Raw genomic sequence first — 67,420 nt, 5'->3', positions numbered from 1 at the left:
AGTACATAATATAAAACTTAACACGGTGGCTCTTGAAAAAAGGACATAATATAAAGCTTGACATAGTTGTCCTTGAAAAAATACACAATATAAAGTTTTACATGACAGCTCTTGAAAAAGTATTTGATATAAACCTGATCACGACAGCCCTTGAAAACGTACATACGATCAAAACTAGCTGTTCTGGAAGGATGGAATAGGAAATCTAATTACTATGCTATAACGTATTCAAGACATGATAAGCTTTTTATATATATTTCATATAAGTACAAGTAGTATGAAGTGAGGAAAAGCTATTGTTGTTTTCATTTGTATAATAACCGCGAACACAACACAGATACGCCGTAGGCATTAAAGAGACGGAAAATGTCTGTGATAAATATTCCTTCTAATTGTCATGTGTAAGTGGACACTCCATCTATTGTAATTAAAGGCAGCACGCTTATCTACACACTAGACGAATGACTAACATGTTTGTGTGTGTTCGTGTACTACACTCACTGTAAATAGTCATCCTGTTTGAGTTATGCTTTTAGTAACGGGTTTATGAGGTAGCTTCATATGGGTCGTAAACTTGCTTCCGGAAACCTTCGTTAAATATGGTTGATCAGGACATCAAACACACGACGAGCAATCAATCAGCCACTCTGGATTTCGGATCGTGGCGATATTGGTTCCATATTTGTTATGATTTTAGCGATAGGCTGCACAAAAGAACACAAGACATTAGTATAGTTAAATACATATTGAGAGTTTGGTACAGAACCCCCAAAAAGTGAATTAAACTTCAACGTACGGCTGTTGTTTTCCTTTCAGGACTCGCCAGTGATGCCGAGCACCAAAAGTATTGATACATTGTAACTAGAAACTAAAAAAGGTCGCAAAATTGTCAAAACTTGGTTATGGAGTTGCTATATTTCCATTATGCAATGAATTTTATAATTTTAAATATTGGATACGGTTAGTGTTGTCGTTATCTATCTAAACCTTATCTCACATAACGTATAACTTTGATGTTAAATATATACTTGTCGTTTTCAGTAACCGTTAATCCAACGTCATCATTTCAGGTTATAATCCGGGATGTCTAAGTAGCAAAATAATCATTATATAATATAATAGTTTGAGGCAAGGAACACTTCCGAAGGAAAGGCAATGTAAAGCAATACTTTGAAATACTAGTATCCGAATGTTCAGGTACATATATACATACATTATGACGATTTTACAATATAAAGCATAGGGTTGTCGGGTTGCACATTGGTAACGCAATTGCCTTTCATTTAGACGGCTTGGGTTCTGATCGGACATGAAATATGAGGTCCCCTCCCCGACCACGTGGGATAACCCGGGTAATCCGGATTTTCCTCCCACTAAAATACTCGTCGGCGCTTCCAGGCTAACAGACGTGCTTAATGTAAGTTATTTAAACTTGTTTCGCAATTGTTGTAAAATAAAGTTTACATTTTAAAGTATGAATTGAAACTTTTTCCACACACGGTTACACGAATTATTTTTTTAATCGAATCTTATTTCTTTCAAAATAATTTTTGGCATTGCTGTCAATACAGCTTTGAAGATATGACCGAGTGAGCGGTGTTACGTTGATAGACGAGGATACATCTAACGTAAATGACTCCGGGGTCTGAAATGATATCTTACTGTTTATTTGTAAAAGGTAGAGTTCCATTATATAGATAAACAAAAACAAACCAACAAAAAGGGACCTCCCTACACGCATTCAACAAATAATAAACCATAAACTTAAGCGTAAAAACTTTTATTAACTTATATCAATGACTCTTGTTGGCCGGATAGAGGAGCGGGAGAAATCCCACCATTGGATGAGACGAAAGTACCTTGACAAACCCACATTATAATGCAGGTGACCCTCAAACACTCTGTCAATTCCGGAATCGAATCCTGAATAGATATACAAGATGTACAGAAAAACAAACGTGTTGTCGACGCGACTCGACCACCAAGACATTATTAAAGTTAAAACATGTCACATATACATCCTTCATACAAAATGTTTCCCGGCATGCAAAGTATCAACTGCTTTCCGGTATTATGGAAACATTAAATAGAACGCACTAGTAGCCAGTCATGCAAGAAGTCACGTGGTACATCATTATGTGGTAACGTTATCTGCCATTAGTATAAATCTGGTTTAGAGTTACCAGAGTGTTGTCCGTTGATGTCCTCAATAATAAATTAGCTTAATATTTACCAGGTTCTTTTCAGTGCCTCCCTTTTTGTAAATTTTCTTCAAAGTTACTGAGGTGTTTTTAACAAAAGGTACCTGTGATATACAAGTTACATGTCTGTTCAACACAAGCGATCTCCGGTGTTTCCTTTTCTTCATTCAAACATTCATAAAAAAAAAAAAAAAAAAATGTTATGATAGAAATATGCATCAATCATAACTAAGATATTAAACGTGTGACACATTTTAAGAGTAGTAATTGTAATCTAAAACGTCAGTTTAGTTTTTTGGTTCCCGCGCGTAATTTAACGTAGCAATGGTATGCTTAACAGACGTCGTCGTTTGAGTTTCTTTTTTTAAGTTTTGATATTGCGATTTAAAGCTTAGCACGTTTATAAGTCCAAGACCGATTTTAGACTAATATATAAAGAAAGGTCTTGAACTCCTCCGTCTTGCAAAAATTGGTCAATTTTATTCAAAATTTTACCATAAAAGATTTTTCAAAGGCGATAGTCTAAATCAGAAGTTAATTTAGTAACCTTTAGCATGACATCAAGAAATCATACCTACACAAATTGTAAATGGTCTATTTATTTTACGCGCAGCTTCGAAACTCTGAAAAGTGATGGATTTTCTTTAGTCGGACACGATCGAGATCATTTTTACAAACGAAAATGTTTATTCGCTACACAGAAAACGTGACGGTCTACAATTACAGGGTTTGGTGTTAACAAATATAAGGTCAAAACAAACTTATTTACTTGTCTAACGCTTCACTCCATTTCTCCTCTCGTGCTCCCCATGGTTGTTTTCTACATCGACAGGTATCAGTGTCAAGTCGACGGCCATCTTGCCACTGCCAATAGCCGACTGGTTTTCAAAACTTGAATGGCAAGACTATTTAGGCATGATTTTTTGGTGTCATGTTAAAGGTTACTATCTTAACGTCTGATTTAGACTATCGCCATTGAAAAATCTTTTCTTGTAAATTTTTGACGACACTTTGAATGAAATTGACCAATTTTTGCAGGAGGGAGGTCTTGGATTGTGTTTCACTCAATTTTCAAATGTTTTACTCATCTAATCAATATAATTAATGAACCCGTCTAAACGGAAGATGAATAATAAATATACCTTAATTCCATCAAGAAAAGTAAAGAAGCATACAGGTGAGCTGCTTTTCTACGATTTCATTGATGGTATGGGGATGTGAGGAAGATGGTAGAGAGTGTAAGATGGTAGGGGATGGTAGGGGGATGGTAGGGGATGTAAGGGGGATGGTAGGGGATGTAAGGGGGATGGTAGGGGATGTTAGGGGGATGGTAGGGGTGTAAGATGTTAGAGCGTGGTAGGGGGTTGGGATGGTAGGGGATATGGGGTGTAAGGTGGTAGGGGTGGTAGGGGATAGGGGGTGGGGATGTTAGGGAATGGTAGGGGTGTAATATAGTAGGGGAATGGAAGGAGGTTGGGATGGTAGGGAATGGCGTGGAATTATAGGGGGTGGTAGGAAGACGATGGGATGGTAGGGGGATAGGGGGTGGGGGTTGTAGGGGGTGGTAGGGAGATGGGGTTGGCAGGAAAAGGGAGGTGGGTAAGTGTATCTACACCGTGAGGACGGCTAATGACATCAAAATTAATCGACTTTAAGAAATGTGAAAATAAAAAAGGGAGGGTGTGAAACTGTTTAATGTGCTACTGCCGACAAGCAGTTTAAAGTAATATTATATAAACATTGTTTTGCTGTATTTCCTGCTGATAAGGATTTTGAAGTAATCCAGTCACAGACATTGTCACATATTACGCTTGAAATCTGGTTGTGTTAATAGCTAAAATGTCTCAACCATAAGTTTATGCATGTGTGAGATAAAAAAAAACAACTTAAGATTAGTATTCATTTGTGGTCATGGATAAACAAAAATACATTTTAATCCAATTTTCATTGTATTGGTCTTGACTTAAAAGTGGTGAAATAAAATCAACATGGGATGAAATCAAATCCATCACTTAAATATTTGGGTGTTAAAAAGTATTTAAAGTCGTGTATAAACATTAAAACAGTTCGAGGTTTAACACTCGACAATATAATATTTAACTATATTTGATTAGTTCAGCGTTTTTGACGCTTTCATATACAGTAGATATGATTATATACCGACAATATCAGTACAACATTGACCCCGGTGTATTCTAACAAGACTTTATGATTCGAAGACAGAATGTCTTGGAAACGAACATTTCACTAAGCATCCCAGTTCATCATCTCGGCTGTCAGAGAAAACGTCATGTCCTGACTGGTCATTTGTATTGTTGTCATTGGTAGACAACTTTGTATTTATGTACATCTTTAACAACAATTTAAAATGGTTGTAAGTTGCTCTGTACGGTTATCTCGGACAACTGTATTTGTTTTCTTTTAGTCTTGAAAAATACAGGAAACTAAACTCCGGTGAGTCAGTTAAAAGAGGATGGATGGAATCTTTTTTCTAAATATGTCTAGACAGCTAGGAGTCCACACGACAATCTGGGACAATTATTTCCCAATCCTGAGAGTGTCAAGATGTCCACGGACCCCCGCTGTGATAAACTAATACTGTATTTTCATTTATGAACATGTGTAATCATAGCGTTTCCTGCTCTTTAAGCAGCCTACTGCATTGCAATTGTTCCAATTCTATATTCTGCTTTTTGTCAAATGTTGTTTTTAGCATGACAACATCTGAATTTTCAAATTTAGGCACGCTTTCATTATATACATGTAAGACTGTCTTTCCCCTTAGTATTAGAGAAAAATAACCGTTAAGTCTAACACAAATGAGAACGAATTCGTTTTTCATGTGACTAATCTACCTTACTTCAGAAACTCGAACTAGATTCTCAGATTACTTATCAGTATATATATCCCATACCATCATATCAATTACTTTAGACCCTAAAGAATCAGGAAAGGTTTATTTTCAATAACGACATACCCTTTATCTGAAGTGTTAGCGACTGTCACTTCGTGACGTCACATGACACCATGACGTAAAATAAAAGTGTCAGATATGTCACCTGTGCAGATATTCTGGCACCAGTTTTGATCGCCAGGTATTTACCTCTATGTCCCCACCAGCCATGGTGTCCGAACTCACAGAGTGGAGATTTAGTTTTATTCCGCATTTCGAGTTTTGCTGAGAAACTCGCACATCAGTTTTGGGTATATTGTTCTTTGTCTCATTCATGTAGGAATATTGTCATGCTGTGCGCTGTTATAATGATTCTCTTTGTTTGGTCTATAGGGATGACCTGCTAAATTTGTTCACTTCATAGCGATTTTTGAATTAGTTTGGTATTAGAAAGTGGTAGTTTTAAAACAGTCGAGACGGAATCAACCAATCAACGCGATTTTAGGCCGCATTACACGTGTGTATTAAAAATCATCTAAAAAAAACTCGACATATGACACGTGTGTATTAAAATCATCTAAACAACCTCAACATGTTACACGTGTGTAACAAAATTGTGTGTCGTTACACTGACAACATGGTAGTCATAAAAAAACTCTACATATTACACAAAATGTTTCAGAGGATCTCTTTTGCTAAAATGTGGGGTTTTTGTTTTGTTTTTTGTTTTGTTTTTGTTTTTTTTCGTCTTTAACAGCTGTGCGATTAAGACATTCGCCCCTTTTGATTATATATTTCTTATTTTATAATTATAAAGGTTTTTCCTATTATTTAACTTTTAAAGTCTGATATCGAAAATTAAAATGTGTCTGTCTTATAGTACAGGTGAAACATATTCTCATACACAAATATGCAGAATGATAAATTCAAGAGATCGCGTGCGATGTCAAATTGATGATGACAAACTTTTTGACGTCATTCCGTCTTGAGAGGTAAGTAAACGGCAGTAGCGATACTATTATATTCTGAAATTGTGACGTTTGATAAAAGCGACCAACTTACAAAAGAACCGTTCCATGCTTTTTTTAGTGTTTGCAGTGGTCGTATAATATACAAAATGTACTCAGCTTAACATTGCCATGGTTGTCTTCTCTTTTTCATATTCGTTTTAAAAATCTCCACCATAAAGTACTAAATAATTCGGTATGGGGGATTAATATATCGATTCCATACTACATACTATCTAACATTTGTTTAGACAACTTTAGATTTTCTAACTTCACTTTCAGATTTCCATAGTTGAGGCCCAGTCATCACTAAGCCTGATATAATTGGCATATACTTTATCAGCTATTACTGAAAAGGGCGAACAACCCCTGAAAAATAACTTTAAAAAAATGCCGAGAGAGATTTCCTAAATGTATTTATCTTAGCTATACCCGTTACATAACAATAGTTTATTGTTATGCAGAAAGCGGCAAATGATCACTTGTCTGGTGACTTATACCATTATCTATATGATTTACATGTAGATTAAACCATGTTTTTCGGATAATCCAGTAATCATGATAATTGTTTTGTATATTTTAGTTACTCAATCAACAATTGATATTCCATCTGTAATAAATGTAATAATTTCTGTGGAGATAAAGGAATGAGGATATTCGTTATGACCTTATAGCATAACGCCTAAAACAAAAAAAAGTTCGCGACGTTCCATACCTCACTCCATCTTATACTGTGTGTTTATATGGCCGGAGTAGGCATTATAACGATGACCTTTGTACGTACAGAGGTCATTCAGGACATATCTGTTATGTGACAGATATTTTTATGAAGTATTGGGTGACAAATACACGTTTTTGTTTCTGTAGTTTTTACAATAGTATATACCATATATACACGTCGTATGAAATTCTACGTTGTAATTAATGGTATTTATAAAAATATCTTTTAACGCGGCCATAACTATAAAATTCACCGTTCGAAAATATTATCAGGTGAAATATTTAAAAAAAATTATATCATTAGACTATTTTTCCCTTGATTACGAAAATAAAAAGTGCCGGTAAATGTGGTTTATTAATACCTAAATCTGTAGAAAACAGCATTACAACTTGGAATATCCTCCGGATAAGTTACCTCTCGTTAACACAACGCTATCCAGACACGTATAGCTGTCTTTACAAACACCAGCCAAGGTAAACACTGATTTTAACATATATTTTTTGAATATCTTTTTTAAGGTATTGGATTGTGCAACGCTGTATTTTAAACCCATTATCTAAAGAAAGACATGGCTGTTTAATGAGCATAGATTCTACAGCTGAAATCGCTTTAAAGAAAATTCAAATAAGACTGAAATGAAACGTTGGTCGTTATTAATTTGTTAATAATTTCCAACATTTCGGAAACATATCTAGATCTGCAGATAACATCTTGCAAGCATAACATTTCACTGCAGGGCATGACGATGAATACAAGTAGATGGCAATCATGACAGCCTGTCAACTAATGACAACGACAAAGGCATTGTAAGGAGGAATGATTGGGATTCTAAAACGCCTGGATTTAAAGGATGTTATAGACCCAATCACTCTTTAAATGATACAGGTATCCAATTTCTGATGACCTCTGAGATGTGTGTATTACACTTTCAGGTCGAATTGTCAATTTGTCGATGTCATCTAAGCAAAACATATAGCTATATGTTTTGTGGGACGAAATGACTTGAAACAAATTGACAGATTATGCAAGCTATGCACTGTAGTCATAATAGTTCGGACATATAAAATTCACTTCCAAGATTCTGGAAGTAGTCATTTGATTGGCTAATCCAAAATGTCACCCTGACGTGACCCCTTATGGATTGTTGTTAGATGTTCATGTAACGTAGTGAGAATGATCATCTTGATTTTAATTAGATTGTCCTCCAGTCGTCACTGGACGTGTCCTTTCCTACCGGACACCCTACAGTCTACGGTGTTATTACAGAAGTCCTCCAGTCGTCACTGGACGTGTCCTTTCCTTCCTGTCCATTGTGTTTTTGATCGTCGATGAGTGACAGGTTTTCCTGAAATAGCAGGAGACATGATGTTTTTTGTGTCACATGTCAGATAGGAATCACGCACTTGACCCTCCGGGTTTGTGACGTCATATATCATCTTTAGAAATGCTTTAAACTGACCCTGTCGTGCTGTACTGGTATGAGAGTGAATTCTAATCCAAGCAATGCTATCATTTGTTAAAGTTTAACCTTCTTAACCTTTCTCAACAATTCTATTGTTTTCACATTAATTTCTTCTTGAAAAACCTATACAATAACAAAATAAAGAAACATGTATATATAGTATCTTAATTATTATTTAGTGGTTGTCTATTGTTTAGTGGTTGTCTATTGTTTAATGATTGTCTATTGTTTAATGGTTGTCTATTGTTTAATGATTGTCTATTGTTTAATGGTTGTCTATTGTTTAATGATTGTCTATTGTTAAGTGGTTGTGTATTGTTAAATGGTTGTCTATTGTTTAGTTGTTGTCTATTGTTTAATGGTTGTCTATTGTTTAGTTGTTGTCTGTTGTTTAATGGTTTTCCATTGTTTAATGATTGTCTATTGTTTAATGATGGTCTATTGTTTAATGATTGTCTATTGTTTAATGGTGGTCTATTGTTAAATGGTCGTCTATTGTTTAATGGTCGTCTATTGTTTAGTGGTTGTCTGTTGTTTAATGGTTTTCTATTGTTCAGATGTTTTCTACAATTCATTGCTGTATTTTATTTAATAATTGTGTATTGTTTAGTGGTTGTCTATTGTTTAATGATTGTCTATTGTTTAATGATTGTCTATTGTTTAATGGTGGTCTATTGTTAATGATTGTCTATTGTTTAATGGTGGTCTATTGTTTAGTGGTTGTCTATTGTTTAATGGTTGTTTATTGTTTAGTGGTTGTCTATTGTTTAATGGTTGTTTATTGTTTAAGTTGTTGTCTATTGTTTAATGGTCGTCTATTGTTTAGTGGTTGTCTATTGTTTAATGGTTGTCTATTGTTTAGTGGTTGTCTATTGTTTAATGGTTGTCTATTGTTTAATGGTTGTCTATTGTTTATTGGTTGTCTATTGTTTAATGGTTGTTTATTGTTTAATGATTGTCTATTGTTTATTGGTTGTCTATTGTTTGATGGTTGTTTATTGTTTAATGGTTGTCTATTGTTTAATGGTTGTCTATTGTTTAATGATGGTCTATTGTTTAATGATTGTTTATTGTTTAGTGGTTGTCTATTGTTTAATGGTTGTCTATTGTTTAATTGTTGCCTTTTGTTTAATGGTTGTCTATTGTTTAATGGTTGTCTATTGTTTAATGATTGTCTATTGTTTAATGATTGTCTATTGTTTAATGGTTGTTTATTGTTTAATGGTTGTCTATTGTTTAATTGTTGTCTATTGTTTAATGGTTGTCTATTGTTTATTGGTCGTCTATTGTTTAGTGGTTGTCTATTGTTTAATGGTTGTCTATTGTTAAATGGTTGTCTTTTGTTGAATGGTTGTCTATTGTTTAATGATTGTCTATTTTTTAATGATTGTCTATTGTTTAATGGTTGTCTATTGTTTAATGTTTGCTTTTGTTTAATGGTTGTCTATTGTTTATTGGTTGTCTACTGTTTAATGGTTGTTTATTGTTTAATGGTTGTTTATTGTTTAATGGTTGTCTATTGTTTAATGATTGTCTATTTTTTAATGATTGTCTATTGTTTAATGGTTGTCTATTGTTTAATGTTGGCTTTTGTTTAATGGTTGTCTATTGTTTATCGGTTGTCTTTTGTTGAATGGTTGTCTATTGTTTAATGGTTGTCTATTTTTTAATGATTGTCTATTGTTTAATGGTTGTCTATTGTTTAATGTTTGCTTTTGTTTAATGGTTGTCTATTGTTTATTGGTTGTCTACTGTTTAATGGTTGTTTATTGTTTAATGGTTGTTTATTGTTTAATGGTTGTCTATTGTTTAATGATTGTCTATTGTTTAATGATTGTCTATTGTTTAATGGTTGTCTATTGTTTAATGTTGGCTTTTGTTTAATGGTTGTCTATTGTTTATCGGTTGTCTACTGTTTAATGGTTGTCTATTGTTTAATGGTTGTTTATTGTTTAATGGCTGTTTATTGTTTAATGGTTGTTTATTGTTTAATGGTTGTCTATTGTTTAATGATTGTCTATTTTGTAATGATTGTCTATTGTTTAATGGTTGTCTATTGTTAAGTGGTTGTGTATTGTTAAATGATTGTCTATTGTTTAATGGTTGTCTATTGTTTAATGGTTGTCTATTGTTTAATGGTTGTCTATTGTTTAATGATTGTCTATTGTTTAATGATTGTCTATTGTTTAGTGGTTGTCTATTGTTTAATGACTGTCTATTGTTTAATGGTTGTCTATTGTTTAATTGTTGTTTATTGTTTAATGGTTGTCTATTGTTTAATGGTTGTCTATTGTTTAATGGTTGTCTATTGTTTATTGGTCTTCTATTGTTTAGTGGTTGTCTATTGTTTAATGGTTGTCTATTGTTAAATGGTTGTCTATTGTTTAATGTGTCTATTGTTTAATGGTTGTCTATTGTTTAATGTTTTGTTAATTGTTTAATGGTGTCTATTGTTTAATGTTGTCTATTGTTTAATGGTTGTCTATTGTTTAATGGTTGTCTATTGTTTAGTTGTTGTCTATTGTTTAATGGTTGTCTATTGTTAATGGTTGTCTATTGTTAAATGGTTGTCTATTGTTTAATGGTTGTCTATTGTTTAATGATTGTCTATTGTTTAATGATTGTCTATTGTTTAATGGTTGTTTTTTGTTTAATGGTTGTCTATTGTTTAATGATTGTCTATTGTTTAATGGTTGTCTATTGTTTAATGGTTGTCTATTGTTTAATGGTTGTTTATTGTTTAATGGTTGTTTATTGTTTAATGGTTGTCTATTGTTTAATTGTTGTCTATTGTTTAATGGTTGTTATTGTGTTTAATTGTGTTTCTATTGTTTAATGGTTGTCTATTTTTTAATGATTGTCTATTGTTTAATGGTTGTCTATTGTTTAATGTTGGCTTTTGTTTAATGGTTGTCTATTGTTTATTGGTTGTCTACTGTTTAATGGTTGTTCATTGTTTAATGATTTTCTATTGTTTAATTGTTGTCTATTGTTTATTGGTTGTCTATTGTTTAATGGTTGTTTATTGTTTAATTGGTTGTCTATTGTTTAATGGTTGTCTATATTGTTTAATGATTGTCTATTGTTTAATGATTGTCTATTGTTTAATGACTGTCTATTGTTTAATGATTGTCTATTGTTTAATTGTTGTTTTTTGTTTAATGGTTGTCTATTGTTTAATGGTTGTCTATTGTTTAATGGTTGTTTATTGTTTAATGGTTGTTTATTGTTTAATGGTTGTTTATTGTTTAATGGTTGTCTATTGTTTAATTGTTGTCTATTGTTTAATGGTTGTCTATTGTTTAGTGTTCGTCTATTTTTTAATGATTGTCTATTGTTTAATGGTTGTCTATTGTTTAATGTTTGTCTTTTGTTTAATGGTTGTTTATTGTTTAATGGTTGTCTATTTTTTAATGGTTGTTTATTGTTTAATGATTGTCTATTGTTTAATTGTTGTCTATTGTTTATTGGTTGTCTATTGGTTAATGGTTGTCTCTTGTTTAATGGTTGTCTGTTGTTTAATGGTTTTCTATTGTTTAATGGCTGTCTATTGTTTAGTTATTGTCTATTGTTTAATGATTGTCTATTGTTTAATGGTTGTCTATTGTTTAATGATTGTCTATTGTTTAATGATTGTCTATTGTTTAGTGGTTGTCTATTGTTTAATGATTGTCTATTGTTTAATGATTGTCTATTGTAAAGTGGTTGTCTATTGATTAATGGTTGTCTATTGTTCAGCTGTCAATATAATTATGATTTCTGTACAGGGTACGCCCCAACCCTGAGATCATATCAAGAGTTATAAACTGAGAAGAGACTTTTTGACCAGCTAAACTTTACATTAATTAAACTTTGGTGCTTTGATAACATTGATTACTCTAGATCTAATCATTATTTCACGCTAATCCATGATTCCGCCTAATTAATGCTACAGTTTTGTATGTGAATTTACTCATCAAAATTGATCCATTTTTTAATGATGTGTAATATATGAGGATGATATTAAGTAAGTAGACTGCGGATCCTTTTTGAGCATGATGGTTATTTATTTTTTATTAAAAAGAGACATAAGACGCCTTGTGAAGATCCCCATCTCATTCACGTGGTAAATATATGTCGGTAAACAATATAACCGAGTAGTAAACAATGTCAACCTTTATGTCCTGTTAAGGTGAAATAACAAATGTTTAACGGTTTTCCCGACAAAGTTTATTGGTTGTTTACGACTTCTCTACCGGACCACTTTATGGCCTAGGATGTTCTTTTGTTTTGGGTACTCACTTTTTAGTAAATACAAAATAAACAATATTTTCTTGTCTTTGTTTACTATAATATTCGCACAGTTCTGGTAAACAAACCAATAAAATCACTCAACATAACGTTTAAATTTTATCTAAATACAGTCAACAAATCTATGTCTTTTTTATTAATCAAACTAAAAATACTTTGATTTGTAATAATATATTCTTTCCTTTAAAGTGGATTGCGCTCTCTTTTCAATAATATAAATCCTGTATTTAACAGTTAACTGTGTAATGAAACAAATATGACATTTAAATCACTACAATTATCCCCATATCAAAGACAAAATCTACAGCTTTAGCTTGTTAATGTTGTATACTAATATAATATTTAAAACACATCGTGCAGCTTCCTCGGAGCTTACATTGTTAGAGTTGCGCCCCTTTATACAGCTATCACAATCATCGCATTATCATGCTGGTTGTCAAGTATAAATGCAATGCACATGGACGTGGCACGAATTTCAAACCCACGGTCCGTATTATATGCCATGACTAGATACTATTTTACATGTGATAAGGACCGTTGGCTGGGAATTCGTGTCAGGTCCCTGTGAGACACTATATATGGACTAAAACCACTCTCAATACGATTCATAGAGGTAGTAGACGAAATTTACATTATAGAGTTTGTATTAAAGGTGACCGTTTATAATCGACAAAATATCGAACGTAAAACCAAGGAAGCAAATTGGGAGCATGAATAACCAAACACCATCAAACTGTTTATGGACATTTGTTTATATATTTGTCTGTCTATGGACATTTGTTTGTAATTTGTCTGTTTATGGACATTTGTTTATATATTTGTCTGTTTATTGATATTTGTTTGTAATTTGTCTGTTTATTTACATTTGTTTATTTTTACACTTGCCATGAAAACACCACTTATGTCCGTATCAGTGTGTTTATACCTTTGTAGCGGTGTCCGCTCGGGAGGTCAAACTGACATAAATAATTGCCATACGATTTTAAACATGCTATATATAGGTTTAGTATCATAGGTCAGTATGTAGTTACATTGTCTACCATCATTTAGACATATCACGTGACTCTGGGGTGAATCACAGATATCTCAGTATGGAGTACTCTAAGTTCAAAACACATCATAACATCTCCATATCACTCGACCAGAGTCATCACATTCTATTTAACGGCCGGACAACTTGAAAGGTTTTATTTATCGTTTGCCCTTTGAGCAAGTAATCGTTTGTACTGCTTTTTGCATGGTGGGTGATTTGTGCCATTTTTCTACCGCGAAAAGGCGAGAAACTAAATTATAATATCAAATTTTTGCTTTTCTGCGATAATAAAAACACAAAAATCGAAAAGTGCAGACGAGAAACAGCAAAAGCGACATAGTTTAATTTTGCTTTTTCTGCCCCGAAAAAATAAAAACCGCACTAATCAGCCACCATGCTTTTTTTCTGTGAAATAAATAGATAACAACAAACTGGTTTCCGTTTGTAGTGTTATGAGAATTTCGATATATGGTCCGGGGCATAATAAACGATACCAACAATGTAAGGTATACATACTTTAATACACTGATCGATTTGCGGTGATGTATATATATTTCAAAATTATGCAAATTCAATTATGTTACCATTATAAAGTTACACGTTTGTAAATTCGATATCCAATCAAATGTCACCACGATACCAGGAACAATATAAAATAAATTTGTGGAAAGTAAACTGATGATTTCTTTACTTTACAGTATATTGCAGTAAAATAAAAACAAATCATTAAAGACTTTTTTGAGATATTACTGTATATAAAACATCGATCTTATTAAAAGACATTACATTCATGACAGGATAAAACAGCATATACAATGTATATCTAAAAACCTTCAATTTCTTTATCTCATATCTCAAGCATTTGTACAAGAAACACGGGATATTAGCACTTTCAAAAACAAATTGTGAGTTAAATACTGTTAGATACCCAAGATGGGTATCAAACTGCGCCATACAGCTGTTTGTCCTTAACAAATTCAATGAATTTAATTTTTTTCAAAATTGGATTTCAAAAAAACGTTCAGTGTGTGTATATCTGAACCGTGTCACTATTTAAATTAAACCTTAGGATTAATGAATAATCATTCAATAACTAAACGTTTATAATATTTTAGATCCCCATCTTATTTTGCCTTGGTACATTTTAAAACTTCAATGCAATGGTTATATCTGTAATGATATGGCACATATTAATTAATGCCATTTAATCAAATCGATACTCCAATATTTGCCTTTGCTTGGTTACTTTGCGAAATGATACCGTAGTATTCATATGACCAGTGGGTTGGTTGGTATACATAACAATGCATGTAATTCGATTCGTTTTCTATGGAGATATTAGTAACATACATCTTTTGTACGGGGATATCTTCGATTAGGTGTTATAACATAAATATACACACAAGCTTCAATACGTCCATTAGTGATAATATCAACAGGTCCCTTGTAGGTTACGTCCATCATTGTTTTGGTCTGCTGTCTAGAATCCTAGGCCTCCAAGTTTCTGTATTCACCTCACTGGCCAATGAATTGTCAGACCACCGGTCATTTTGAAATTCTTTCATGTATATCTGGTAATCCAGTAGTTTCTTTTTGATTTCTGTGAATGTCAGATTGCCGAGAGGTATAAGTAAATACTTTTGTCTCCGCGGTCGGGGTATCGCCTTTACGATCGGTTTAGCCTGTATTTTGTCTATGAGTCCTTTGATGACCTCTATCGCACGTGTAATATAAAACGTGTCATTACCGGTATGTATTGTAACGTTATGATCGTGGTATGATCCTTCACTGGTAAGTTTTTGGGTTTTACTAGACTTTTCAGTGGTTCCCAAGGTATCATGTCGGTATTTCTTGCCTTTTTTGCGGCGTTGTTGTTTCGGAAGCCATCGGACGTTATTCATATCGGTTTTGTACACGCCACCTTTGTCTGTTTTCGCACGTTGTTCAATCGAGCTCAATCTTTCTCCAAATGAATTCCTTCCCCGTCCTTTTTGTTTAGAAGTTAGAAGTTTATCAGGATTTGTAGATGTTTTTAAAGGTCTCGCTTGATTTTTCAAAATTGTTAATAATGGACGTCCTTTAGCTGTAAGCAAGTCAACTGGACTTTTGTCATTTGTATTTTCTGGTCTAGTGGATAGTGCTGTTTTGATATTAATATTGAGAGTTTTGGCATTGTCAACTCTTCTTAGTTTGATATCGTCTTTTGTCAACATTTCTTTCAAATATCCTTTTTTATCATTTAATTTTGAAATCATCGTTTTAATTTCCGAATGTTTCCTTGATAGACTACCTTGGCTCGTGTCGCTATTTATAGAACCCAGCTTAGGGAGTGGAGCTGTCCTATCAGCATTATTCGTAATTGGGTCGGTTATATCATACACTTTCATCGGAATCTTTTTCCTAAATTTCCGTGATCTTTCTTTTTCATTCGTAACATTATTTTCAGTTTTTCCCTCTAGAATTTCTTTGATGTCATATACTTTCATTTTGGCAGGCAGTCTTTTAGGGGCTATATATTTTCTAACCTGTATCTTTGCCTTTGTAGTCCCTAAAACTATGTTGGAGCCGTTTTCGATTGGTTGATGAGTTTGATTAGAAGCTGGAGTGATAGTACTTATCAAAGCATCAGTGTTCAACACAATATAAACCGGTGTTGTCTGAGAAATTTCATCTTGTCCTGTTGTGTCTGTTGAGTTATTATAATGTTCAGTTTGTTCAAGAATTCCGTCTTCTAATCTTGTGGACATCGCCCGGTTTAGTGTATTGTTGTCAAAGCGATATTCAGCAGTTGAAGTTGGTTGTATTATGCTACTACCAGGAGATTTACCGGGAGATTTACCAGGAGATTCACTCGAACTACTTACTGAATTTATCACACGTGTATGGCTGGTGGTATTTTTAACAAACGGGTATACACTTGTTGTTGAAAGAGAACTGGCACCACTAACAGATTGTTCAGGAAGGTCTGTCATCAAGCTTGTCATGACTTCCTGTTTTGAGGTTGTGTCTATAAAAGAATTTGTTACAGTCGAAGTGTCATACTTAACACCAATGGAAACAGGGTTAACTTGGTCAACTTGCGAAGTCATGTATTCTGGACGTGTACTTGTTGGAGTATCAGTTGTTGGTATCTGGCGATCTGACTCAGGTGTGATATAACTGTCAGACTCAGGTGTGATATAACTGTCAGACTCAGGTGTGATATAACTGTCAGCCGAACGAGATGTCTCTGTAATATAACCTCTAGGCTCGGTTATTTTACTAAGTAACAAGTAATCCGGATGACCCCTGTCAGAAACCGTTATTGAAGCATTCCTTCGTCCATGATCTATTGTTTTCCAGCTGTCCGGTATCAATGTGCGGGTATGGAGCTGTGACGGTTTGTGATACACACTTTCCTCAAACATGTGTGGCGCAATAACATAGCCTCCATCAGCATGTCTCATTGTGACCGGTGTCACCACAGGTACAATAGGTTCTGTTTTAATTTCTGAATGTTCAGTAGGATAAGTGGAAGTTTTAGGCTGCTTACTGGTGTCAAATACACTGGATTCTGTGACATGTCCTCCAGTTAACTGAACGAAGTGTTTTTGAGACATTGTTGACTCATCGTAGCCGATCATTGTCCGTTTTTTGGCCGGTACCCGTGTTTTCACTATGGACGGCCCATGCTGCATACTCTCCCGTAAGACAGGAGTTGTCTGGGAACTCCAATCTGGTGACCTCGACACATATGCAACATTCGCCGGAGACGTAGTACCAATACCCACATAACTCCAGGAATCCATTAGCTTATCTGACGAATTCTTCCATTCTTGAATTTTAGTATTTCTGTCGTAATCTACCTTGGTATCGTTGTATTCACTTATCTTGGGAATGATTGTGTCATGAAGACCGTTGGACATGTTGTCATCCTTCCTTCGTCGCGGCGGTTGATAATGTTCATCCGTCCATTCGGTATGAGGTGGGCTTGATTCGATAACTCTCTGTGTCTGACGAAAGGCTGAGGATGTGGAAGGAGATTTGTTCAAAATGGAATTGTGGTGTTGATGATTTCCATGTTGCGAAACAACCGGTGTTGAAAGTGAGTTTGTCACCGGAAAATGATTTAAAAATAATCCGTTGGTATCGCGGAGAGCAAATCTTTTTGCGACATTCCGTGCATTGTCGGCACTATCTTCTTGATCGAATTCCGGATTGAACTGTTTCCCCTCGGAAATCAATAGATATTGATTTTGGACTGGACTTCCTGTGGTCAGCAGAAACATACACAGTGCGATCATAAACAGAAAACCATTTCCTATTTTGTAGCTGTCAGCCATCTGTAAATAAAAACAGTTATTTTGAAATAAAACTGAAACGTGACCTGAAACACGAGCAAAACATATTATCTACTTTTACATGGAATAACAAATCAATTGTTACGTCTATCACCTCAATAAGAAAAAGTAGGTGTACAGAAAAGTGATCCATGATCATAAAAACAAGGAAATAGATGTTTTTTTAGTGAAGACAATTGTTACATATATTGTTATATGTATTGTTATATGCATTGTTATATGTATTGTTACATGTATTTTCACTTGTTTTGTTATATGCATTGTTATATGTATTTTTATATGTATTTTCACTTGTTTTGTTATATTTAAGCATTGATGTCAATTTTTTATAGTTTCTTCGGGGTATGAAAAATTTTTGTTCGCAAACTGTATGAATCCGCGTAGCACATGTATTGTTAGATATATTGCTATATGTATTGTTATATATTGCTATATGTATTGTTATATATATTGTTATATGTATTGTTATATGTATTGTTATATGTATTTTTACTTGTTTTGCTATATTTAAGCATTGATGTCATTTTTTTTATATTTTCATCAGGGTATGAAAAATTTTTGTTCGCAAACTGTATGAATCCGCGTAGCACATGTATTGTTATATATTGTTATATGTATTGTTATATGTATTGTTATATATTGTTATATGTATTGTTATATATTGTTATATATATTGTTACATGTATCTTACAGGCGATAACTACTAAGGTATCAAATACATGTTCTTTAGTTACCTTTGTAGTCTTATGGTTCCCACTTCAAAATGCGAATGTTTACTCATTTTATAAGAGAGGAAATGTGTATTTATGTAATATATAACGGAAGAAAACTGCTGAAAATAATTGTTCGTTGATGAAATAAACATGGCAGAGAAAAAAAATCATGATATATAAATCTACACGCTTTTGCATTCACAGCTTTGTCCTAAAAAAGGGTTCACTTCGTTATATATTTTATTATTAGTTCTAGTTTTTACTTTTTATATTTTAAATTATCTAGACTATATCCTAAAGAAAAGTACTTCCAGAATAAAGAAATGTATATTGGTAAACATATAGTTACACATGTGTCTTATCCATGGTAATATTGTGATACTAAACTGCATGATATTAATACTATTTTAACATATTCTTGTTAACAATTTTGATCATTTTAACATTATTTTATCAATAATAATATTGTATCATTTTAACATCATCTTATTGATAATTTTGATCATTTTAACATTATCTTATTAATAATATTGTATCATTTCAATATCATCTTATTAACATTGTATCATTTTAACTTCATCTTATCATTAGTATTTATCATTTTAACATAATCTTATTAATAATATATTGTATCATTTTAACATAATCTTATTAATAATATATTGTATCATTTGAAAATAATCTTATTAATAATATATTGTATCATTTTAAAATAATCTTATTAACAACATTGTATCATTTCAACCTCATCTTATCAGATACGGCACTCACCTTTTGTGTTTACATCACATCCATAATGTATGATCCGCTCCGGTATCGTAATCAAGTTAAAATGGACCTTAAAGGTATAAAGTGGCAAAAAACTAAAATACAAAATCATGTCATAGTTGTATAGACATAAATCTGGGGGATAGGATGTCATGTATTGTTGGTTTGTATCACTGGACCACCTAAAGTGAGATACTTTACGTCAATTATACATCTATTGAGGAACATGTCGGACATCTTCCCTGATGGATTTCGCGTGTCCCATATACATTCCGACATGGAATACTTTTGTTTTCCGAGTACACGTGACCTTGCCAGTTGATAATGATTTATACAGGACAATCTGATCTACGTAAAACAACTGGATATCATAGCTACATTGTTGGTACGGCGTTCAGCTGGTGTTACCTGTATGGTATATACAAACACCTGTTTTTACATTGACACCTTTAAGGTGTTTAGTTAGCTACATGCTACATCTTGTTTTTTTTTTAACTTATTTTCTTTTGTGTATCAAGGCGTTTGGCATTGTTAAGGATTTATCGAGATCTTTTTTCTAAAAATAAATATTGGGAGCAGGTTGGTAATCATGTGTAACAAACAATGTTCGTCACGGTCGTTACTAAAAATAAACCTTGCCTAGGAACTATAATTTGATCAAAGGATTTTTTTTTCACATCACAGTTCATAAGGTTATACATTATGAAGTATTCAATATTACGTCACATTTATCATGTAACCCCTTAAAGTTTGCATTCAGTGTAGAGAAAAACAAGTATAAACACGAAACTGAAATTCTAACTAAAAATCTATAACAAGAGGAAAATATGAACATATTTACACGGAGACCTTTGATTTGACCAGGTGTCTCGGAAGAGTAAGCGTCTTTACTTCATCAACAATAGTTGTCATACCAATCTAGGTCAAATCCGGGCCTCGGTGGCTGAGTGGTTAAGGTTTCCCGACACTTTATCACTAGCCCTCCACCTCTGGGTTGCGAGTGCGAAACCTACGTTTGACAGTTGTCAGGTACTGACAGTAGGCCGATGGTTTTTCTCCGGGTACTCCGGCTTTCCTCCACCTCCAAAACCAGGCACGTCCTTAAATGACACTGGCTGTTAAAAGGACGTCAAACAAAATGATCCGGCTTTCCTCCACCTCCAAAACCAGGCACGTCCTTAAATGACACTGGCTGTTAAAAGGACGTCAAACAAAATGAATCAAACCAAACTAAACCAAGTCAAATTCAGTCATATTCTAACAGGAGAAGTGGAGGATGTGACAACGGGACAACAAACACCGACTACAATGAAATATGATATATCTAAATGAGAACATGAAGTCGATCATTAAACTTTCCGTTGGCTTTCATTAGTCTGTATCAAGCTAACAAGGCTATAGAACCTGGTCTGGCCGGTACAGCTTACCGCCATAGCTATGCTCACGTTTAGTCATCTTGATGGATTCGGTATAAACTGACTTTGTTGGTAATGTTACGGTAATAATCTGTAAATAGTGAAGAGAATGGATACTCGGAATTTTCGGGATTCTCGATTTAATATGTAATTGATATATAAACATCAAATGATTCTGTAGGTATCTAGCATTAATAGATTGCTGGTTGTTAGACAGACCTGGTGAAGAGTAGCGGAACTAATATCAGTAAACAGTCTAGCTCATTATATCATAACCTACTCTATAAAAAGTTACTATCGACGATAGAAATCTATTTACTGCATCTGTTCTAATGTAAACAAATTGATTTGACGAGATATTGTATGCATTTGTAATTATCTCATATAATGGCATTCCTCATGTCCATAGTTGATTAGGTTGTTTATTATTTAGACTAATTGAGCTGCTGTGGTACTTGTAGTGTAAATTTGAATACTTTGGTTGTGGTTATATTTTTGTTTATTTGTCGCCTGGCATGAAAGCGCCAAAATTTAAAACGTGGTCAAAATCCTGAATGTCACGGACGCAACAATTTCCGGGTAGGTAATATGGCTTCATTTCTGAGAAAACAACAGAGGCTTGTTTACATAAAATGTGTCGGATTGTCAATCTTCAATAAAGGTATGATTCCTAAATTTGTAATTGTAAGTTTCGTTTTAAATGTTGTTTGTGTGAACATGAGCGCTGTAGCTCAGGGTAATCAGACTGGCTTGCTTTGCAGTTCAGCGCCACATGTTTCGCATGATTTAATTGCTATTATATCGGCGTCCATAATGCAATATTGGGTACGAAAGAGGTACTCTATATATAGATTAAAGAGCGTGCTTCTGTCTAGAGTATATCATGAATATTTATGTTCCCCAAGAAAACAGAACACCGCATTCTTTTATCCACAGTCTTCTCCTTTATACACATCGTCATTTGTTAATCTTAATATAAAGTTTGTCCACAGTAGAATGTTTTCTATTGCCTACACCAGAGTTGCTATATTTACCTATCTCAGGAAGTTACATTTGATACTGAATTCGTGGCTGGTTCACCGGAATATAAAAGCTCTGTCTTTTTGTTAAATGTGATATGATGTCATCAAAGTTCACCAAAAACTCTGTACCTTGTTTATTCTGACCCTGGCTACAATGTTCCTTACTCAAGGAAAGATAATTTCCATGGGAAGCATTACAGAATTAAAGAAGAAAACCTTAGTTAGGAACATATCTTTTATTCTGTAAGACTTTCCTATTGACATTTCAAGGAATATTGATGGAACTGGTCTCCGGTAGGACAGAGTAACAAAGTGGAGCGGGGTATTGCTTATATTTATTACAATATATGATAATATTAAGTACACGTCATGGTTAATAAGACTCGAGAATATAAATCCCGAGAAAAAGATATCGTATAAACGATAATTTAAAACAATACCGATTGATATTTACAACAATTAAATAACAAAGAAAAACTGGTTTTGTTTTTATTTTATTCAAACACGTTATTTATATACTATTCGTCATTATTTATACGTGTTGCGTTGAACAATACAAAATGAATTTTAAAATATTCTAAGTGGGTTACATATTATTTGCCCTGGTGTATAAATATTATTTTAAATATTTTAATTCAATATTTTCTATTAAATAATGTACATATATACATTTTCAATTTATTACCCTCTCCGCGAGATAGCCTCCGGGATGTATGATATAGCATTTTAAACATTTTGTACAAGAAATATTCGAAATTGTCCACACTGGCAGATGAACCGCCTAGATAGGGAGAAAGAGATACAAATGTGCGTAAAAATGCTATATCTACACGTATCTAGAATTTATGTGTACATCAATACACCAAATAAAATTACAAAAGTAACAAAAAATACAAACAAACAAAAAAATACAGTCCGTCTAGGTATACATCTATGTAAAAACATGCAGCTAGTGCGCTTCACCAGATTGCCAACAAAGACACCAGCCTCTGTGAAGAAATCTTACAACCTGTGAAGTATTCGGAGGACTCACCACGTTTGTTTGAGATATATTGTTAAAAAAAAGATCAGAAATCGACATTTGTTCTCCTATAGACTTGATTAGTTGACTAAATTTTGCATGTACTTAAAAAACCGTCTTCATCAATGACAATTTTATAATTACATACGCATTTATGAGTGTGTTATCAGTTAAGGAGAGGAGTTTCCTGCCCCCCCCCCCCCCCCCCCCCCCCCAAAAAAAAAAATGTACCTTTTACAATTACTGCAGGTGTTAACATTTCAAATCAGATCAAATTTATCGGTATTTATCGATAACACAAAGAACAGATAATAGTACATATTTGTTGACGATAAGTTACCAACAGCGACAAAACAAGGAAATAGATTAACAGCAAACACAAAGTCCAAACAGCTTCAGCGGGGCCCGATGTCTCCCCGGCGGTTACATACACAACCTTACATGAACTATATCTCTATTTGATTTTTATGACTCTATTAAGGATTTATGTCACAAAACTGCATCCACCCGCATCTAGGATTTGTATACATGTATCTGTTTCTTTTATAAAGACAAATGCTAAGTTTCTCAGTCATTCTGAAATGAATTGTCTATCAAGAAATAATTTTCCTAAAGAGAAATCCAATGGAAAACATCAAACAACTCTTTGTATTGTTTCCTTCCGAATGCGAAGATTACTACACGGTATTCAAACTGCTTTGTCGACTGTGCTTTGGACATCAGGTTGCAGTTGTACGTTTTTAATCCTGAATCTTTACACATATACATATATTTCGAAAAAAAATTATTACGACAAAAATAACTCAATGATCCATTGATTACTAATTATCATCCTTTTTCTGTTTAGGTTCCTGAGACGGCAATGCCCCCATAAAAAGTGGTTCATACCACGGTGAAGGAGTGATATAATACAAGTTCGGGGTCATTGGTGTCTCAACTGGAGCCGGGAAAAAATTGTAAAATAAATTATTCATGTTTTGTCCACTTACAGAGCCGGCTGGTGGTTCATAGTACTGATAATTGCCATTGGCGTCAACATAAAAATAACCACTTTCCGTTTTTGGTTTCGCCTCTCGGACTGGCACCTGAACAGTTGCGGCTGCAGCAAAAGTCGGCGGTATTTCTTTTGTAACTGAGTTAGATATCGGTTCGACTCCTGTTGACTGTGAAGCCGCAACTACCTCCCGCCTCTTTTGTTTGCCTTTCTTCACCACCAGATGTCGCCGCACTCTGGCCATATGCAGATGAAGCAGAAGATGCTCCGGACAGACTCGTGAGGACAATCTGATCAGGCTTATTGGACGCTAAAGATTCTTCCGTACCTGCCGATGGTTTACCACCTGATGTTGAACTAGCTGCTACAACTGGTACTTTTGAGGCAGTCATTTTGGTATTTGTTATTATATTATTTTTAAGCGACGCAGCATCGGAATCCAACGGTTTTCCAGTAAGAATGTTTGTTAATTTAGAATTTCCTGACACTTTATGATTTAGGCTAGATGGTATTATTGCTCCAATTCTAGTAGTATCTGATGGTTTTGACAAAGATTTGGCGAGACCCGTTTTCTGTGTTGATTGCGAGAGAGACCCTGCTTTCTGTGTGGATAGCGAGAGAGACCCCGTTTTCTGTGTTGTTTGTGAAAGAGACCCTGCTTTCTGTCGAACAACTTCATTAGTCGGTCCCGTTATGCTGGATGAAGATGGTTTCCTGCCTCCAGTATGTAAGGATTCTGTTTTTGATTCGCTTGCATAGTTTTTAGACGTAAGAGAATCTGCTGCTGGGATTGAAGATGGTTTAGAAGTTACTTGTTTTCCTCCTCCAGCGGAAGGTAGAGGTTGTGACACTCCGGGTTGAACGTGCATTCCTCCAATACTTCCTTTGTTGCCTTGCATCCTCTGGGCCGAGGTTGACGGCGTTTGAGGAACAATTCCTGACCCTTGGTAATTCATGCCTCCTTTAATTTCTTTTTTGTTTCCTGTCGATCCCTTCTGGGCCTTGCGAATCCGTGACAGACTTTTTAATACCCATTCCTTTCTTGGCAGGACTTGAACTCGACTTTTTCTTATTGCTTCCACCCTTCAGATTGGTAGCTTTAAGTTTTGATGGTAATGGACTTGAAAGTTTAGATGGACCACTGTTTCCTTCTGACCCTGTAAGTGAATTCTTTTCTTTTGTTCTTTCTGGTGCGATGGAACCTGATACAGATGCTGGGTCTACACGGACATGTTTCCTAGGGAGTTCTAGAGATTTTCCTTGTAATGATGTTGCTGGAGAAATTGCAATATTTGAAGGAAGGGGAACACTGTGAGTATTAGATGATGGCGGCTGTATAGGTGGTTGTTGACGGCCATTTTGTGGAGAAGGTGGTTGTCGTCCATTTTTAGGAGAAAATGGTCGACGTCCATTTTTAGGAGAAAATTGCTGACGTCCGCTTTGTGGAGAATGCCGTGGATCATTTTGTTGAGAAGGTAGTTGATGGCCATTTTTGTGGAGAAAGTAGTTGACGCCCATTTTGTGGAGAAGGTTGTTGACGTCCTTTTTGAGGAGAAGTTGGTTTGGGACCTTTTCGTGGAGAAATTGGTTGAGGGACACTTTGGGGAGAAGGTAGTTGACGGCCGTGTTGTGATGGACGTGGTTGCTGGCCTCTTTTTTGAGGACGTGATTGATGTCTATTTTGTGGAAAGGGCAGTTGTTGGCCAACTTGTGAAGGGGACAGGTTACGGTCATTCTGTGCAGGAGATGACTGACGTCCACTTTCTGGAGGAGAAAGTTGACGACCGCTTTTTGGAGGAGATGGTTGACGGCCGCTTTGTGGAGAAGATGGTTGACGCCCGCTTTGTGGAGTAGATGACTGACGCCCGCTTTGTGGAGAAAATGGCTTACGCCCGCTTTGTGGAGGAGATGGCTGACGCCCTGCTTTGTGGAGATGGTTGACGGCCGCTTTGTGGAGGAGATGGCTGACCCCCGCTTTGTGGAGAAGATGGCTGACCCCCGCTTTGTGGAGGAGATGGTTGATGGTCGCTTTGTGGAGTAGATGGTTGACGGCCGCTCTGTGGAGGAGATGGCTGACGCCCGCTTTGTGGAGGAGATGGCTCACGCCCGCTTTGTGGAGGAGATGGCTGACGGCCACTTTGTGGAGACTGTTGGCGGCCACTTTGTGAAGGAGATGGCTGACGCCTGCTTTGTGGAGGAGATGGCTGACGCCCGCTTTGTGGACTAGATGGTTGACGGCCGCTCTGTGGAGGAGATGGCTGACGCCCGCTTTGTGGAGGAGATGGCTGACGCCCGCTTTGTGGAGATGGTTGACGGCCGCTTTGTGGAGAAGATGGCTGACGCCCGCTTTGTGGAGAAGATGGTTGACGGCCGCTTTGTGGAGGTGATGGTTGACGGCCGATTTGTGGAGGTGATGGTTGACGGCCGCTTTGTGGAGACTGTTGACGGTCGCTTTGTGGCGGAGATGGTTGACGGCCGTTTTGTGGAGGAGGTGGCTGACGCCCGCTTTGTGGAGGAGATGGTTGACGGCCGCTCTGTGGAGTAGATGGTTGACGGCCGGTTTGTGGAGGTGATGGTTGACGGCCGCTTTGTGGAGGAGATGACTGACGCCCGCTTTGTGGAGAAGATGACTGACGCCCGCTTTGTGGAGGAGATGGTTGACGGCCGCTTTGTGGAGTAGATGGTTGACGGCCGTTTTGTGGAGTAGATGGTTGACTGCCGCTTTGTGGAGAAGATGGCTGACGCCCGCTTTGTGGAGAAGATGACTGACGCCCGCTTTGTGGAGGAGTTGGTTGACGCCCGGTTTGTGGAGGTGATGGTTGACGGCCGCTTGGTGGAGGAGTTGGTTGACGCCCGCTTTGTTGAGTAGATGACTGACGCCCGCTTTGTGGAGGAGATGGTTGACGCCCGCTTTGTGCCGGAGATGGTTGACGCCCGCTTTGTGCCGGAGATTGTTGACGGCCGTTTTGTGGAGGAGATGGCTGACGCCCGCTTTGTGGAGGAGTTGGCTGACGCCCGCTTTGTGGAGGAAATGGTCGACGACTACCTTGTTGATTAGGTGATTGTTGAGGCTGTACCTGACGGCTTTGTTGTAATGAAGCTGATTGACGACCACTTTGTTGAGAAGTTAATTGACGGACGCTTTGTTGAGGAAGGGGTGGTTTACGACCACTTTGTGTCGGTGGCTGACGGTCACTTTGTTTTAGGGATAGTTGACTGCCGCTTTGTGGAGGACGCGGTTGATTGCCACTTTGTTGAGTAGTTAGTTGACGACCGCTTTGTGGCGGAGGTGGTTGACGGCCACTTCGTGGTGGAGATGGTTGACGTCCGATTTGTGGAGATGGTGGCTGGCGGCCACTTTGTGGTGGAGGAGGTGGTTGACGGCCACTTTGTGGTGGAGGAGGTGGTTGACGGCCACTTTGTGGTGGAGGAGGTGGCTGGCGGCCACTTTGTGGTAGTGGTGGTTGACGGCCACTTTGCGGAGGGGTTGGTTGACTGCCACTTTGTTTAGGAGGAAGATGACGTCCATTTTGTTTGGAAGTTAATTGACGGCCGCTTTGTGGAGGGGCAGGTTGACGGCCACTTTGAGTCGGTGGCTGACTGCCACTTCGTGGAGGTAGTGGTTGACGGCCACTTTGCGGAGGAGATGATTGACTGCCACTTTGTGAAGGAGGTGGTTGACGGCCATTTAGTGAAGGAGGTGTTGGTTTACTGCCACTTTGTGAAGGAGGTTGTTGACGGCCACTTTGTCTAAGAATAGGTCGACGGTTGTTTTGCGGAGATGGTGGTTGACGGCCATTTTGTGGAGGAGGTGACTGTCGACCCCTTCGCGGAGATGATGGTTGACGGCCACTTTGTGAAGAAGGTGGTGGATGGAGGCCATTTTGTGGAGGGGATGACTGACGGCCACTTTGTGAAGAAAGTGCTCGGTTGCCACTTTGTGAAGAAGGTGCTTGACGGCTAGCCTGTTGATTTGGCCCGCGGTTATTTTTAGGTGGTAAATGTCTATGCTCTATTTGTGGGCGAATACTTGACGGTAAAGAAAGTCTTCGACCGCTTTGTTCGGGTGATGGCTGGCGTCCTTTTTGTCGAGTTTGATGTACGTGACCCTTTCCGGAAAATTGCATTAGCCTGATAGGCCGTGGTTTAGGTTTATCCCCGTTTCCCGGAGGCTTTGGTTGAATATTTGATCGTTGTGGAGATGATGGTTGGCGTCTGTTCGCTCGGGGTAGAGCTAATGAAGGTCTTTCGAATTGCATGGTTCGGCTAAACTGCTCACGTGCGGACTTCGCGGTGGAAACTTGCCCTAAAATTATTCAGAACGGAACACAAGTTACACGTATGAAAAGTCGGACAACAAACAGAAAAGAGGTAGATAGGATTAATTACAATACCTTCACGACTACTCTGGTAATCGGTAACCATTCTAAAACACTACGCTTAAAAAGTTAAAATGTGAAATCTAAAGATTAAAAAGAACCGTCATCGTAGTCTATTTGATGGAGTATAGAAATAAAAGCGTCGTCATATCTTATTACATATCAGCTAGTGTTATCAGAGACAACAGATTAATTTCTTCAACTTATTTTACGTATTTGGTTCAAAGGAAGTTATTTCGGGCTTAGACGTTCATATACATTCGGAATCTTTGTCCGACAAGTGTTTTTTTTTCTATTGTACCTGATTCAAAACAATTAAGGAAAGATTTCTCAAATGCCCCAAGCAGTAGACACCATACATACAAAGTTAACTGAACGTATCATTCATTGTTATAAAGTACAATTATAAAGTACGATTATAAAGTACAAATAAAATACAATACGGAAGCATATTGGTGCCAAATGTGATCTATAGAATATTGCGAATATACGCAAAACGTTTGAGACAGTTGCGTATAATTAGGTATATTCGCAAATTTTTTGAGTATATTCGCATTTTTTTTGTTTTTGTTTTTACAGATTGCATATGCCACCAATGGGCTTCCGTAACAATGTACTGTATATATTAATCTTTTGGGCTGTAATACATTGGTTTCCAATATATACATCTAGAGTAGGGAGATGTTTGTTAGAATATTGCTTTATACTGGAGACCGTCAATAGTGGATACAAAAAATATAAGAAAAAAAAATACGAATATATTTCAAACGAACAAGTCGGAATAGTTTACCTCTCTTTCCTACTGTTGAACCCATTGACGCTGCAAAGCGTGGTCTGATATTACTTCCTGTGGCCGAGAAGGGAACGGGTTTAGGTGTGGCTGGAGGAGGAGGGGGTTTCCCGCTGTACTCAACCGTCTTTGGTTTAGCTGCCCCGCGGAATGAAAATGGTTTGGAACTATTTGGTATAGAACTCCGTCCATTTGTTGCAGGCTTACTCTTGGTATTGGCAGCAAATTTGACTGGAGTACACCCAACTAGGACGGTGACCGAGAGCACAATGGACACGACAGTTAATAAAGTCATCTTGTCGTTTTCCTGGAAAATATAGAAATCAAATCAAGGAAAAAATGTTTTGTACGCAAATAAAGGTTATTATTCCAAGAGCTTTTGGAATCGTATTAAGGACGTTATAGTCAAGATCACAGGAAAACTCTCCTAACATTTGGTTACAAATAAGGTAGAACCTTTTATAAAACTACAACGTGTAATGTTAGAGATCTACCACGTGACACGATATAAAATGTTAGAGATCGTACCACGTGACACGAAATAAGATGTTAGAGATCTTACCACGTGACACGATATAAGACGTTAGAGATCGTACCACGTGACACGATATGAGACGTTAGAGATCTTACTACGTGACACGCTATAAGACGTTAGAGATCTTACCACGTGACACGCTATAAGACGTTAGAGATCTTACCACGTGACACGATATAAGACGTTAGAGATCGTACCACGTGACACGATGTGTGATATTGGGGATCGTACCACGTGACACGACGTGTGATATATGTGCAATTAGCGACCAGGAATATTCGTGGGTATTGTATACAATCGAAGCTTTATGATAATATAATATGATATATAATATTTCACGTCGTCCTAACGGGCGACGTTCTATAAATCTGTGACCCTAATTATATTCATATCGACTGTGTACTACCATTTGGTAACAGTGCAATGCTTAACTGAAAGGAACTATGGGTGTGTCTCTATCCTAAATATTTACAAACTGAAAAAAGCGCTGTAAATTACATTGTAATGTCAGCTTTATTGACATAACGGATGTGCCGTTTATTCCAGCACGCAAAAATACGAAATGTTCTAAAAAACGAACACCATTATTTACGCCCCTAGTAACCTTCAGAATGATTTGCGGGTTGTGGTTAACGTTTGTGATCGGCTGATGGATAGTATGGACTCATTGTTATATCATTGACATGATTGACATGCTAGTGATATCAACAGGTCCGCTTGTCAGGGAAAGTGATTATCAAGTTACAGGTAAACAGTAATATTCTACAGGTATAGGTAATTATATATCTACAGGAATAGGTAATTATATATCTACAGGTATAGGTAATTATATATCTACAGGTATAGGTAATTATATATCTACTGGTATAGGTAATTATATAGGTAATTATATATCTACTGGTATAGGTAATTATATATCTACTGGTATAGGTAGTTATATATCTACTGGTATAGGTAATTATATATCTACAGGTATAGGTAATTATATATCTAATGGTATAGGTAGTTATATATCTACAGGTATAGGTAATTATATATCTACTGGTATAGGTAATTATGTATCTACAGGTATAGGTAATTATATATCTACTGGTATAGGTAATTATATATCTACAGGTATAGGTAATTATATATCTACTGGTATAGGTAATTATATATCTACAGGTATAGGTAATTATATATCTACTGGTATAGGTAATTATATATCTACTGGTATAGGTAATTATATATCTACTGGTATAGGTAATTATATATCTACTGGTATAGGTAATTATATATCTACAGGTATAGGTAATTATATATCTACTGGTATAGGTAATTATATATCTACTGGTATAGGTAATTATATATCTACTGGTATAGGTAATTATATATCTACTGGTATAGGTAATTATATAGGTAATTATGTATCTACAGGTATAAGTAATTATATATCTACTGGTATAGGTAATTATATATCTACTGGTATAGGTAATTATATATCTACAGGTATAGGTAATTATATATCTACTGGTATAGGTAATTATATATCTACTGGTATAGGTAATTATATATCTACTGGTATATATAATTATATATCTACAGGTATAGGTAATTATATATCTACAGGTATAGGTAATTATATATCTACTGGTATAGGTAATTATATATCTACAGGTATAGGTGATTATATATCTACTGGTATAGGTAATTATATATCTACTGGTATAGGTAATTATATATCTACTGGTATAGGTAATTATGTATCTACAGGTATAGGTAATTATATATCTACAGGTATAGGTAATTACAGCCCAAACGTGCACATGAATGCAATGCATACAACATATACAGTTATGTGATCGCACAACGTTCCACGATGTGCGATATGTGCGATAAGGATCGTGCAGGAAAATGTGCGCATGTTAAGTTTTTCTCTAATTTTAATGTGAATAAATAAATAACGGCACCCTAAATATTTGTTGTCTTTTTTTATTTTCTTTAGTGTTGATTAGATATTTCTTAAACATGATACCATTTCAAACATTTTTATGATAAACAGTTTAAGCTGTCGGTGATGAAGTATGTTTTATGATTCGAGCCATGATATTACAAGAGTACTAGTAAAAATAATATATATATATATTCAGTACAAAAAACACTATTTTGACACCTTATTTCGACTCACTTATATATAGACGTAATTATACCAGAAGGGAATCAAAACTGTCATAATTCCCTTAAGTCAGCCAGTTTATCTGTGACAATTGAAAATACCTTAAAATGTATGTATCACACCCTTACATCAAAGAGAGGAATTTTCAAAATGTTCAAAAACAATTTCTATTAAAATCTGTACAACTAAATGATACCATTAAGAATGGTTAATCTCAATAAATAGATTGGTGAAATAAAATCGCTTTATATTTGTAGACATTCCACTATATTTGATCTGATAGTTCGGTTTACACTGGGTTTGACATCAGCTGTATGAATTAGTCAACTTTAACTCTTGAACACGTTAAATTGTTTCCTGTGAATATTATTTCTTAAAGAGAAACACAGTGAAGATGTTTTTACAACACACGTAATATAAATTTGAAAGGTTCCGAATTACACAGGTTTGTCATTCAACAACTATACGAAAACAAATCGTCTGCCTCATTATATCAGACAATTTCTTTCATGTCTTCTTGTAACACAAGCTCTGCTGCCATCAGTAGAAAATGTAAAACAAGTACAGAGTTTTTCTGATAAGCCATTGTACCCGGTTATTTTAGAACCGATATTTCCATTCATGTAACTTTATATTATTTCGGCAATACTGACCTGTAAGTTGGTGAATCCAGAGTCATTTATCCCGGTGTAACTACACAATACCTATTACATGTACATGTATACCATGTACTTATACAATCGGTATACCACAGGTAAACCATAAAACGCTCAGATCGTGAACGTTCTGTCAGCCAATACTGGACACAGAAAGTGTTTTATCATGATAACCTCCAAAACGAAAAAGCGGAAGTGGTCTACCTACCGAACAGTTGGTCCCGCTGGACACCTTAACAGTAATAGGTGTCTAAAGGTTCTGTCTGAGAAGCCAGGCACTTATCGGCACCTTAGGTTAATTATGACATGGTTATTTTTTGCTTCACTCTCCGTCACTTTCCTGTGACTGTAGCTTTGACAATAGGCTAGCTTCATGCCCAGATTAATATATGTATTATGTTGACATCTTAAGTATACATTGTCCTAACAGACACATAAACCGTGGGATATTTATATTTAAGTAGTGATATTTTTATATACAATAAAAAGTCCAGACGTCTCACCAGTTAAAGCAATCTTTTTACAACAGCAAGGTCAACTATCGTCCGTGGCGAAAGGTCTCACCTACAGATACATGGTCAGACGTTTAACGTCATATTATTGGGTGTAATATCACTTGTTCGTCAAAAAGGACCTTTATCATCTCGGATTGATTTATTTCCACATTTCCACTGAATATTTGAGCTATTGCTAGGAAAACCGCACTTGAGTTTTATAATAATTCATAAAGGTATGTTTTGTGATAATTTATAAAGGTGTGTTTTATAATAATTTATAAAGGTGTGTTTTATAATGATTCATACAGGTGTGTTTTATAATAATTTATAAAAATTGTGTTTTTTATTAATTTATAAAGATGAGTTTTATAATGATTAATAAAGGTATGTTTTATAATGATTCATAAAGGTATGTTTTACAATAATTCATAAAGGTGTGTTTTATAATGATTCATAAAGGTGTGTTTTATAATGATTTATAAAGGTATGTTTTATAATAATTCATAAAGGTTATGTTTTATAATAATTTATAAAGGTGTGTTTTATAATAATTCATAAAGGTGTGTTTTATAATGATTCATAAAGGTGTGTTTTATAATGATTCATAAAGGTGTGTTTTATAATGAATTATAAAGGTGTGTTTTATCAGAATTTATAAAGGTGTGTTTTATAATAATTCATAAAGGTGTGTTTTTTAATAATTTATAAAGGTGTGTTTTATAATAATTCATAAAGGTGTGTTTTGTAATGATTCATAAAGGTGTGTTTTATAATGATTCATAAAGGTGTGTTTTATAATGAATTATAAAGGTGTGTTTTATCAGAATTTATAAAGGTGTGTTTTATAATAATTCATAAAGGTGTGTTTTATAATAATTCATAAAGGTGTGTTTTATAATAATTCATAAAGGTGTGTTTTATCAGAATTTATAAAAGTCTGTTTTTACTAATAAATAAGGTCTGCTTTATGGTAATCTAGAAGGGGTTTTATATATAAAAAAAATATAAAGGTGTGTTTCATAATAATTTATAAAGGTGTGTTTTATAATAATTCATAAAGGTGTGTTTTATAATGATTTATAAAGGTGTGTTTTATCAGAATTGATAAAAGTGCGTTTTTTTACTAATTAATAAGGTGTGTTTTATAATAATCTATAAAGGTATGTTTTATAAAAAAAATATATAAAGGTGTATTTTTACTTATTTATTAAGGTGTGCTTTATAATAATCTATAATGTTTGTTTTAAAAATATATATAAAGATGTGTTTCATAATAATTTATAAAGGTGTGTATTATACGAATTTATAAAGGTGTGTTTTATGATTATTTATAAATGTGTGTTTGACAATAATTTATATAGCTGTGCTTTATAACAATTTATAAAAATGTGTTTTATAATAATGTATAGCGGTATGTTTTAGTACTTCAATGTCATGATTCATCAAAGACTGTTCGGTTGAATACGTCTAAGATGTTACAATAAATGGAACGTGAAATACGGACATGTTTCATGTCCAGAGAAACTCTAAACTATGACAAATTATAAAATTTATCTTTGTATTTATCTGACACGACGTAGACAGTACAACATTTACTAGTGTTTCCACGTGACAAACAGTCATACCGTTAGTACGTTAACACGTGTAGCTGTATGTCCAAATCATAACTTTCTGTTTGACAAGGTAAAATTAATAAAATATATAGCCTCGATATAATTTTCTCTTCTTTTAGATACATGTAATTAATTTAATGTCAATTAGATCGTGTGTAAAAAAAAAAAAGCATAAAAACGACAACAAAACACAAAGAATACCAATATAATACAGAAATCATAATTCAAAGTCATAACTCGATGATATAGATTTGCGTCCTGTACCAGGAGATTAGGACCAGATACCCCGGAAGAGGAAGCGTATTTTGCCTCATCGACGACACCTCAACAACAAATTTATATATCTAATATACAGATCATCTATCAATCAGTATATATATATATATATATATATATGTATGTTCATTAATCTAATTAATTTTATCTATTAGCATTAGTTTCACAGTGAAAACTTAAATTACTATGTGTTATTAAACAATCATCCGTCCAAATGTTGACAAATTTTGATTTTTAATTCCAAATTTACAATTCATTTAGTTTGCTTGAACATATATACTATGACCAGAGCAAGTACATTGTATATCGATATTCCACAGCCTGTTCTTTGTGCTCTTATTGTGTTATTTCTAAGATTCAGTTTCCTGGTCTTGTCGACTCTGTGAGGTGACGCCCCTCATGGTTTATGTCTACTACGTGGGGAAATGGAACGGAATTGAAACTAAAATTGAATTACTCCATCGCTTCATTATGGTGTCCCGTTAGGGCCAAATTTCCAATATCGCTCCTTCGCTATCGTGTTTTCGAGCGATATTGGAAATTTTGCCCTAACGGGACACCCTACTTTAGACATGCTATTTCTACTATAGTTTTACTTAGCTTGCTAGAAACTGTTAGAATTACAGAAAAAAAACTTCGTTTGTGTAATGAGCTTGTGGAATAGTACATATAACTGCAAATGTGTGAAACAACCACATAAAACGCACACAGTGTGTGGTATTGTCCTAATATATTAGCTGACTTCTAACATTTCATTCTATAAAATCCTATGACATCTTTCAAGTTAAGTTGTGTTTTAATAACTTAACAGATTAATTTTGTGGTACCGTATCAAAATGTTCCAAAATGACATAGATTAACGAGTTTGTTGTTTATTTAATTAAACATGTACTCATGAAAATGTTCCCACATAGAAAAGATGGACCGCGGCAGACACTTTATAAGTAACGGCTATATACCCTGTAACAAAATCTACTGTCCTACCAAAGGATACAACAATGGCAGCACGTGACGTTTACATTAGTCCAAAAGCTTCAACGGCTGAATCTCCCTCCGATATTTAACCTTTCGTCTGTGAAGAAGTTATTTCAAGGTTTTCTAATAACCCTATTTCCATTCAATGTTCTTACTTAACGCTGCCCTGATCCGTCCTATTGTGTACATTTTGTACGTGGTTTAAGATTCACATTAATTTCGCTATGGGGTGTTTTCTGGACAGATGCGTTCGATATAAAACATATTACATATCTAAAGCATGTCTTGTCTATAAATACACCATAACTCTCACTATAAAGTAAAGGGTCCAGTTAGTATGTCGAGTTGGAGAAATGTTTATTATATAAAATGTACAATGTACTACACAGATGATGTACATTTCATTTGATCTACACTCCAGTGGAGAAGCGACCTACGACCTTCTCAAACATCAAAGAAAATGTCAGACAAAAACACCGATTTTACAACCTCGAGTCGTCTTCTACATTGAAGAGTTTTGTAGTGAATATCAAGATATATACATAATATGTGATATTGCTTGCTCACCGACAAACAGCCACTGTCATTGTCTAAGTATCATGGTGTGTCTCGTAGAGGTTTGCTATTTATAGCATGGCTTTATAAGTTGGTAGGAGCTAAACCTCCTGAAACGCCTTGTCATATGGCTTTTGAAAGGTATCCACATAAATTTATTCCGTTTTTTCTTTCCCTTTCATTTTTGAAGGTGAAATATATTTCTTCTATCAAAATCTGGAAAGTTATTTATCATTTAATGTATGATCGCTTCTGCTGGAGAAAATAAGGATTAAATGTTCATCTTCTGAAACAAGATATGTTATCATAATCTGCTCTACACAATCATAAGAACATTTTTACATTGTTTTCGGGACCGATGTTTTTTTGCTTTGTTTTTCGGCATAGCCGTATAATATTCTTTTGGCCCGGATATGACGCGACAGGTGGCGTTACTGGTCAAGATGAAGTATGTGATTGGTCAATGTAGCGGTCAATGCAAAATGCAGATATGCAGTTAAAAACGAAACAAAGTTAAGATTAAATGCAAGCTGAATAAGTGGATGTATCTTTTCAGATGACACATTGATAAAATTATATTCAAATGCAGTCCTATTATCACCAAAAATTATTCAAACTGATATAATTGTGTTATGTGCTGAAACACATTAGTTCGTTCATCTATTTCACCAGCAGTTTTATATTATAACCACCAACATTAAAACTATGCCGTTTATCTTTTTTAAAGAAAGTTCTTATTATTGTTTATCTTAGAATATTTGACTCAAATGTACGGTTAGATATATGGTTCATATTGGTCCCAATTCATATAGTTAGTTAGCTGGTGGTTTTTTTTTTCGCCTATATGACTCTGCATATTACTAGACTTCGTCTCGCCACAGGCGTCTGTATCTTGTAAGTATTCATAGAAAAAAATACTAGTCCCTAACCTACTTTTACTATAGCACTGGAAGATCGGGCGATGCATCGACGTTGGAACGGAAGTAGGTCATCTATCTCAGAGCTGTTTTGAAATGGGCACACTGATTGGTCGACAATTATAGTGTAACAGGAGAGGAGAAAATGTAGCGGCAAGACCGGGGTTCGAACCCGGGACCTCCGAACACTAGCTGGATGCTCTACCAATTGAGCTACCTCGTCACCGATGATCGACCCAGTCCAGTCCCGCTAGACACCTCCCTCCTTTTTTCCAAGACTTCGCCCTCGAAGACACACGAGACCCTTATACCACCACCGTGGGTATTTTAGTTGGGCGCCAATTTTGTAACAGGAGAGAAGAAAATGTAGCGGCCAGACCGTGGGTTCTAACCCGGGACCTCCGAACACTAGCCGGATGCTCTACCAATTGAGCTACCTGATCGCCGATGATCGACCCGGTCCAGTTCCGCTACACTCTTCCCTCCCTTTCGGGTATCTCCTTGTCAAGTATTCACCTCACTTGAAACAAGGATTCGTCACAGGCACCAAATGTAGTAGGAGTGGAAAAATGCACGGCCAGACCGGGGTTCGAACCCGGGACCTCCGAACACTAGCCGGATGCTCTACCGATTAAGCTACCTGGTCGCCGACGATCGACCCGGTCTAGTTCCGCTACAATAGTAAGCATTGTTTACATAGATGAGCGAGGGACATTGTATCGAAGTAACCTGTTATAATGAGATAAACCAGGGGCATTGTATCGAGATAAGCTTAAGATTGTGACTAATACACAAAGTCTGATCATGGTATCTTTTATAGACGTACAGCGATAAATATGATATACCGATACATGCTGTTGGCGGACACGTCTACCTCCGTGGATCGCCATGTACAGACAAATGTTTTACCTCCATAAAAATAACATTCGGCATTGGTAATCAATACTGTTCATCCGGTACAGGACAGTTGTGTGGTTTGTTCAGCACGTGATTCTTCGAGTGGCCTGAGTGACGTAAACATGGTCAGCGAGTGTATACACATATATACAAACGCACATATTGATGAATGGCGTTTACTCCAATGTGGACAATTTTTTAGTTTAAACATATTTTATTGACATAAAATGACAAAGGGATTGGTCGGTAAGTTTTGCCAACTTATTGATGACCTTTCCCGCATAAATGACATATGATAATATACAGTGGTCACATGATGATATGTACAAATATTCAACAATATGATAAACAAAAGATGATTTATGAATTGTCTTTCTTAAAAAAAAAGGTTATATTTTATTAGGGATGGAAAATAATGTGGACAATATGGAGACATGTCGATACGTTTGTGTGTATGTGTGTATATATATAAACGTGACACGGATAACACCGAGTCATGGGATGATATCATCACTAAGACAAATCATGATTAAACAACATTGAGCGAATTTCCAGTGAATTTTTACGCAACACAAAAAATATGTATTACGAAAATGCATTTTGAATAGATGAATAAATGAATAGATATTGCCCCATGTGGGCCAGAATTCGTTAACAAAGAATTGTATTGTATTGTATTGTATTGTATTCGGGACTCCCGTATAATTTTCATATTTCAAACTAAATATCAATAGGTTGAGAAAATAGAAAGACAACCCAGATTTAGATGGATTGAAGGTCATTTCAATTGCATTACTAGTGTGACGTTTACAAATGGGTTCGTCACTACTTCTAATAGATCCTGGTTAGTGACTAGTCTACAGATGCAAATATATACAAATATTACTACTATTTGGTAGCCTTTAACATTTAATGAGAACATACAACGCATAAAATATAAGTTTTATATATACAGTGGTCTGTCTGACCGCTGACACCTAATCTTAATACTATATAAGCACTGTTTGCTTACACCCAAAACTAGTACTTGACTATGACTCGGCCCGTACCACTCACAACGGCTACTTACTGGTCGCCGGTCTGTGTGTGACCGCTGACTATACGGGGAGTCAGTGACTAGCAATATGTGTAATCGAACATGATTATACGCTCTGACTGTTCCTATGTATTTTCATCGGCCACCTAACCCCTGGTGTTTGCTGCTGACCACCAACACTACTTATAGTATGGTCGCTGACATGCCCGCCGACTACCTTGTAGTCGCTGACTTGACCGTCGACTACCTGCTTGGAGTCGCCAACTAATTTGTAGTCGCTAACCTATCAGCCTCTGCCAAACACTCTGTGTTAAAATGACTAGTTGATGGAGCAAGGAGAAGACCGTGGTCACATCTATCTTTCCATAACTATCTACCTTTCTTAGGGTCTCTGTCTGCACAGTTTGGATGCCGAAATCAGAGTGTTGTCGTCTGTCAGAGCCGGCTTTTATACCCTCCGATATAGACCATCTGAGTCATTCAAGTGTTTTACATGTAAGGGGTAGAATTACATAATCAAGCGTGCGGGAGAATGCACGAGAATAACTAATGACCTGGATGAACACATGTAAACAATACACAACGATACCTGATCGGTATGTGTTATCTATTTTCATTACACTAGTTTCCATTGCCTTTTTATCTTGTTTTTTCAGCTCTGTTCTAGATCTAACGTAGCGTAGCTAAATCGTTCACTACCGGAAACAAAGCGTAGCCAAATCGTCCTGTTCACTACCGGAAACAAAGCGTAGCCAAATCGTCCTGTTCACTACCGGAAACAAAGCGTAGCCAAATCGTCCTGTTCACTACCGGAAACAAAGCGTAGCCAAATCGTCCTGTTCACTACCGGAAACAAAGCGTAGCCAAATCGTCCTGTTCACTACCGGAAACAAAGCGTAGCCAAATCGTCCTGTTCACTACCGGAAACAAAGCGTAGCTGGGTCGTCCTCTTCACTCGTCAAGTGTTTGATGTTTTAAGGATTGGATATTTTTTGCGTGTTTAATGAGTTGGAGACTTTTGACTGCCTGTTTTCCTCAAACTGTTAGAATATTGAACACTGACTGTGTAGTGAATAGAGATGTTTATAGTATGTCATCTAACCACTCTTAAGTGTATGTTAATTTCATTTTAATGCAAAATAGTATGTTACACTGTATATCGTACGACGGGCTATATTGTTCCACCCCGCTGAATTCTTCTTCGTGACATTTGCTGTTTTCTTTCAGAACGGTAGTGTTGAGACCATTTCAGTAAAGACCTGTTACATGATAATCAAATTTTGTCCAGGAAATCCAAACCAGGCGTTATTTTTAACAACCTTATAGACAATCGATGAGCTATGTTAAACAATTATAAAGGTCCCAGGGGCCTGTGTAGTGTTGCCCACCAGAAATGTACGACGAGGTTCCTAAGTTAACCAAGAAAGAACTATTAAATCAATGTCATATGCTGTAAATGATAGGATATTCTCAAAAAGTATGATTTCTTGTAAATTATGAGCTTATAACTATGTAACACAATCTGAAAATTAAACTGCTCAAATTTTGAGGAACATTTTTGTTATGTCAATATTTTACGGAAGTGATACAACTAATTTTGGTTCTTGTACACCACACATGCTTTGTCTTTATTTGGAATATAACGTTGTCTAAAGACGGTCTCACAATGACATATTTTGATGGTATATGTTTTTGAATATTTTCAAAATTTCATCATTGAAACATTTACATTTGTTTCAACACTAATTTCATTTCTAAACATTTCACCTAAGTTTGTAAAAAAAAAATGGAGCAGCTATTTCAGCTTGTAATCCTACACTACTTGCTCCACTGTATAACCAAATGTTTGTCTTAAATGATTCAAGTCGTTGAAATTGAACATGTGTACATAGAAGAAAAGTTCGATGATCCCTTATTATACATTCGTTTATAACTGTAATAGGAGAGGGAAAAAATACACGGCCAGACCAGGACATCCGAACACTAGCCGGATGCTCTATCAATTGAGCTCCAGTTCCGCTGACATTATCACTAATAACAAAAGCGTCTAGCAGACTTTGTGAACATGTTGTAACTGTAGTTGTGACTGCAATAATGTTTTGTAGGTTGTACTGATTAAACATACCACTTAGCAGGCTTGAACGATTGGCCATGAAGTCAACGTAAAATCACACGATAAAATAATGTTTAGACTTAAAGCTCTCTAATAAATGTTTTAAACGAACTAAGACAACGGAAATTACATCATTCATTCTTTGCACAGTTCCTTGTATTTTCTGACAATTTTTGTGAAGTGTATTCATTCTTTGTGTGTTAATGCATGATAGTCTCATGGTAGTCTCTAGGGAGACGATGTCCATCAATGGTAGTCTCTAGGGAGACGATGTCTATGAATGGTAGTCTCTAGGGAGACGATGTCCATTAATGGTAGTCTCTAGGGAGACGATGTCCATCAATGGTAGTCTCTAGGGGATGATGTCCATCAATGGTAGTCTCTAGGGAGACGATGTCCATCAATGGTAGTCTCTAGGGAGACGATGTACATCAATGGTAGTCTATAGGGAGACGATGTCCATCAATGGTAGTCTCTAGGGAGATGATGTCCATCAATGGTAGTCTCTAGGGAGACGATGTCCATCAATGGTAGTCTCTAGGGAGACGATGTCTATGAATGGTAGTCTCTAGGGAGATGATGTCCATCAATGGTAGTCTCTAGGGAGACGATGTCCATCAATGGTAGTCTCTAGGAAGACGATGTCCATCAATGGTAGTCTCTAGGGAGACGATGTCCATCAATGGTAGTCTCTAAGGAGACGATGTCCATCAATGGTAGTCTCTAGGGAGACGATGTCCATCAATGGTAGTCTCTAGGGAGACGATGTCCATCAATGGTAGTCTCTAGGGAGACGATGTCCATCAATGGTAGTCTCTAGGGAGACGATGTCCATCAATGGTAGTCTCTAGGGAGACGATGTCCATCAATGGTAGTCTCTAGGGAGACGATGTCCATCAATGGTAGTCTCTAGGGAGAAGATGTCCATCAATGGTAGTCTCTAGGGGATGATGTCCATCAATGGTAGTCTCTAGGGAGATGATGTCCATCAATGGTAGTCTCTAGGGAGATGATGTCCATCAATGGTAGTCTCTAGGGAGACGATGTCCATCAATGGTAGTCTCTAGGGAGACGATGTCCATCAATGGTAGTCTCTAGGGAGATGATGTCCATCAATGGTAGTCTCTAGGGAGATGATGTCCATCAATGGTAGTCTCTAGGGAGACGATGTCCATCAATGGTAGTCTCTAGGAAGACGATGTCCATCAATGGTAGTCTCTAGGGAGACGATGTCTATGAATGGTAGTCTCTAGGGAGACGATGTCCATCAATGGTAGTCTCTAGGGAGATGATGTCCATCAATGGTAGTCTCTAGGGAGATGATGTCCATCAATGGTAGTCTCTAGGGAGACGATGTCCATCAATGGTAGTCTCTAGGGAGATGATGTCCATGAATGGTAGTCTCTAGGGAGATGATGTCCATGAATGGTAGTCTCTAGGGAGACGATGTCTATGAATGGTAGTCTATAGGGAGACGATGTCCATCAATGGTAGTCTCTAGGGAGAAGATGTCCATCAATGGTAGTCTCTACGGAGACGATGTCCATCAATGGTAGTCTCTAGGGAGACGATGTCCATCAATGGTAGTCTCTAGGAAGACGATGTCTATGAATGGTAGTCTCTAGGGAGACGATGTCCATCAATGGTAGTCTCTAGGGAGATGATGTCCATCAATGGTAGTCTCTAGGGAGACGATGTCCATCAATGGTAGTCTCTAGGAAGACGATGTCTATGAATGGTAGTCTCTAGGGAGACGATGTCCATCAATGGTAGTCTCTAGGGAGACGATGTCCATCAATGGTAGTCTCTAGGGAGATGATGTCCATCAATGGTAGTCTCTAGGGAGACGATGTCCATCAATGGTAGTCTCTAGGGAGACGATGTCCATCAATGGTAGTCTCTAGGAAGACGATGTCTATGAATGGTAGTCTCTAGGGAGACGATGTCCATCAATGGTAGTCTCTAGGGAGACGATGTCCATCAATGGTAGTCTCTAGGGAGATGATGTCCATCAATGGTAGTCTCTAGGGAGACGATGTCCATCAATGGTAGTCTCTAGGGAGACGATGTCCATCAATGGTAGTCTCTAGGGTGACGATGTCCATCAATGGTAGTCTCTAGGGAGATGATGTCCATCAATGGTAGTCTCTAGGGAGACGATGTCCATCAATGGTAGTCTCTAGGGAGACGATGTCCATCAATGGTAGTCTCTAGGGAGATGATGTCCATCAATGGTAGTCTCTAGGGAGACGATGTCCATCAATGGTAGTCTCTAGGGAGATGATGTCCATCAATGGTAGTCTCTAGGGAGACGATGTCCATCAATGGTAGTATCTAGGAAGACGATGTCTATGAATGGTAGTCTCTAGGGAGATGATGTCCATCAATGGTAGTCTCTAGGGAGACGATGTCTATGAATGGTAGTCTCTAGGGAGACGATGTCCATCAATGGTAGTCTCTAGGAAGACGATGTCTATGAATGGTAGTCTCTAGGGAGATGATGTCCATCAATGGTAGTCTCTAGGGAGACGATGTCTATGAATGGTAGTCTCTAGGGAGACGATGTCCATCAATGGTAGTCTCTAGGGAGATGATGTCCATCAATGGTAGTCTCTAGGGAGATGATGTCCATCAATGGTAGTCTCTAGGGAGACGATGTCTATCAATGGTAGTCTCTAGGGAGACGATGTCCATCAATGGTAGTCTCTAGGGAGACGATGTCCATCAATGGTAGTCTCTAGGGAGATGATGTCCATCAATGGTAGTCTCTAGGGAGATGATGTCCATCAATGGTAGTCTCTAGGGAGACGATGTCCATCAATGGTAGTCTCTAGGGAGATGATGTATATCAATGGTAGTCTCTAGGGAGACGATGTCTATGAATGGTAGTCTCTAGGGAGACGATGTCCATCAATGGTAGTCTCTAGGGAGATGATGTCCATCAATGGTAGTCTCTAGGGAGACGATGTCCATCAATGGTAGTCTCTAGGGAGATGATGTCCATCAATGGTAGTCTCTAGGGAGACGATGTCCATCAATGGTAGTCTCTAGGAAGACGATGTCTATGAATGGTAGTCTCTAGGGAGATGATGTCCATCAATGGTAGTCTCTAGGGAGACGATGTCTATGAATGGTAGTCTCTAGGGAGACGATGTCCATCAATGGTAGTCTCTAGGAAGACGATGTCTATGAATGGTAGTCTCTAGGGAGATGATGTCCATCAATGGTAGTCTCTAGGGAGACGATGTCCATCAATGGTAGTCTCTAGGGAGACGATGTCCATCAATGGTAGTCTCTAGGGAGACGATGTCTATGAATGGTAGTCTCTAGGGAGACGATGTCCATCAATGGTAGTCTCTAGGGAGATGATGTCCATCAATGGTAGTCTCTAGGGAGACGATGTCCATCAATGGTAGTCTCTAGGGAGATGATGTCCATCAATGGTAGTCTCTAGGGAGACGATGTCCATCAATGGTAGTCTCTAGGGAGACGATGTCTATGAATGGTAGTCTCTAGGGAGACGATGTCTATGAATGGTAGTCTCTAGGGAGACGATGTCTATGAATGGTAGTCTCTAGGGAGACGATGTCCATCAATGGTAGTCTCTAGGGAGACGATGTCCATCAATGGTAGTCTCTAGGGAGACGATGTCCATCAATGGTAGTCTCTAGGGAGATGATGTCCATCAATGGTAGTCTCTAGGGAGACGATGTCCATCAATGGTAGTCTCTAGGGAGACGATGTCTATGAATGGTAGTCTCTAGGGAGACGATGTCCATCAATGGTAGTCTCTAGGAAGACGATGTCTATGAATGGTAGTCTCTAGGGAGACGATGTCCATCAATGGTAGTCTCTAGGGAGACGATGTCCATCAATGGTAGTCTCTAGGAAGACGATGTCTATGAATGGTAGTCTCTAGGGAGACGATGTCTATGAATGGTAGTCTCTAGGGAGACGATGTCTATGAATGGTAGTCTCTAGGGAGACGATGTCTATGAATGGTAGTCTCTAGGGAGACGATGTCCATCAATGGTAGTCTCTAGGGAGACGATGTCCATCAATGGTAGTCTCTAGGGAGACGATGTCCATCAATGGTAGTCTCTAGGGAGATGATGTCCATCAATGGTAGTCTCTAGGGAGACGATGTCCATCAATGGTAGTCTCTAGGGAGACGATGTCTATGAATGGTAGTCTCTAGGGAGACGATGTCCATCAATGGTAGTCTCTAGGAAGACGATGTCTATGAATGGTAGTCTCTAGGGAGACGATGTCCATCAATGGTAGTCTCTAGGGAGACGATGTCCATCAATGGTAGTCTCTAGGAAGACGATGTCTATGAATGGTAGTCTCTAGGGAGATGATGTCCATCAATGGTAGTCTCTAGGGAGACGATGTCTATGAATGGTAGTCTCTAGGGAGACGATGTCCATCAATGGTAGTCTCTAGGGAGATGATGTCCATCAATGGTAGTCTCTAGGGAGATGATGTCCATCAATGGTAGTCTCTAGGGAGACGATGTCCATCAATGGTAGTCTCTAGGGAGATGATGTCCATCAATGGTAGTCTCTAGGGAGATGATGTCCATCAATGGTAGTCTCTAGGGAGATGATGTCCATCAATGGTAGTCTCTAGGGAGATGATGTCCATCAATGGTAGTCTCTAGGGAGACGATGTCCATCAATGGTAGTCTCTAGGGAGACGATGTCCATCAATGGTAGTCTCTAGGGAGACGATGTCTATGAATGGTAGTCTCTAGGGAGATGATGTCCATCAATGGTAGTCTCTAGGGAGACGATGTCTATGAATGGTAGTCTCTAGGGAGACGATGTCCATCAATGGTAGTCTCTAGGGAGACGATGTCCATCAATGGTAGTCTCTAGGGAGATGATGTCCATCAATGGTAGTCTATAGGGGGATGACGTCATGAATGGTAGTCTCGAGGGGGGGATGATGTCTATGAACTAGAGGATGATGTCCATGAATGGTAGTCTCGAAGGGGGGGGGTGGGGGGGGGGGGGGTTGTTCAGATGTCATTGTTTACAGATTAGAATACACATAATTGGGTCAATAGTATATGTACGTAATATTTCAACGGTTAAATATTTCATTTTGTTTCCCATGGCGACATATTGATGTCTGGTTTGTTCTAACTTTTATTTGTAGTTTATTCATTCTTAGTGTCCGACAGGATATTCTGGTCAGTCCTGGTCAGTCCTGGTCAGTCGTTGATAGTACACCTAAGTACAATGTCAGACCTCTTCCCAATAGTGCTTTATTACAGATGATAAATTATTCGTATCAGTCTAGTGTTTTGTAAACAAATATAAGCTTAATAGCACATATGTATATTAATGTGAAGTTACTCAGGAAGAGACGCCACAAGTGACGACCGTCACACTTTGATTCCAATGTTACCATAATGATATAAACCTCACGCCAAGTATATATATATTTCCAATTTCTTTTCACTAACTTGATGTGCTCGCCTTTCTAGTCACGTGACTTCTTGATATTTTCATTGTACAATTACAACACAAGTAATTCGTTAGACAACGCGATAACTTAACGTGTCGGCGTTGTATAACATAGACTGTTGTAACGACGGGGTATTAATGACTTGTCACAATTCTTCCCAACAACAATCTAACATATTGTAATAGTTCAGGTCGGATTATCATGACTGTAAAAATGCGGAGTATCTGAGCCGGGACAGCTTACAACTAAGTATGCTAAAAATGTTGATTTTAATTTTCAGAAAATAACCTCTTGGCGTTCTCTACGAAGTACGTACGATGTTTTAAGATCTCGGTTAGAACGTGTTCCCATTATCTTAGTTTCATTTTCATATATCAACTGTTGACGAGTCAAAAACTATCAACACAGGCTTTCAAAAATGTAGGTTGAAAAAAACTTCGGGTAAAAGTTAATGGCGGACATAATGATCACATTGGGAAAAACTGTATTTTCTCCTGCGATATAAAGTCAAACTGCTTGATGATCTTTGATATACCCAATGGTTCGGAGTTGAGGTTTTACTCCAACTCAATCAATTTTTAATGGTACATGTCGAGGTTAAAGTGTAAGACGCCTTCTTTTCCGGAACGCATGGTCCTAAGTCAATGGTATCTATGTAATGTTATATTGTGATTAAATACTGACTTCGCGGGATCAATTTTGAGTATGAAATGTATTTATTGAAAACAGGATATACGGATGTATAATATAACGTTCGGAGAATTTCCGCTGACTCCCAAAAAAGTCCGTTTGTAAAAGTTTCAGTTTGATGGTGTAAGAGCTAGAAATTTGGAACCAAAATTAGTGGAACTATATTTAAACTGCTATATATCACCACGAAACAAGTAAATCGGACAAATGAAAAACACAGCACGTCATCCCTTATAACATTTCACATCTATTTTTCCTTTATGAAATCCCGAAAAAGCATGCATCACTTTTATGTTTCATTATTACTGTAAAGGAGTGGAGTGTGAACTTACACTTCCTGGCTAGATGGACATCCCTATTATTAACTGACATGGCATTATGACATCCTATGTCTGCCAAACGGCGCCCGTACATAAATCATCAGCCAGCCGTCGTACTCTACATAAGCTTTCACGGGGAGAAAGTGTTTGTTATCAAACCATCTTATAACCTTTCCACGTTTATATTATTGGAGCTCATCTTCATCGAGGTTTTCTTATGAAAACAATCTGATGGCTTTTCTCTTTTTCCAACCCGTACTGGAGCTAGGAAAAATATGCCTGCTGTATTTCACTACATGTTGTAAGAGGCGACTAATTGTGGGACCAGGTCGGATTCGAGTTGGTTTCTTCTATGTCTTCTGATCAGAGAACATGTTAATGTGTACTCATTAGGGCATTGAATGATCAAATATCAATTTATGATAGATTAATGTGCTACTATGTGTAGTAAACACGTCTCTAAATTTCCAACAAAAAAACCAAAAAAAAGTAACAAAAAAAAAAATTAAAAAAGAAAATGAATTTAAAAAAAAAAATCAAAATAAATTTAGGTTAGCATTAACGACAACCAACTCGGTCATAAATTCATTCATATGTCCTCTGAATTAGATACCATGTTTCTTCAAATCAAAATTATTTATGTAGAGGTTTGGAAATTTTCATATATTTTTTGTTTTTCGAAGATTTTTTTTATATATTTTATGATATGTGCTTTGTTTTGTGTTTTCTGTTTGGTTCATCACTCTCGAAGAATACTTTGAAAATAGTCATCAGGAGAATCAGATGTATAAAAAGGTCAACGATATCTTTGGTAGACGCCTCCTCTAAATCATTTAACTCCCCAGTAATTAATAATGATCAACCATACCTTGGGTAGACGACTCCTCTAAATCATTTAACTCTCCAGTAATTGATAATGATCAGTCATACCTTGGGTAGACGACTCCTCTAAATCATTTAACTCTCCAGTAATTGATAATGATCAGCCATACCTTGGGTAGACGACTCCTCTAAATCATTTCACTATCCAGTAATTGATAATGATCAGCAATACCTTGGGTAGACGACTCCTCTAAATCATTTCACTATCCAGTAATTGATAATGATCAGCCATACCTTGTATTAATTACATATGTACTACAGCGGCGTATGTCGCCAATTAAATTACAAAGAATACCGACATAAAAACGAGAGTATAATTCAAATTCTAGGTCGATTAACCGAAACGTACATTGATTATAAGACCATGTGCTTCGGTAGAGTAAGCGTCCTCTGCTTCATCATCGATACTCGCCATATACAACTAATTAGTCACGACGACACCCGCCATATACAACTAGGTCACGACGACACCCGCCATATACAACTAATTAGTCACGACGACACCCGCCATATACAACTAGGTCACGACGACACCCGCCATATCACGACGACACCCGCCATATACAACTAGGTCACGACGACACCCGCCATATACAACTAGGTCACGACGACACCCGCCATATACAACTAAGTCACGACGACACCCGCCATATACAACTAGGTCACGACGACACTCGCCATATACAACTAGGTCACGACGACACTCGCCATATACAACTAAGTCACGACGACACCCGCCATATACAACTAGGTCACGACGACACCCGCCATATACAACTAGGTCACGACGACACTCGCCATATACAACTAGGTCAAATCCGGAATAAGTCATTATCTCAAATGGTATTTAGTATAAGGCCATGAAAAAAAAAATTGTGTGTGGTCCAACTTTAATGAATATATTAGATGTTCAAAAGATGTTTTAAAAGAGGATAATATGCATTTAAAAAAAACCTATGTATCTATTAATAACTCTCCATCAATGATAGAATACCAATTTGTGTATGTTTAATATTAAAAATTAGAAATAGAGGCTTTGCTGAATGTTTTTACATAACGCTGAACAGAAGACCTTATTTCATTATGCCAAATAAAAAATAATGTTAGCTTTATAAAATTTACTTCCGGCTTACGACAGAAAAACTTAACTCCTTACCGTGTGAAAAACAACCGTCCAGACATTCTCCAATAATCCAAAAGTGGAGTTTACCGTAATAATTGTCAGTATATGTGGGTTTTTCCATTAATGAAACATAAACTGTATCATTGATAGCTCTATTTCATTAGCTACGGCCTGGCATTTACCAACCTGATACCTCTGTGACATTGAGACAGACGAGTTACAGCTAATCGGAACATTGAAAGCTTTAGCAACGAACTATAGCGGACAAAATATTCAAATAAATTAAAACGTTAAAACGTTCAGTTCAAATTTCTTATATCATTGATTCGACAATTACAATCGTATTCATGTACATTAACTGCCTTATTAATGTATTCCGTACAGTGACACAGTGTCCTATTACACAACAAAAATACAAAAGAATTTTTTCCGTTGAATTAATGAAACATATATATATCACCGTTTATATATTTCATGTAATACTCAAAGTCGCCTGAGCTATGAAAACACCCCGTTGCACAAATATGGCCATCATATTACAATGTAATTTATATCAGATTCAAACACTCGTTTCTTTAATCCAAACAGCACGTTGGAAGATAAATCCCCTGTTTGCTCTTAACAGACTCATATTAGATGTATTATTTCAATAAACCTTCAGGGGTATCCGAATATACAAATAAACACTATAAACATAGGAATACATTTCATCAAATAATTCATTACGTTTAGTACTGGCTTCACAATGACGTATATATCATTTTCAAATAATCTCAACCGCAGAGTGCTAGCTAGTAGGAAGCTGTCTAAGCCGTGTTTATATCGGATAGGAATGAAACGGTCATTGTGTGCTTCATATCTTTGACATTACTTTAGGTAAAATATCAGACCAGCTTCACATCCGCAAATGCATAACGTTACAAAAACGTGTCAGTCGAATTACAATGTATTTGTAGTTGATCAAAGCTTTTTGATATCCTCTCTCAGACGTTCATTTATCTGTAGAATATAATTTCCCTAGTCAGAACAGATACATTCACAATAAGATTGGCATTTCAACCTCTGTCCACTTTTGCAACATAAATCATTGTTGAGTTGGGTTCAGCTTCGTATCATACACGACCTATGGCCATTATATAAAGTTAAAGGCGTCTCCAATCTATATATAAAGTTAATGAGAACCAGTCTAATGCATTTTTGTCAATTTTATCGACTCTTTGGTGAGGTGGAATAAAAATTCCTGAAAACATGATTTTACGAAGTGTACATATAACGAATTGTCTCAATCCGTTCCTCTGACTTTTGTGTTGTCACAATGTATGTATTCAATGTCGACTGGAAAAATATATCGGAATATGAGAGGAAACATGATGTAATTGACTGTATTGACATTCGGAGTGATTGTATGGGACGATTCGGAGTGGTTGTTTGAGATCAATTCGAGTGGTTGTTTGAGATCAATTCGAGTGGTTGTTTGAGATATTTTCGAGTGGTTGTTTGGAATCATTTCGAGTGGTTGTTTGAGATTATTTCGATTGGTTGTTAGGAAGTATTTCGAGTGGTTGTTTGAGCTAACTTCGAGTAGTTGGTTGGAATAATTTCGAGTGGTGTTTGGAATCATTGCGAGTGGTTGTTTGGAATCATTTCGAGTGGTTATTTGGAATCATTTCGTCTGGTTGTTTGGAATCATTTCGAGTGGTTATTTGAGATTATTTCGAGTGGTTGTTTGAGATCAATTCGAGTGGTTGTTCGAGATCAATTCGAGTGGTTGTTTGAGATTATTTCGAGTGGTTGTTTGAGATTATTTCGAGTGGTTGTTTGAGATTATTTCGAGTGGTTGTTTGAGATTATTTCGAGTGGTTGTTTGAGATAATTTCGAGTGGTTGTTTGAGATTATTTCGAGTGGTTGTTTGAGATAATTTCGATCGGTTGTTTGGAATCATTTCGAGTGGTTATTTGAGATTATTTCGAGTGGTTGTTTGAGATTATTTCGAGTGGTTGTTTGAGATAATTTCGATCGGTTGTTTGGAATCATTTCGAGTTGTTATTTGAGATTATTTCGAGTGGTTGTTTGAGATAATTTCGATCGGTTGTTTGGAATCATTTCGAGTTGTTGTTTGGAATCATTTCGAGTGGTTGTTTGAGATCATTACGAGTTGTTGTTTGAGATCATTACGAGTGGTTGTTTGGAATCATTTCGAGCTGTTGTTTGAAATCATTTCGAGTTGTTGTTTGAAATCATTTCGAGTGGTTGTTTGGAATCATTTCGAGTGGTTGTTTGAGATAATTTCGATCGGTTGTTTGGAATCATTTCGAGTTGTTGTTTGGAATCATTTCGAGTGGTTGTTTGGAATCATTTCGAGTTGTTGTTTGAAATCATTTCGAGTGGTTGTTTGGAATCATTTCGAGTGGTTGTTTGGAATCATTTCGAGTGGTTGTTTGAGATCATTGCGAGTGGTTGTTTGGAATCATTTCGATCGGTTGTTTGAGATAATTTCGAATGGTTGTTTGGAATTATTCCGAGGTGTTGTTTGAGATATTTTCGAGTGGTTGTTTGAGATAATTTCGAGTTGTTGTTTGAGATAATTTCGAGTGGTTGAGATAATTTCGAGTGGTTATTTGAGATTATTTCGAGTGGTTGTTTGGAATCATTTCGAGTGGTTGTTTGAAATATTTTCGAGGGTTGTTTGAGATAATTTCGAGTGGTTGAGATCATTACGAGTGGTTGTTTGAGATCATTACGAGTGGTTGTTTGGAATCATTTCGAGTTGTTGTTTGAAATCATTTCGAGTTGTTGTTTGAAATAATTTCGAGTGGTTGTTTGGAATCATTTCGATCGGTTGTTTGAGATAATTTCGAGTGGTTGTTTGAGATCATTTCGAGTGGTTGTTTGAGATCAATACGAGTGGTTATGTGAGATTATTTCGAGTGGTTGTTTGGAATCATTTCGAGTGGTTGTTTGGAATCATTTCGAGTGGTTGTTTGAGATCATTACGAGTGGTTGTTTGATATCATTTCGAGTGGTTGTTTGAGATCAATACCAGTGGTTATGTGAGATTATTTCGAGTGGTTGTTTGGAATCATTTCGAGTGGTTGTTTGAGATCATTACGAGTTGTTGTTTGATATCTTTTCGAGTGGTTGTTTGAGATAATTTCGAGTGGTTGTTTGAGATCTTTTCGAGTGGTTCAGATAATTTTGAGTGGCTGTTTGGAATCATTTCGAGTGGTTGTTTGGAATCATTTCGATCGGTTGTTTCGAATCATTTCGAGTGGTTGTTTGAGATAATTTCGATTGGTTGTTAGGAAGTATTTCGAGTGGTTGTTTGAGCTAACTTCGAGTAGTTGGTTGGAATAATTTCGAGTGGTGTTTGGAATCATTGCGAGTGGTTGTTTGGAATCATTTCGAGTGGTTATTTGGAATCATTTCGTCTGGTTGTTTGGAATCATTTCGAGTGGTTATTTGAGATTATTTCGAGTGGTTGTTTGAGATTATTTCGAGTGGTTGTTTGAGATAATTTCGATCGGTTGTTTGGAATCATTTCGAGTTGTTATTTGAGATTATTTCGAGTGGTTGTTTGAGATAATTTCGATCGGTTGTTTGGAATCATTTCGAGTTGTTGTTTGGAATCATTTCGAGTGGTTGTTTGAGATCATTACGAGTTGTTGTTTGAGATCATTACGAGTGGTTGTTTGGAATCATTTCGAGCTGTTGTTTGAAATCATTTCGAGTTGTTGTTTGAAATCATTTCGAGTGGTTGTTTGGAATCATTTCGAGTGGTTGTTTGAGATAATTTCGATCGGTTGTTTGGAATCATTTCGAGTTGTTGTTTGGAATCATTTCGAGTGGTTGTTTGGAATCATTTCGAGTTGTTGTTTGAAATCATTTCGAGTGGTTGTTTGGAATCATTTCGAGTGGTTGTTTGGAATCATTTCGAGTGGTTGTTTGAGATCATTGCGAGTGGTTGTTTGGAATCATTTCGATCGGTTGTTTGAGATAATTTCGAATGGTTGTTTGGAATCATTCCGAGTGGTTGTTTGAGATATTTTCGAGTGGTTGAGATCATTACGAGTGGTTGAGATCATTACGAGTGGTTGTTTGAGATCATTACGAGTGGTTGTTTGAGATCATTACGAGTTGTTGTTTGAGATCATTACGAGTGGTTGTTTGGAATCATTTCGAGTTGTTGTTTGAAATCATTTCGAGTTGTTGTTTGAAATAATTTCGAGTGGTTGTTTGGAATCATTTCGATCGGTTGTTTGAGATAATTTCGAGTGGTTGTTTGAGATCATTACGAGTGGTTGTTTGAGATCATTTCGAGTGGTTGTTTGAGATCAATACGAGTGGTTATGTGAGATTATTTCGAGTGGTTGTTTGGAATCATTTCGAGTGGTTGTTTGAGATCATTACGAGTGGTTGTTTGATATCATTTCGAGTGGTTGTTTGAGATCAATACCAGTGGTTATGTGAGATTATTTCGAGTGGTTGTTTGGAATCATTTCGAGTGGTTGTTTGGAATCATTTCGAGTTGTTGTTTGAAATCATTTCGAGTGGTTGTTTGGAATCATTTCGAGTGGTTGTTTGGAATCATTTCGAGTGGTTGTTTGAGATCATTGCGAGTGGTTGTTTGGAATCATTTCGATCGGTTGTTTGAGATAATTTCGAATGGTTGTTTGGAATTATTCCGAGGTGTTGTTTGAGATATTTTCGAGTGGTTGAGATAATTTCGAGTGGTTATTTGAGATTATTTCGAGTGGTTGTTTGGAATCATTTCGAGTGGTTGTTTGAAATATTTTCGAGGGTTGTTTGAGATAATTTCGAGTGGTTGAGATCATTACGAGTGGTTGTTTGAGATCATTACGAGTGGTTGTTTGGAATCATTTCGAGTTGTTGTTTGAAATCATTTCGAGTTGTTGTTTGAAATAATTTCGAGTGGTTGTTTGGAATCATTTCGATCGGTTGTTTGAGATAATTTCGAGTGGTTGTTTGAGATCATTACGAGTGGTTGTTTGAGATCATTTCGAGTGGTTGTTTGAGATCAATACGAGTGGTTATGTGAGATTATTTCGAGTGGTTGTTTGGAATCATTTCGAGTGGTTGTTTGAGATCATTACGAGTGGTTGTTTGATATCATTTCGAGTGGTTGTTTGAGATCAATACCAGTGGTTATGTGAGATTATTTCGAGTGGTTGTTTGGAATCATTTCGAGTGGTTGTTTGAGATCATTACGAGTTGTTGTTTGATATCTTTTCGAGTGGTTGTTTGAGATAATTTCGAGTGGTTGTTTGAGATCTTTTCGAGTGGTTCAGATAATTTTGAGTGGCTGTTTGGAATCATTTCGAGTGGTTGTTTGGAATCATTTCGATCGGTTGTTTCGAATCATTTCGAGTGGTTGTTTGAGATAATTTCGAGTGGTTGTTTGGAATCATTTGGAGTGTATGGAATCATTATTTTGTAGATACCACTTGGTGTTTATTTTAGAAAGCAATGACTGTTGTGACGTTTCTTGCCACATTTAAGTTCATATACATGCTTGTTTAGTATCAGTGTAAGATATTTCACCAGTTTTTTAAAGAGTTTACAATTTTTAATGGATTAATCATTATACATTGTAGTACAGTATGAAGAAGTGGCGTTTAAATCAACAATGCTCTGTGTTGCAGTAGAAGTCTTTAACCACAGTGATACGGTAAGACAATGTCAGTTTTGGTGGACACTTATTAGTAATGTTATTTACTTGTCGGATTAGATAGCCAAGAGAATGGACTTGTTTATTCAATTTTGGACTGACAATTCTACCAGTGGTAACTTGTTAGCATGCCAATGCTGTACCAGATCTCGAAAACGTAAAAAATATTTGTTTAGTATTGATAATGACTGGGTTGAGGAGAATATTCTTTGTGCACGCTGGTTGGCTCAAACAATATCGATTTTAGATTGACCAATGAGGAGAGCAGTAACAGAACAGATCGAACAAGCGACAGTTTACAAGTATACCAGTAAGTCGATAAATGTAGCCGAAATGTCAATCAGTTAAAAACAATTACTGCACAGTATAAATAGGAATGATGAAGTCTTTTTCCTACCATGAAAAAACTGACTTCGATAACATGAACAAATTGTGGTACGGGGTCGAGCCCGAAAATTTTTGAGATTGTTTTTATCTAAAACTACAGATTTTGTTATTGTCAGCTTGCTACGTCATAAGAGAGAAAACATGTCAACTGTGTATATTGTTTACATTGGAATAATCATTGTTTGCCAGTCGGGTGTCATAGCAAAGGAAGAAGAAAATGCTCAGATAGAAATAAATTACAGCGGAAAGAATAGCACTGACGAATACGACATTGGAAAGGGATTGGAAACAGCTCCTGATGTTCATACCCAAAACAAGACAGAACTACATCCGGAAAGGATCACTCCACCGGAAATCACGACGGAAACTCTTCAGGAATTTACTCCTCTGCCCAAAAACTGGACAGAAGTCTTTTTGGAAAGGATCACTCTGCAACAAAACAGGACAGATATTCATCCGGAAATGACCACTCTACCGGAAATCAGAACGGACATTCTAAAGGAATTGACTCCTGTGACCAAAAACTGGACAAAAGACTTTTTGGAAATGATCACTCTGCAACAAAACAGGACAGAAATTTATCCGGAAATGGCCACTCTACCGGAAATTAGGACGGACACTCGTCAGGATTCGACCACTCTACCGGAAATCAGGACGGACATACGTCAGGAATTGACCACTCTGCCGCAAAGCTCGACAGAAATAAGCTGCCCTAAGGGTGAGAGTTCAATATACTAAAATTTTAACTATTTTAAAGAAATGTTTTTGTCTATATGATGTTGATAGAGTGTAACCTATTCATGTTCCCATCATATAAGTCACTGGTCTGTCTGAATGTTAAAAATGTTTAGTTCAGGACACAGCCAAGAATAACATGTTCATGAATTATAACTTACAGGCATGCCTGGCTTTTTGTTAAAAAAATCTTATCATGTCTGAATTTCTGTAAAAACTTTTATCGTGTCTGACTTTCTGTAAAAAAGTCTTGTCACGTCTGACTTTCTGTAAAAAAGTCTTGTTTTGTCTGATTTCTGTAAAAAAAAATTAATAAAGTCTTGTCATGCCTGAATATCAGACAAAATGTCTTGTTACGTTGTTTCGCTGCTGTTTGACTTTTCTTTTACCTGTTTTTGAAATGGCCTTGAAGGCGAAGTTTTAATTTTATATAATGTTTAACTTATACTGTATTTGAAAAATCCTTTTTTTCTTTGCCGCTTATCTATTATCTATTACTTTTATCATGTCTGACTTTCTGTAAAAACTGTTATCATGTCTGACTTTCTGTAAAAACTTTTATCATGTCTGACTTTCTGTAAAAACTGTTATCATGTCTGACTTTCTGTAAAAACTTTTATCATGTCTGACTTTCTGTAAAAACTTTTTTCATGTCTGACTTTCTGTAAAAAGTTTTATCATGTCTGACTTTCTGTAAAAAGTTTTATCATGTCTGACTTTCTGTAAAAAGTTTTATCATATCTGACTTTCTGTAAAAAGTTTTATCATATCTGACTTTCTGTAAAAACTGTTATCATGTCTGACTTTCTGTAAAAACTTTTATCATGTCTGACTTTCTGTAAAAACTTTTATCATATCTGACTTTTTGTTAAAACTTTTATCATATCTGACTTTTTGTTAAAACTTTTTTCACGTCTGACTTTCTGTAAAAACTTTTTTCATGTCTGACTTTCTGTAAAAACTTTTTTCATGTCTGACTTTCTGTAAAAACTTTTATCATGTCTGACTTTCTGTAAAAACTTTTATCGTGTCTGACTTTCTGTAAAAAAAGTCTTGTCACGTCTGACTTTCTGTAAAAAAGTCTTGTCTTGTCAGATTTCTGTAAAAAAATTTTTAATAAAGTCTTGTCATGCCTGAATATCAGACAAAATGTCTTGTTACGTCGTTTCGCTGCTGTTTGACTTTTCTTTTACCTGTTTTTGAAATGGCCTTGAAGGCGAAGTTTTAATTGTATAATGTTTAACTTATACTGTATTTGAAAAATCCTTTTTTCTTAGCCGCTTATCTATTATTGGTAGAACCATAATTGATCTTCCATTTCGTATATCTATGCTATTTATATTAATTTCATATACATTTTGTATGTTCGGTACATAAAAGTACATTGAGTACATTAGATTTAGTGAATATTAAATTTCGCAAACTTATTTCTACAAACATTGGCGGATACATAATTTCGTGAACTCTGATCTAGAAATGACTTTGAATTCGCGACAAAAAAATAAAATGAGCAATCAGGGTCATGTAGGTGTTATTCACGTACAAGTTATCGCGATGGATTTGAAATCGCGTTTGACTCTCCTTGCGTATTTAGGTGAAAATAAATCTCATAAATGCCGTAGTACATGTAGTTAACTGAACGAAGACACCCTAGATAGAAAACAAATTTGTTAAAACGTGAATTTTAAAATATAATGAAAACAGAAAATCACATTTTCCCGTTATTGCTTTTGTTTAAAACGATATTTCGAAATGTACATTTTTTATTCATTGTCACGATGTAATCTGGCGGCGTTTTCCCCACAACAGTGACATAATCAACAGAGATGAAATAATGAATAGGTGTTCTATTGGTTAGGTTTGTGTTTTGCTTATTTCTACAAACGAAATTAGATTTAAAGTACAATTCTTTGGACGGAGCAGTAAATTTTTCTATTTCAAACAATTTTATTGACATTAAAAATACGGCAAAGGGATTTGGAAATCATGTGGCTTGCTAGTCATTCAGTCAGAACAGTTGTAGTGCAAGGGAGACAACTCCAAAACAAACTAAACTATCAATAGAGGACAGAGAAAGGTTTTAAACCAGCTCAATATCAATACAGTTAGAACTTATCTAGAAGGAATTCATGCCACAATCTGTGAAGGCTTTGCGTGTACCACAAAACAAACTTAGATCTTTAAATTGGTCAAAGCATTGTGCGAGTAGTGTGATAATTTAGTAGGGCTTATTGACAGTATAATCTTGATGATTTTTGATAATAATATCATGTTAATTAGGTAGTCGCAAAAGTATTCAAATAAATGTTTTCATTTCTATTTTTATTCTTCATACATACTTGTTTGTTTGTTTGTTTTATTACCCCGTGATTTTGATTTAAACATATTTTATTTGTAATTTACAATTTGTTACAAAGGGATTGGGCACAAGTTTTCCAACTTATATTAAGCCCTCTCCCGATACAATTTTACATTGAGAAAAAATTCACATGATGGTAGTTTTATTTACATATTTACAATCTAATTTTATAAGAAATAGAGAGAAAGAGAGAGAGACAGACAGAAGGGGAGGGAGACGGAGAGAAAGGGGAAGAGAGGGGGAGTTGGAGGGGGGAAGGAAGAGAGAGACAGAAAGAGATTTTATAAGATATTGATACAAATAATCTTATATATATGGGATATACATGTATATCTAAATACTTCAAAAAGACAAATAGTTTTGTGGTAGACCTAAGCGGACTCGGGCAACAATCACTTTGGTACACAATTCGACTTTCCTTTCGTTCAAACTTGTCTAATGTCTATGATAATCCATGCCAGTGGTGTCTTCCTCCTTTTCTTTTCTGGTCCTTCATTTATAACATTTCACACACACCCGAATGTCACCCGAGTCCGCAAAGACAAAAATACAATGTACATTAATTTCCAATTAAGATATTTTTAAAATCTATTTGTATTTTTAATAAATAGTTGGGTTGATTTGCATATAGTTACATTTTCTTGATGAGAAAGTTCATTTTATCCGAATAGCAGAAGTTGAACAGCCAATATCATTTTGAGACTAAAACATAAGTAGATTGACGCAAGACCAACGAAGAAAAAAAAGCAACAATGTTTTTCAACCAACTGCTTTTAATTGGGTAAGACGAGTTACAGAATTGTTGAGAATTAGGCAGGGATAAACATGATCGGACACACTCCATGTAGAAATCAGGTACACACACACACACACACACACACACACACCCACACACACACACACACACACACTTGAATGTTTGCCTTAGTTTGTGGAGAATTGAAATAAAACGAATAGGACCGAGACAAATATGTAATGGTATCAACCCATTATTATTGTGTAATTAGTCATGTAGTAATAACCCCAGTACAGTAAACTGTCGATTTCACGAGGCTATCTGCCCCTTTATCAAGACACGAGTAAATCACAAACGATCACATGAAGACATAGAACAAGGAACAGTAACGCTAGTTTAGTATATAAAGAACGAACAATTTCGTTATGTTTGTATCAATGATACATCTGTACCTTCGGTCATTAATTAGTTAATTAATTTAAAGATGCTACACCTACGACAGAGTGTAATAAATTGTTATTATTTTGACAATAAATGACATTTAGTCCATATTTATATGCCTATTTAAGACATACGAATAAAAAAAAGATTCGTAATGAAGCCAAGAAGCTACAAACTTTTGAACATTATCATCTACTTTGCATACACTTGACCTTGATCGCAGTGCATTCTGGGAGAGATTTTCATACAGAAGAAAACAAACAGTTTATATTTCCTGTTGCCTATCATAACTACACATTTTGATTGTGAGGTTTTAATGCAAACAGAAAATAAAAACTAAATAAACATTTCAATATTATCCGTTGCGATTGTCGCCCACGAACCGAAACGCTTTCTTAGCGTTACCCCTACCGGCCCCATTTCGCAGGATTGAAGGTGGTGAACTATAAATAGTAAATCTCCAGTCACTACATATCACCAAAGAAATCTTAACCATTGATTCAATCGCATCATATGCTTACAGTTTTTAGTAAAGATGACAACAGACCAAACGTTGCACTACGTACGTGTGTACGTTACACACGTGCCACTCCAACAAAAACTTAACTGTGTCATTTTCACATGAGTTCCGATGATTTCACTGTCGTTTATATTTCCCCACCTGTCTTTGCAGTCTCCGATTCAGATCTTTCCATTTCTTCGTTCTCTTTCGTAATCTAATTTATGCTTCCTTCTTTCTGGAGATGTTAGGCATGTTACCTTCTTCGCTTCGCTATGTGGTTCCTACTCGTTTGTGGTTCTGTTTTCGGCGCATGCGCAATCAATATTTCATTCAATGTGGAGGCGGAGCGAAGTGGAATTTCATCGGGACGCAATTAATTATTTTCATATAATTTTTTTTTTTAAGATAAATAAGATGATGAAACTTTCCGAGGGTGATAATGTCAAGTGTGTAACTTTCATTGCTGAAGAAAAATACATACGAGTCTATTCGGTTTTTTAACTTATAAAAAAGCTATCTGTCGAAGGTATAGCACTTTTAAACCAGACTTAATGAGTTTGTGCCGTATATCTGGTCGTGTTTTCACCGAAGTTTTGTTATTACTTTAAATCGAGTATCACTTACAGTTGTAGATCTACAATAGGCTGTATGCCGGTGTGTGTTAGGGCTGCGGTGGCCGAGTTGTTAAGATGTCCCGACACTTTATCACTAGCCCTCCACCTCTGGGTTGCGAGTTCGAAACCTACGTGGGGCAGTTGCCAGGTACTGACCGTAGGCCGGTGGTTTTTCTCCGGGTACTCCGGCTTTCCTCCACCTCCAAAACCTGGCACGTCCTTAAATGACACTGGCTGTTAATAGGACGTTAAGCAAAAACAGAACAAATAAAACAAGTATGCCGGTGTCTATAATGTTGATCTACAATAGGCTGTATGCCGGTGTCTATAATGTAGATACAAATGTATATAATAGGCTGCATGGCGGTGTCTATAATGTAGATATAATAGGCTGTATGCCGGTGTACACAGGCAATATTCCTTCACGTGAAATTCACGTGAAGGAATATTGCCTGTGTATGTCATGTAAAACGGGGCGTATTCCGGCCATTTTGTATGTGCTTTCACCGTACATCTTTGTTTTGTTGATAATAAATTAAATCATGTTTTTCTATCCTATTTAGGATGGCAAGGTGAACATTCCCAAATGGAATACACGTGCCCGGTTTTACTCTGTCAGCATTTAAGATATGGGTGTGATATCCACTGTTTCGCAGCGAGAAATGGAAGCAAATGTGGTTAGTACTTATCTATCATATCTACATCTGTTTTGCATGTCAATATGTGGTTAGTAAACAAAATTCTAGTTATGAGACTGTATACTACAATTTACAGTGATTCGAGCACTTCGTCAACATATACCAACAATTGTCTACTATAGTATCACAAGTTCTCACTACTGTATACATTTAATTTTTCTAAACACAATCTGCTACTTATTGAAATACTTGTGTACTGTACCATTTGACACCGTTTTGTGTTATATACCAAAAGCTATCTCACGTTGCTGTTCAATTGATGTATTTATAATTTACAAATGTTATACCATATACTATATATGCAAAGGATGAATTGAAAAAATGCTGACATGAAATAACTGAAGTATAGCTGTAGATGATGTTCAAGCGATTCTCGTATACTGGTGTACTAATGTTTTATTTACGTGAAAGTAACAGAAGCTATTTTTGTACAGAAGACATTTTTGTATATATGATTATTTATATTCAGTACAGCGCTATGCTAACATTTTTTTTCAGAATTAAAAACATGTATGGGGTTACACCACTGCTTATATGATAATGAAGAACAACTGCCTCTGCCAAATGTTTGTGATCGAGCACATCAATACCCGGAGGAGTCGTGTCCACCATTGTGCATGTGTATCGGTTTAACTTTGAACTTTAGAAACATTTCCCGCGTTGATGCTTATCCCTCATTGCATGCTTTGTCCGTCACATACAGTGGAGATGATCATCGATACCCAACATTTCTTAAATCGTCATCAATCCGTTATCTGATCCTTACTGACCTAGTCGTTATTCCAGACCATTTTTTCCGTAGACTTTACCGCCTATCTTTGCTAGACGCATCTAACAATAGATTGTCTTTTCTTCCTGACCACCTGTTCAGCGATTTGTTTTCACTTGAAACTCTAAATCTAGCCTTTAATGAAATAGCGAATATTTCCAGAAGTTTGTTCAGTAATCTTACCAAACTACGTACTGTAGATCTCTCCCACAACGGTATAACTTCTCTCCCAGATGGTCTATTCCGTGCGTCGCCTCTAGATAAACTGGATTTATCGCACAACAAGATTTCAGATGTTGCTGAATATGCATTTGCAGGATTAAAAAAGCTTTATCGTTTAGATTTGTCCTTTAATGAACTGGCGATGCTCCCCAGTGGTACTTTCAGTGGCCTCTCCGAGCTATATTATCTTCATCTAAACAACAATAGATTAGCCACATTACACAGCCGAATTTTTGCCACTTTATACTACCTCTTTGAACTCAATTTGTCCGATAACGCTTTAGAAACTCTACCTAATCACACATTCGATGGTATGGTCTGGAATGCTAATCTTTATCTGGCCAGAAACAAACTATCAGTCATTCCAGATGGAATTTTTCCGTTCTATGAACCTGTAATTCTTGATCTATCTGTAAATGCGTTAGAAAACCTGCCTGATGATATTCTGACAGATGGCGATACACTTAAAGTATTACGTCTTGATAGGAACAATATATCAGTTTTGCCCGATAATATATTTAAAAGAATGCTTGTCCTTTCTGAACTAGATCTCTCTAGCAATACTATATACAATCTTCCAAAAGATGTTTTCCGGTCTCTCGCTTCTCTTCTAGAACTAAATATGAAAAGAAACAAGCTGTCATATATACCGAATAACGCCTTTAGGACTCTAAAGAAACTCAGTTTTCTGGATTTGTCTACCAATGAGATACAATATATCTCTAATCGAGTATTTCAGGGACTTACTGCACTAGTCCAACTTTCACTTTCACAAAATAGGATATCTGCTATCGAATCTAACGCCTTTAAAGGACTGAAGAGTCTTTATCAGCTTGATTTGTCCAACAATAAGATACATAGCCTGTTTAAACATACATTTAAAGGGTTAGGGAATCTTCGAAATTTGATGGTGGCCAACAACCATATTCGGACAGTGCACGTGGACGCATTTGTAGGTTTATCCGGACTAACCTATTTCGAGTTCAATAATAACAAAATAGCCACTCTTCCTGCCAAGGTTTTCACCGACATGCGTTCTCTCGTATATCTAGATATGGCTTACAACAGGTTGAACTATGTGCCTAAAAATGTATTTAAGGGAATAGCCGGTCGCGTTTTTCTGCGATTAGATAACAACAGAATTGAGGATTTTCCCAGGTTGCCTGAAAACACTAAAATGCTAGACATTTCAAACAATGCTATTAAATCGATTCCTACTGGATCTTTTGCCAATGCAAGTAAATTGTACTTTTTAAATATCATGGGTAATGAACTTGAAATTACACAGCATATTTTCAAAGGTTTAGATAATTTAAGGTATTTACTAACCGATATACCATTCATCTGTTGCAATAAGCCGAAATCTGTAAGTAAAGATAAATGTTTGGAGCTAAAGGATTCAAACAAAAATTGTTTACGGACTATGGAAGGGTGTGAAATTGCTAAAAGCGATGCGATATCGTCCTGTTCAAATTTAATAAGTACTGGCGTACTTAGAGTCTTTCTTTGGATTATTGGAATATCTGCTTTGTTAGGAAACTTCACCGTGATTTTCTACCGATTAGTTTTCGATAGAGATAATATCAAAAACACGTATGCAATTTTTGTACTGAACCTGGGCGTATCCGATTTTTTTATGGGGATCTATCTTGCTATCATAGGAATCGCTGATTATTACTACAGCGGCGAATACGCGTGGAATGATCAAGAGTGGAGAAAAAGTATCTTCTGTGTCATAGGCGGTATATTTTCCTTTATCTCTAGTGAGATGTCCACATTCCTCATACTTTTAGTGACACTTGACAGATTCCTGGTAATAGTTCTTCCTCTCTCCCACCTTGCCCGCTGGAGAATATCGTGGATACAGGCAGTCTTTATCTCCGCCTTCTTCTGGATTGTTTCTATCACACTGTCAATCATTCCTGTTGCTTCATTTCAGTCCTATTTCAAAGGTGACTATTATTCGCAAGCAGGGGTGTGTCTCGCCTTGCCACTTCTAGGCGAAAACCAAAATGGAGCAGAGTACTCATTTGCAGTATTCGTTTATCTGAACAGTTTTATTTTTGGCGTGATTGCCTTAGGTCAAATTTTGATTATGTACACCATTAGAGCAAAAACTAAGGGTATCACTTCCTCAGCGACAGCTCAGCGAGAACGGACTGTTGCAAAAACCCTTTTCCTTGTTGTTGCGACTGATTTCTGCTGCTGGTTTCCAGTAGGTATAATGGGTACGTATAATATTAACGCCATTAAGGAACAGAAACATATACCGATTTGTAACCAAACTATTCCCTCTATGGAAATGGAACACAAGGATTTGGGTTAGTTACACGGGTTAGGGTTAGTTACATGGGTTAGGGTTAGTTACACGGGTTAGGGTTAGTTACACGGGTTAGGGTTAGTTACAAGGGTTAGGGTTAGTAACATGGGTTAGGGTTAGTTACACGGGTTAGGGTTAGTTACACGGGTTAGGGTTAGTTACACGGGTTATGGTTAGTTACACGAGTTAGGGTTAGTAACATGGATTAGGGTTAGTTACAAGGGTTAGGGTTAGTTACACGGGTTAGGGTTAGTTACACGGGTTAGGGTTAGTTACACGGGTTAGGGTTAGTTACACGGGTTAGGGTTAGTTACACGGGTTATGGCATATAACAAGGATTTGGGTTCGTTACAAGGGCTAGGGTTAGTTACATGGGCTAAGGTTAGTTAAACGGGTTATAGTTAGTTGCACGGGTTAGGGTTAGTTAAACGGGTTATAGTTAGTTGCACGGGTTAAAGTTAGTTGCAATGGTTAGGGCAAGTATCAAGGATTGGGGGTTGTTGCAAGGGTTCTGCTAGTTACATGGGTAAGGGTTAGTTTCATGGATCTGGGTTAAGTTACATGGATTTGTGTTAGTTACACGGGTTGGACTAAGTTACATGGGTTATGGTAAGTTACATGATAAGGGTTAGTTTCGCGGATTTTGGGTAAGTTACACAAGTAATGGTTAGTTATATTGGTAATGCTTAGTTACATGGATTTTGGTTAGTTGACGGGTTAGGTTTAGTTACACGTGTTATGGTTAGTTACAGGGATTTTGTTTAGTTACATGGGATAGGTTAAGTTAAATGTGTTATGGTTAGTTACATGAGTAAGGGTAAGTCACATGGGTTTAAGTTAGTGACACGGGTTAGGGTTAGTTACAAGGGTTAGGATAATTTATATGAGTTATGATTACTTACATGAGTTAGGGTAAGTTACATGGATCTGGGTAGTTACACGTGTTATGGTTAGTTACATGAGTACGGGTTAGTTACTCGAATTTGTATCAGTAACACGGGGTAGGGTAAGTTACACAGGTAATGATTAGTTACATGGGTTAGGTTAACATTCACGGGTCAGAGTTACATATGTTTTGGTCAATTACACGGGTTATAGATAGTTACACGGGTAAGGGTTAGTAACACGGAATTGGGTTAGTCACACGGGTTAGTTTTAGTTACGCGGATTTTAGGGTTCGTCACACGGTCTAGGATTATTTACGTGGGTGTTTGAGTTAGTTACACGGACTAGGGTAGGTTACACGGAATTGGGTTAGTAACACGGGATAGAATAAGTTTCGCAGATTATGCTTAGTTACATGGGTAAGGGTTAGTTTCACATATTTCGGATTGTTACATGGGTTAGGTAAACTAACACGGGTCATGTCATATTTGGGTTACGTACACTGGCTATGATTAGTTACACGGGTTATGGTTAGTTACGCGGGTTATGGTTAGTTACGCGGGTTATGGTTAGTTACACGGATTAGGGTTAGTTACGCACTTTGGGGTAAGTGACACGGGTTAGGGTAAGTTACACGGTCTAGGATTAGTTACGCGGATGTTAGGGTTACTTACACGGGTTTTCAAACCCATGTAATCATAGTTTTAACCAATGCAATGCAAAATTCTCAAAACATTTTAGCTTTTAAATGTCAGCGATTTTTTTATTTTTTTATTTTTAATGATTTTTAATTTTGTTTTTCTTTTCTTCAATTGAATGCATCTATATGATACCTATCACAATATTCAACTAAAAAGGTGCCGGATGTCCACATTTCATAGAAATCTTTATCTGTAATAATAAACACGTTATTTGTGTCTACCCAGTAGTAGAGTGGTTCTTCTCATAAACCAATGTTTCCTACCGGGGTGTTCTACATAAGAAAACTGAATATTCCAACCCAGTCGATAGCGTGTACGCACTCTTTCGTCTAACTTGTCGTGCGGTATAAAGGTAACATGATAAGCCGATAAAATTGAAATTTTGAATTCACATAATCGACATTCCACTATATTTAACTTCAATCTGTTGGTAGTGGTGTCGTATAGTTGCTAATGCTTCCCCGAAAAAAATTAGCCCTGACCAATTTTTTTTTTCAAAGAATTCTACTTTTGAATTAATATTATATAATAGATATAGAATTATGAATATGGTGTATTATACTTGATATTTCAGGAGTAATGGCTAAATTCGGAATCAAA

The 67,420-nt window shown here is 36.5% G+C and overlaps 4 protein-coding genes across 4 annotated transcripts in view; 1 reads left to right on the top strand and 3 right to left on the bottom strand.

Moving 5' to 3' along the window:
• Positions 1-12,634: 12,634 nt before the first annotated feature.
• LOC117344285 lies at positions 12,635-18,087 on the bottom strand. The gene has a single exon (XM_033906977.1). It carries the CDS (start codon positions 17,927-17,929, stop codon positions 15,068-15,070), a length of 2,862 nt encoding a protein of 953 aa, XP_033762868.1. The 5' UTR covers positions 17,930-18,087; the 3' UTR covers positions 12,635-15,067.
• Positions 18,088-24,717: 6,630 nt separating this feature from the next.
• Positions 24,718-25,740, bottom strand: LOC117343830. Its single transcript, XM_033906352.1, has one exon. It carries the CDS (start codon positions 25,612-25,614, stop codon positions 24,844-24,846), a length of 771 nt encoding a protein of 256 aa, XP_033762243.1. The 5' UTR covers positions 25,615-25,740; the 3' UTR covers positions 24,718-24,843.
• Positions 25,735-32,533, bottom strand: LOC117343829 (glutenin, high molecular weight subunit DX5-like). Its single transcript, XM_033906351.1, has 3 exons — positions 32,393-32,533; positions 29,050-29,356; positions 25,735-28,186 (listed from the first exon to the last, which is right to left on the bottom strand). Exons 2-3 carry the CDS (start codon positions 29,342-29,344, stop codon positions 25,767-25,769), a joined length of 2,715 nt encoding a protein of 904 aa, XP_033762242.1. The 5' UTR covers positions 29,345-29,356; positions 32,393-32,533; the 3' UTR covers positions 25,735-25,766.
• A 29,261-nt stretch (positions 32,534-61,794) lies between these two features.
• Positions 61,795-67,420, top strand: part of LOC117344302 (relaxin receptor 2-like) — an 11,400-nt gene continuing 5,774 nt past the window's right edge. The window contains exons 1-2 of the mRNA XM_033907006.1: positions 61,795-65,142; positions 67,395-67,420. The exon at positions 67,395-67,420 is cut by the window's right edge and continues 108 nt beyond it. Of these exons, the coding sequence (XP_033762897.1) occupies positions 62,436-65,142; positions 67,395-67,420 (2,733 nt within the window). The 5' untranslated portion in view covers positions 61,795-62,435. The remainder of the gene's footprint in view (positions 65,143-67,394) is intronic.

This window comes from Pecten maximus, chromosome 15 (assembly GCF_902652985.1).
Source record: "Pecten maximus chromosome 15, xPecMax1.1, whole genome shotgun sequence".
Taxonomy (NCBI): domain Eukaryota; kingdom Metazoa; phylum Mollusca; class Bivalvia; order Pectinida; family Pectinidae; genus Pecten; species Pecten maximus.
Note: the sequence above shows the minus strand (reverse complement) of the source record. Positions and strands in the feature narration are given on the sequence as shown.

What these genes read in the sequence shown, in the direction of transcription:
- LOC117343830 (XM_033906352.1), bottom strand. Translation starts at nt 25,614, where the DNA reads ATGACCGTAACCTGTCCCCTTCACAAGTTGGCCAACAACTGCCCTTTC.
- LOC117343829 (XM_033906351.1), bottom strand. Translation starts at nt 29,344, where the DNA reads ATGACTTTATTAACTGTCGTGTCCATTGTGCTCTCGGTCACCGTCCTA. An exon ending in TTCAACAGTAGGAAAGAGAG is followed by an intron (nt 28,187 to 29,049) that starts GTAAACTATTCC and finishes GAATAATTTTAG; the next exon opens with GGCAAGTTTCCACCGCGAAG.
- LOC117344285 (XM_033906977.1), bottom strand. Translation starts at nt 17,929, where the DNA reads ATGGCTGACAGCTACAAAATAGGAAATGGTTTTCTGTTTATGATCGCA.